This window comes from Centrocercus urophasianus, unplaced genomic scaffold (assembly GCF_019232065.1).
Source record: "Centrocercus urophasianus isolate 14NV4802_14NV808 unplaced genomic scaffold, USGS_Curo_1.0 seq_16, whole genome shotgun sequence".
Classification (NCBI taxonomy): domain Eukaryota; kingdom Metazoa; phylum Chordata; class Aves; order Galliformes; family Phasianidae; genus Centrocercus; species Centrocercus urophasianus.
Genome location: NW_024884711.1, coordinates 38353311 through 38425399, shown reverse-complemented (window position 1 = coordinate 38425399; position 72089 = coordinate 38353311). Strand labels below are relative to the sequence as shown.

The 72089-nt window shown below is 37.8% G+C and overlaps 1 protein-coding gene across 1 annotated transcript; it reads right to left on the bottom strand.

Annotated features, from left to right (window-relative positions):
* Positions 1-16761: 16761 nt before the first annotated feature.
* On the bottom strand, positions 16762-68159 carry VIPR2 (vasoactive intestinal peptide receptor 2). Its single transcript, XM_042817204.1, has 13 exons — positions 68058-68159; positions 65910-66012; positions 55125-55232; positions 52907-53004; positions 41351-41448; positions 37195-37336; positions 33836-33986; positions 32904-32964; positions 31534-31603; positions 27136-27227; positions 24366-24495; positions 24243-24284; positions 16762-22947 (listed from the first exon to the last, which is right to left on the bottom strand). Exons 1-13 carry the CDS (start codon positions 68109-68111, stop codon positions 22777-22779), a joined length of 1320 nt encoding a protein of 439 aa, XP_042673138.1. The 5' UTR covers positions 68112-68159; the 3' UTR covers positions 16762-22776.
* Between the last annotated feature and the right edge of the window lie 3930 nt (positions 68160-72089).

Here is a 72089-nt window from a genome sequence, read left to right as displayed (position 1 = left end):
TGAATCTTTTTGACATTGTGTTCAGATTTACTCACTCTGTGCTTCTCTTCCTCCTGTATATTTATACCATTGATTCTAAGTAAGGTTTAAAAGCTCGTTTAAATTCCAGCTTCATGTATGATTCTCACTAATACCATGCAAAAATGCACTCAGGCTCAGACCCAATGCCCTGAGACTCAGGGCACTCTGAAGGATGCTTTTGAGTGGGTGCATAGACTGGGCTGGGGCTTTTGCACTGAGGGGTGCAAGGAAAAGCTCACCGCTGAATTTGACACAGCTACTGAGAGTAAATTTGACCCAGAAGAAAAGTAACCCCAGCACAGACCTTGCATCAAGGAGCAGCTGGCAACATGGCTGGAGTGACTGCAGACAGAGCATGGAAATTCCCTCTGCCCTCATTGGTAATGTACAAGTGTCTTTGTGCTCTCTGATGTGCAAAATTCCAACACATGATTTTCCCTTTGCTTTCTACCACCAACCATGCAGAATATTGGAAGCAATCTTCTCCTCAAATGAGTATTATTTCCTGTACCATCTTTGTAAATAAGTACACGGCAGACAAATAGACAAAGAGCACAATACAGAAATTAGAGTTTGACATTACTTGAAATGATAGTAAATGTTAGCTAGAGGTGTAACTTTTCAATCTACTAACTTGGTAATCGATGTGAGTTGTAAATGTAACTTTTACATAAACATAGAGAGCAAATGCATGGAGCACTTTTGCTAAAGAGAAGATCGTGCTGGGTGAGTTGGTGAGCTCTGACTCTGAATGGAAATCCTCAAAACTCAGAAAAGCAAGAAAAAGACAAAGCATTTCCCAGATTATGGCTACAGAGCTGTATGCTCTTCATCACGTGCTCTGGAAGGCAGTCTGGGAAGTGTTGCATTACTTCAACTGCTCTGGGAGATATATGCTATGTTTGCTACCTCCAAGAGCAAACCATAAAGTATATCAAATGGAGAAGAGTCATTAAAAGGCACTGACACTAGTTTAGTTTAGGTTAGGGAGTAGTCAAGCCATGGCAGTGAAACAGACCATATTGTTATAAAAGATGAGGCTCTCAGGCTGCATCAGGGCTGCAGACCTTTTCTACGTCTTTGTAAGAAAAGCAGACTAACGCAAAATGCCGCCTGGCCCTCATAAAACTGTTCTCCATTTCTGAGTGCTTTATTTATGGGAGATGCAGTGCAGTGACATTTTAACTGCTTTTTCTTTGAATGGTAATAATGATCTAATGATTATTTAAGCAATTTTATCAAACAGTCCTCTATTTAGGAAACTGAAATATGTGAAAAGTGTTGCCATGTAAATGTCAGTGAAAGTAATTAAGTGGAGAGACATGTAAGAATATATCACCTGTTCTCTTTTTTCCCCTCCCCTCATAAGATGTTAAAAAGTAAGTATAACTATGCCCTAGGAAATATTATGGGATAGAAATATAGCATGATTTAACAAGTGTTTTTCATCTCCTCAACTGCATTTGCCACATGGTATTTCTATAAAAACTCAGAATGTAGAATAAATGATCTGTAAAGTGGAGTCCCTACATGTAATTTAAGGGTAAACAGTCATTTTTGAGTGTAAACTTCTACTTCCATTACAGCAGAAAATAGTTAATCAGGAAACTAGTAGCCTGAAAGTTCCTGACCATTTCCAAATAAAAAGTTTCTAGCTGCTAAACATGTTGTCAAATTACTTTGTGAGCCTCTGTTAATGGAAAATCTTTAGTACAGATGAGGTGATATGCTTAAAACAGTGTTTTAGCAAGATTTATCAGATGTCCTTCAGTCTTCATGTCACAGAAGTGCTGAAGTAATGGTTGATTTAGCTGATATTTGAGAATTAATGTTTTAAGCCAATTGACTTCTTGACATTTCTTACAGCTGGCTGGGGCTCTCTTCCATGATGCCAGGATTCTATGATCTTTCCAAAACAAAACAAAACAAAACAAAAAAAACCAAACAGTCAAATTAGGGCAAATTGAGACAACAAGATGACAAGCAGGACTCTCTAGAAATTCCTGATATTCCTGACACTTTTTTTTCAGCTTGGATGTCACTGAGAATTTCTCTTTCTTTCCTTGTATATTCATATTAATTCCAGTATTGTAGTGTTGATGTATCTGTATGCTGATTTGTCTTTGTATACAGCATGTTCTCTTCTGGATGAATTATTTCACTGGTTAATTTTCACTAGCACAGCAGCATGTATTTCATTAGATGTTTTTCCATCCTTCAGAGACAGATATTTCTGAAGAAACATTTATCACTGATCACTGATCACTGTTACGCTTCTTCGGTGCTGAGATATTTGCATGACCTACAAGGGAAACAGACTTTATGCCATCATTGTAGCTTACGTGCTACAACCTCCTTGCTAAGTGTGAAGTAGAGGGTACGAGTTGGTTGTTCATTGTCCCCTGAGAAACAGAGGGGCTGGGGGTTGGTTGGATTGGTTCAGCACACCATGCACACAGGTTGGAGTCCACTGAAACAAAATCATTTTTGTTATGTTTCAAGTTTAACATTCCATCTGATTTTTTTTGCAGCGTGGTGTACATCTTAGCTGCCCTCCTCTCTAAAGTCTCTTCCTGTCACCAGTGTACCTTTGTATCTGGAAAGATGACATCTGTTAATTGGCGTGTGTTAAATATTTAGGTTTCTCCAGGGTCACAGTGCTGGGTTTCTTGACAAAGGGCTTGATAAAAAAGAGCTGCTGAGAAACCACAGCTCCTTACCAGCAGATATGACTTGCCTGGTAGTGACCAAACTCAATTGTTATTTTCAGGATATTAAGAAGCATAAAATTTTTTACAGTTAACCAGCAGACAAACTCTGAAAATAACATGGTGAAACAACGATTTAAAAAGCTGACCACTGCCTAGATAACTTGAGAGTCAGTAACAGATAAAAGATCTTTGGAAAGAAAATCCTTATGACAGACAATCAAAGGAACTCCCATGGCCTTCATCTTACAGCTGTTGCCACAGCACATTCTGGTCCCATACTTCCAGGATAGGACTATTTTGGACAAATTGGAGAAAAAATATTTTCTAACTCCTCTGGTCTACAGCAAACCTCAGATCATTAGGCAGCACCTCTTGGTCATCTCACTCCTTTTGGATAGGTACCCCTGACCTCTTCCTATGCTTTGAACCGTCCATAGTCAAAGGTTTCTAGAAGAGAACGTGTCAAGTCAGTATCTACTCTAAGCCCAGTGACTTGTTCCAATCACTGGCTGTTCTATCCAACTGAATATGTCATTGCTTAAGAAGATGTTGGTCCTCAGTGTAGAAGAACCTAGTAGAAGTACATAGTGGAGCAGTCCACTGATAAACGTAGAATTTCTTTGAAGATCTGTATTTCATGAGAAAAAAGATGGGTCCATCTGTTTCCATGAGGACAGCAAAAAAGAAACAGTACTAGTTGTAATATTCTGGTCATTCATGTCCCTGGTCAACTACAAAAGGAGCACCAACCATGCATGTTATGGACATATTTTGTATAATACTTGTTTTCATTATTTAGTCAATTCAATCATACATATATACATAAACATTGTCAGTCTCTTGCTTAAAAGTTAACCCAGACTACATATTCAGGCAACTTTTCTGTCTTCTTAGTGAAGCCGAGCCAGTAGACTGAAATGGAAAGGCAGAATCATGAACCAGTGCTCCTTATTGATGAATAACCTCTCAAAGGACCTTGGGACATGGTGACAATCAACCACCTAGTCAGCTGTCTTTAGAATGAAAAATGAGCAGTAGTGGGAACTGGAGCCCCGGTAACTTCTAAGATAGTGATCTCCATCTTATTTTATTTATTAGCCTTTAGCCTTGAAAAATGAAATGATAAAATTCCCTTGTAGAGAGTGAGAAAAGGCAATTCTACCTGTCTCTAGTTGGCTCTTTGAAAGCAGTTGCTCAGAAGGTGATTCTCATCCCAGTCTGTAATTTAGATTAAGGTATGGGTGTCCAACTTTTTGACTTGTCTGGGCTGCACTGAATGAAGAGGAATTCTCTAGGGGATGCATCCATGAAGGTTGCTCTGAAAGTAATTCCTCCTAATTATTTCAATGGAAACTACAACTGATTCAAATATCACAATAACACTATACTTAATATTGCAAATTCTCAGCTACCAAACAGTTTTTTTCAGCACAGTCACCACTGCTAGCTATGCATTTTCACCAGTGATGAACAAGAGCCGGCATGGTGTGCTTGTAACAATCTGCTTGAGCAGAGGTGACCTAAGGCAGCTCTTATCACTGCTGAAACGCACCACCCACCACCTCACTGTGCTCACATCCACTCTTTAGTCTCCATAAATGTTCAGCAATTATCGATGAATGTCACTGTGTGCAACGTTTTCTGCATGGAGGAATTCAGTACCATATCTCTGCTTCAGATGCATTTCCATGACCACTGCCCTTGTATTGCCATCTGTCACATGGCCACAAAGTGTAATGCAATATTAGTGGGAAGGTTCAACCTCTAATGTTGTACCACCAGCATCCACCCCTGAAGTAGTGGATCAACATCATAAAACAGGAAGCATTATTTTCATAGCAGCTCTCATAAAACATAGTTAATAATATGAAAGTAACAAAACTTATTTTATTTTTACATACACATAAGCCCTTACCAACAATACACCAAACATTTTCAAATGGGCAATTAAACAAAACTTGGAGGAAATGAGCTTCTTATATATACAGGTCAGTGCTACACTGCCACAGACACTAAATGGCACACTTCATTTCTGCTGTCAAAAACCCCAAACATAAAAGCAGTGAGATGAGCAGACAAATAAAATCAATTTAGTTCAGCAGTGTAAGTGTGTGGGTTGCATTTCTTACCAAGTTTAAAAACAGACAGTTAAATGACTGCTGTGTGTGAAATAGCTTGGTTTGTTTCATGTGTATTCAGTATTGTGTTAGCAATATATCCCTTACGAGGAGCAACAGAGGAAATAACTCCTGCATTTGTTGAATTGTGGTAGGAACATGATAGCGCATTTATTGCTAGCAAAAAGTTCTAGATGCCACTCTGAAACTCTGATTCTTTTTCCATTTTGGGCTCCCCTGAGGTGACATTTTCAAACATCTTTGACCTTGAGTCATGTCAATTATGCAAGTGGCTATTTGCTTATGTATACTGTGCACTAGCATACACAAGTATGTATTACAGCTATGAGCTGACTGTCTGCTTAAAAATTCCAGCTTGAGTGAAATACGCACTCAATTTTTCTGCCCAGAGAGCCCTTCACACATTTCTTTAGTACTGTTGTTAGCATCATATCACAATCACAAAGAAGTAGAAAACACAATGAATAGAAGACAATATTTTTAACACTACATCACAGCACCAGGACGTAATTAACACACTAACACTTAACCTTGTGAAGTGTTGTATGCCCTCCCTTCATTCTGTTGAATAATGTAGTGCTTCTAAAATAAAATAAAATTTCAGGATCAGTTAAGAGAGGGTTGTATGGAACTATACCATTGCAGTCTGGGACTTGATCCAAAGTCCATTTAAATCTCATGAGAAGCAGGTGATGACTGGTCAAACTGCATTTCAGAGACATGCTTCATCTGTATGGGATTCTTAATTGAATATAAATGTTTTGCCACAGAAGCAGGCAAAAGAGTGATTTGCTTAGTCAAGGTCTTTGAAAAAAAAAAAAAAAAAAAGGACTATCCTGTCAGCACAGAATGGTAAATGTTATACGTGGTTTGGTTTCTAACGTACTTCCTTGTAACTTAAACTAGTTCAATGCCAATTCACTGAGCTGTGGATTAATATTAAATAGCTCTGTATCAAGCCAGCAGCAATTCAGCTGGCACTGCATGGACCTGTCATCTTCAGATATCACTGGTGGCCCTGCAGACTGGAATGTTTCACTTGGACTTTTATTTATGAGGATGCATCAGTTTGACATATTGAATGAGATTAATAATCCAAATGTTTTCCTCAGGCATCTAATTAAATAATTTTGAAAAATTAATTATACTTTTTCTTCCTTTAATGTTTGAACTCACAGTAATCTTATTAATGCTGAGATACAATACAATCATAAAACTAAGCTTTGTTTGAAACTCACTGGACAAACTTTGAGGCTCTTGAAGAAGTAATTAGATTACCTGCTCTACAAATGGTGCATGCATGCCAAGTGAAATGAGAGACTGCAAGACACTGGACAAATACAGGCTTTGTGTAAAAACTGTCTGAGCAGGCAGATTTGGATTTATCTGAATGGATTTATTTACTGTGACGATTTATGCCTTGACTCACTGAAGTACTTAGCAGATGAGACATTTCATAGATTTGTTTAGGAATAGCCATGCACTAATGTCCATAGACAGACCTCTGCTGAGAAAAAGTTCCCAAGCTCGTTGCTTTTTGATGGAAACTTTCATCAAGCAAACGTGCATGGGAACTCTATGCATAATGAATGATTAGCAGGCAAGAAGAATGGGCCTTGAATACGGTGAGTGGTTCTTAATGAATAATTGATATTAAGGAAATTTATCATTTGACATTGTTCAAGAATAATCCTTATTAAATCCTGTGAAACCAGGCTGTCATGGCCCTGAGGGCATCCTCACGCTGATGGTTGGGCTGCTGCAGCCTGGTGCTGCGGACAGCCCTGATAACAGATGGTCTGATAACAGAGCCCATTCCTGTCCCATCCTCAGGTAAGTGCTCGATGCTTGGGCTGAGGCTGCCCTTGGTGCGCCGCAGCTGCCCTGCAGGCTGCCTCACAGCCCAGAGCCCCGCCATAGGAAGCTGCCATTCTGCAGCGCCCAGCACGGAGCCTGCAGGAGCAGGTGGGAGCAGTATTTTTCGGTGAGGTTCTTCAAGTTTAAGGATCTTTCTTAAGAATTAGACATAAATAAGACTGTTCAGATTGACAGAGATATTCTAGACCATCGCATTTTATCTACAAAATCTGCGCAATCAGATTTGTTTCTCAAATACCCACTGCTAAATCCCACAGAAATGGAAGTGGCTTGGAAAGTCAAGTAACCAAAGGAGAAATTAAATCTACCATTTGCTTTGAGGACTTTCTGTCACACTGGCAAAGGCAGAATAAAGTAATCCAGCGTGGAGAAATCAGAACTCTGCTTCATGTATAGCGACAAATAATTTACCTTTTAGATGAACTTGATAATGATTTCTGCTGCAAGAGGGCACCAAGCTGCCTTGCGGGCATGGCGACAGAGGTGTGGAGTCTTGGCTGGTGCAGAACAAAGGACTTCATTGCGGGTGCTCAGAGCCTTTTATAGCCGCGCAACTCGGCGGTTTTCCCGCGCAGCCAAGAGTGATTACACGCAGGGCCGGGCGCCTTGTGGGTGTTTACGTCCGGCCCAAGTTATTGTTGAGCTTTACCGCTCATTAGCAATACAACAGCCTTCTTATCCCACAGATTTCCATGAAAGGGGTGTGATATAATGTTAGATCCTTCAGGAAGGGCAGGGCACGGAAAATGCACTGGCTGTGAGAGGTGCTGGCCTAAATGCCATGCATATTACTTTTAAGAAGCATATGAACTCATTACTATACATCATTGGTGTTAATAAAAGTTTTATCCTGATTTCAGTCTTCCTCATAAGAAGCGTCACAAGCTGGTGAAGACACAGTAGAAATAGAGCAGTGCAGCTGCTCACAATGCAGAGCAGACAACTTCTTCCCTCTCAAATTTGGGTAAATGTTTGACAAGCAAGGAATGCACTGAGTTAAAGATCTGAATTATAATGAAACATGTAAAACAGATTAGGTTGGGGAATGTGCAAAAGAAGCTTTTTTCTTAAGGCTGGCAGGAAGACAAGATCTGTGCATGTACAGCATCATGAATATGGCCTGGAGAATACTCTAGAGAAAAATAAACCGTTATCTCCTTAAAATGTGGGTTTTGTAAGAAATATTTACTGTAAAAACACAGAAGATGGAATAGAATGTTTTATTTCAAAGAATCTGTAGTCATTTCAGTATATGGTGTTAAAATCCTGTCTTGTTAATGGTCAGATTGGCCTAGATGTGATGGCAAAATAAAGAGCAAAAATTTAAAGACAAGTGAAAAAAGGATGGAAGTGCCCCCAAATAAAATTCTACGAACAGCTAAACCAACTGTATAGAAATTAACATTTGTATTCTCACTTCAGTGCTACTGCAGAAAAATGTGATTTCCATCCTTCCAGGTTTCTTTTTCGTGAGTTCTGAAATTATTAAGTATCATAATTTTATGCATATACCAATTATGAAAAAGCCAAATTCAGAATAGCTAAATGAATTGCATATCGAAATGACTATCAAATCAGTATTAGATATAGGGGAAAGAAAAAAAAAAGAGCAAGGGAAGAATCTGTAACATGGAAGAAAGGGCAAAAAGTCTTCATAGAAACAGAATGGAAAGAGTAACTTTTCAGTATTGTTGGAAATAACCAAGTAATTTTGTCAGGACGGTATCTCTGATAAAAGCAAAATTTATTCGCGATTGCAATGGCGGGCATCCCACAAGTAGGAGCGCGCCTATGGACACAACATGACAGCCTTTATACCCTGTTTTCTCCCCCTTACCTCCCCCCTCCCCTGTTTCCCCAATGGCTGGGTACTCCAGGTTCACAATCTTATCAGAAGAATTTACATTTGCTATTTACTTGTTAATTTATTTGTTATCTGGTGCCAGTCAGTAATCATCCAAGATGTTTCGGTGCTCTCCTTGTCTTGTTGATATGGTGATTTTCTTTAAAGTCATCATCGTTAAACAAAGAGCACTGGGGGATGATGTCAGGCCTTCCCAATGTCTCTTCAGGCGCTTCCTCGGGCATGCCATGGCTTGTTCTCTGGTTTGCTCTCATGCAGGATATTCTTGCAGTGTATGTGGCAAAATATACATATATACACCTATATACAGAGTATGCGTTCCTGGGAAGGTTCGTCTATACGATAAGTGATGTAAACTTATCAGAGATCTTCCCCAAGTTAAGTAGAGGGACTCCCAAAAAGAACTATGATAGCGGAGATCATAAAATAAAAATAATATTATACAATTCTAATGCAGAAACAACACTTGATTCTCACATGAAGGATACCCCAAAACTTGGAAAAGAAAGAATGCAACATGAGCTATAATATTTTGAAAGCTGAGCATGATAAGCTAAGATGGAGAAACCTTGACTGAGGCTCTCAGATCTTCCTGAAGATAAGACAGATGTTAGCCTTGTATTATTACCTATTGCTAATAATCAAATATTTGCAAAGAGGAAAGTAGCAGTGCTTCTTTTAGGCTTTAAGTACCTACGCATTTATCTGCATCCAGCAAATTCCTTCATTAGATTATTTTTACTCATCTAATTTAATTTATTTTAATTCCATGATGTTATTCAACTTTTCATTTTTTTTTCATTTAATAAGAATTTTAGACATGTATTATAAGCTAACAAGGAATTGCTTTTAACTGAAATTCCTCTCACTGCCTCTCAACCACTTCTGATACTGACAGTGAAAAGAATGCATGGCTCATATTTAAGAATTTGTTTCTGTCTGTTTTTATTTCTTTAGAGAAAAAACATTTCTATTGAACAAAGAAGCATTCTGTTACGAGCTTTTCAAATACAGCCATACCACAAATCTGTAGCCAAGGTAACTCTCAGGTAAGGAGTTTCATTTTTTTTCCATTTCCCAAGGAATTAAATTAGGCTAATTAAGGGCTGCACTGATTTTTCTTGAGTGTAATTGTAGTATATCCTAAGACAGGGTAAGATCATGCAGGAAAAAAGTGGGAAGCTTATCTTGGGATAAATGTGAGGAGAAATGGATATTTTGTTTCTTTATGTTCTCCTTTCCACTGATTACAAATTACTTTTCAATCAACTCAAAATATGCCTGTATTGCCATATGTGGAAAAGAGCGACTAAAAATTACAGTGAAGAAGGATCAGATTCATGTCCAACAATTATTTTTTTCTCTAATATTTCATGTAAAATCATAGGACTTCTGTGGTAGGAATCTTTCCCAGCAGAGCATTCTGAAAAGAAGAAATTGAATACATTACGGATGGGATTCAGAAATTTCTTATGTATTCTTTTATGAGCTTCATTTTCTTTGTAGGCAGTTTTATTCAGGAAGTTATTTTTGTCAGCTATGCCTGACAAAAGAATGCAGATGATGGATAAAACCCCAGCAGTACATATACATGGCTGTTGCCTTATGTATAAGAATTATTTATAGCCTCTCAGAAAGGACCCTTATATAGTTTCCTGGAAACGTTGGCTTGGTGCTCAAAGATGATCAAAAGTCAAAGACAATATTAAGTAAGGATCTTTAATTGAAGTCCACTTGTATGCATTTTTTAACAAACAGCATATTTGTAGAAATCAATGGAGCAGCTGTGTGTAGCAAAGAGAGAAGATAGATAGAAGATAAAAACAGAAGAAAAATACAGTCAGAGGGGCAGAATATCTTTCCCATTAGGACAGATGAAATAGCCTAGCACATTCTGGTTTAGAAGATGTCTGTGGAGAGTTACCGCAGAATCGATTCACAAGTTGAGCAACAGGGGAAACATTATTCACGATTTCTCATAATAACAAACTTGGGGGATACTGAATTAAATTACTAGGTTACAATAAGTAAATTATGAGGTTAAAATAAAATAAAACAAAATTTCAGATAAAAAAATAAAAAATATTTTCAGATATATAAAGAAATTTAGACCTCTGAGGATGCTGTGGAGATCAAAAGGGAATAATTTGGCTGACTCCAATTCATGGACAACAAATGTACCAATTAACATTAAGTTATGGTTCAGGAGATTCCCAGGCTATGAATGGCTGCATACTGGGAGAATACAAGCAAGAGAGAGTCATTTTATCTACAGTTTTTTTCCTGCTACTTTTCCTTCTGCATCCACCAAAAATTCCTGCCAGAAACAGATTAATCAGCCAGGCTTATATCTGGATTGAGAGAGTATGGCATTTATGTTCTTATTCTCAGAGAAGTTATTTCCAAATGAACACAGGCTAAGGCTGAGGAGATGAAAATCCTTGGGCCTGACATGAACAGGTATGGCTGCAGCTACTTCTGAACACTGTGCTCCAGGATATTGGGAGGGATAGTTTACACTGCACGTACATAACACCTTTATGAATAAATTAAATGTACCTGTAAAAACAAAGCTCTGATGAGATGTGAATCAGGCAGTGCCACCTTGACAAGAACAAAGAAACAAATTCTTGAAAGAACAGGAAAAAAAATTCTCAACTCTGTCCACACTTTTATATCAGCAGTAAATTGAATTTATGGGTGGATTTTGTCATAGCCTATACTTACAATCAGTTTGCTGTTTGCTGCAATTGCAGGGGCAAAACATCTCTGTAAGAACATAAAGATAATGGCATGGTTAAATTTAGTTGACTATTTTAATCTTAAAATTCAGCCTCTAAACACACGCAATTGATAGCATGTGTATGAGTCATGGAAATTTACTTTTTATGAAGAAAATTACTAATGTTTGGTTCTGACTTTTCTCATTACTTTTTATAGCTCCAGTTTCCTTCCAGGATGCATTCAGTGTAGTTATTATTGATCCATAACATTTATAGGAATTTAAATGTACTTCAGATGCTGGGTAGCCTGGCTCCTGCTATTTCAAAGTGCTTGTGACTTTTCAAGCTCTTCTATTTTCTTTCTTGTTCTTTATGAATTGGTCATTATTGACCAGATATTTAATGATGAACTCCTGCTTTCCCTAGGCTGTAAGGCACTGCTATCACTAACAGCTTGTCAAGTCTTCTGCGCTGTACTTCAGTGCAGCACGACTGGGAAGGTCAGCTGTGAGCAACAGAAAAAATGTACCAAGTCCAGAAAGGTGAAGGAGGTTCATACTATCTGACGTTGGGCTGTCCTGAAGCCATCCAGCAGAACATTTGAACGTGCTTCCATATGAAAAAAAAGCCCTGTAAAACTGCCAGGAGGGCTGGTAGATAAATCGAATGGCTTATGGATGGAAATGAACCTGCTGCAGCCAATAGGACTCAACCCGATGAGGGCATACAGACATACAGGTTATACAGAATATGGTTGAACAACTGAATTAAATCAGTTGCCCAGTAGGCTTTCTTTCGTATGTCTGGAGAGCAGCGGGGGTAGTAATTGTATATATGGAAGGAAAAGCAGCAGCTACAAGAGTAGTATTACATAAACAAGATGATAAGCTTTAAAACACTTAAAAATATTTCTATTTTATTTTAGTAAAAGAGAATGAAAGAGAGTACTAAACAGATAATACTAGGAAATCAAACATGAATTTGCTGCAGTTAACTTTGTTTGCAGTAATAAATACTGCATGTTGAATCCTACAAGTACCGCCAATATTCTCTACCATTTACTCATCAGTGGAACAGGGCATGGATTGAATCAAGTCCTAAACACCATGTGTTAGGGAAAGGGATATTGGTCAAATCAAGTAGCTTTGTTCCAGTTTCACCAGTTGTGACTTTGTCTTTAGATCTTTTTATAGACTCACAGGGAGAGAAGAGCTTTGGGTCTGGCAAAAAATAATTGCTTTTAAAATTATTCACATCATGATTCATGAGGTTTTAACAGTGCTTATTCAGAGGGGCATGACAGAGAAAAGCAGAAATATGTGAGTAAAATGACAAAATAGGCAATATCACACAACTTCATGGAGAAAATTCTCCTTTTTTGGAAAAGGAAGTGTTGTAAGGTGTTCCTCTTCAGGAGCACCAAACACAAAAGCAAGGTTCTGTAGCAGATAAATGAATGCAACAAGGTATTCCAGCTTGAGTGGGCAAAGGAGGAGAGCAATTGCTGCAGTGTTCTGTCCTCACAGAGGGACAAAAGCAAGGGAAGGCAGGAAGCAGGTTTGAACAGAAAGAGCAAGAAAAACTTCATATTAACATAACAGGTTTTATTCCACTTCTGTTGAATGTGGGATGAAGGGAGCACAGGAATGTTTTTGTTATCTAATAACACCTACTTAAATGTAGATATAAAGCTAGAAATTCGAGTGGGTCTCAGATTAAGCTCCTTTGTAGGAGTGAGGCACAAATCCCTTGCTGGTACCATACCATCACCTGTATGGCTCCAGCAAGTACAACAGAGAAGTAGTTCACTATTTGAGTGTTTATGGTCATAAAGCTTTATGGTAAGCAGATATCCAGATGCTTCTCGCTGTTCATTTTTTTTTTCTTTTTTCTTTCATTCATTTATTTTCCCACAAAGAACTCCTAGGATATCAGAACTAGGATATCAGAACACCTCTGTGTTTTACTTGTGGAAGGAATGCACATGAAGCATAGGTCTTTCATCATTCTCAGACTGTGGTAAAACCACCCCTGCTGAGGCTTCTGTCCTGGGAATGCTGTTCGTTGCCAAGGGATGTGAAGAATACATTAAATAAGACATAGTTGAGGTTGGGGTAGGCAGTAAGTTACCTTGCAGGAATTTGACTCTGCCCATCTGAAATTCATGGCCCTAAAAAGCCAGAGAGGAAACTGAGCTCTTTTAGTAAAGAAACAACACTTTTACTATTCAAAAGTAAAAAAAAAATTGAGGGGCAAATTAATGAGTTGTCATAGAATCTGTTGTTTTGCTTAGCTGGTTTTGAGCTGTAGCCTACTGGCTACCAAAATTGCACCATTACTGAACCACTTGCAACTAAACAGGTGCAAACTGGAGTATCCTGAAAAAGCAAAGCCAAGATTACTGTGTTTTAGTTCAGGAGGATGGTTGAAGACATAGAAGGTCCAGACAAAACAAAACTCTTATACAGTGGAAAGACCTCAAGCCACATGAAAGTCTTCAGAATTTTATTTTTTCATGAGTGATTTTTGGCTTCAGAGTCAAATTGTTTGTGATGAATGACAGTGAGGATCAGTGAGGCTTAAATTAGTAGGATTGGTAGTCATGAAGTTCATGTTCTTATGGTTCCATTCCTGTATGCAACTTTTGTCAAAAAGTCTTTATGTTGAACAAATTGACTGGAGGTGGTAAACATAATCCTTCAGCTGCCATAGTTATGTCACAGTGTTTAAGTTAGATGATAAGACCGGAGTTTATATGATATGCCTCCCAGCTAATCTTACCTTGTCTGATAATTGCTGTAAAAATGCTTTCTTGGTCTGGTGATGTGAAAGGCTCTTGCCTTTTCTATCTTAGTGTTCCCCAACTTTATTCTTCTCTCAGGAAAGATTTTGTTTCCTTTTATGCAGAGAGTCAAAAATAGCCTGTGTGTCACCTAAAACTTTAACACTTCAATTTTGAAGGAGGGAAATACAGATGATCAGTTTATAGGTGGATTATGCCTAAAAATCTGAACTGTTTGGCCTGTATAACTCACTGTAAACTTGAGCAAAACTGTTCAGATTCTATATGCAGTGTACATTTGTGACAATTTAGCTTCTAATTTAGCTTCGTGCCATATGCAGGTGGGAAGTACTCATTCAGAGTTCCCCATGAAGACTGGCCTCAACATTGATTGACTCAAATGGGCTCTTCAGCAAAGCTGTCACACCCCTCTTTTTCCCACCTCCTGCTGCATGTGATCCCCCAAACCAGCCTTCCCTTAGCTCTTCCATTTTCCTACCATAAAATCTTATTGCCTTAGACCCTAGCTTTGAACCCATTTATTCCCTAAACTCACATCCTTTTTTTCCTCCAAACTCTCAAAAATCATTCTGTACACTTTTCCTATAATTTACAGTTTTTAGTTGATCTGAATTTAAGAAAAATGCACTAAAGCAGTCAACTGTAAGTCAGTAAGGAATGTCAGAAGCCACTTTCCACCCTGTGAGCCAAGCAAACACTTGAGTATCCAGATTATCCAAATAAATCACTATTTTTTAAGCCCGATGACACATTTATTGCATGAGGAAAGTTAAAAACCACTCAAAACTATTGCCAAATGCTGAGATGAATAATTATTACTCAGAGGAAACAAACCATTCATCAAAGACATTTTGGGAACATATATAGAAGTAGAATTGTCCTATTCATGGACCAGTATATGAAAAGGTAATTGGAGGAATTTTTCTAGGCTAGTGTTGAATATAGAGCACAATAAAGGGAGAAGATAGCTAAGCTAACACTAAAGATCTCTTTGTAGGACTCAAATTTTCTTCCATAGTATTTATGCCACCAGTACTATCTGTTTGGTCAGACACAATGGAGCCATGTCAGACTGAATCTACAGCTGAAACAAGTGTCTGAAATGGCACTAATAGAGTATCTTGTAACAACTGGCAAAGTATCAAAATTCAAGGATTTCTGTGATTCACTTATGTTTAAAATTCTGATTTGGAAAAGTTTTTAAGTTCCTTCTAATTTTTTATTGTATCTATTTATTTTTTCCCCCAACACATAACACGGTTGTAGCCTCTAGCCACATGGCAGTGCAGAGACATGCAAGGGCCATGAGGTCTAATGCCCTGGAGTTTTAGACTTATACCATATTATTTCCTTTAAGTCATATAAAGAAAAATTTTTTTTCAAGATGCCATTAGGCTTTTTCAAAACTTCAGTCCTCTGCTGAAATCTCTCTCTAGTTTCCAGCCTCAATTCATGAGATGCCAACCAATGCCTGACTTTTCTGTGGGAATTGTTAAGTAGCTTCCTACCATATGTCACAGGATTGGAACCAAGTAGTAATTATTTAGTTTAAATTAAGTCACAAATAATGTGTGAGAAACACGGCATATGTTCAGGTTAAGGGGCAGTGGCACTGCAGGGCTTACTCACCCCAGCACAGGGACGTGGCTTTTCTTGCTGTAGCCCTTTCAGATCCCAGTGCGCTGGGACAGGATGGGCTTTCCCAGAAGCAGCATCCCTGCTCAGACTGGATTTCTGGCTTTGCAATCACCCCAAAATGGGATTTATAAATAGAAGGCTGAACTGAGATGTTTAAAGTTAGATAAAAGAAAATTGGGCCTACATAATAAAGTCAGTATTACCTCTGTCTTTCAAGCTGGGGTCATCTCATCTTCAGGGCATCAGGCAAGTAACCAGAGCTACAGACCGTGCCAGGTACATGCTGGGCTTCCAAAGGATTTTTTTAACTCATTAACAATATATTAGTTCCACATGTTACAAGTCAGAACGGTCCTTCCAAGTATCTAGACTTATTAATTTCTGTCCTGTGGTCACAGGACAAGGTATAATGGTTTTATAGGCAAAATCATTAAAATGGTTCTTCAAAGATGATGTGTATGTGAAGGAAGCAATATTTTTTGTCATGTTCTTCTTGAGTAAGACCAAGTTAATTGTTCTCTAGCAGAGACAATATGGTTGGGATACTTCTCTGAATGTCAGAAGCTGGAATCAGCAAGAACGACTTAATTGTCTAACTCACCAACTGCCTAATATACAACCGTTCTTTAAACACAATTTTCTATAGTATTTAGATTATATTTCAATTTTCTTCTCATGAATACAGTTCTGCATAACAAAATATTTCCCTGTAGTCAGGATCCATTATTAATTACATTGTTATAAACTTGCCTGTTGATTCATTCAATTATTGCAAAGCATTTTTCATATCCTACAGAGATAACACCTTGGGCTTTTTCTGCCTAATTAGGAGCAGGTGAAGAACGTAAGTAGGGAACCAGGGATGAGCCGGTGGGTGTTGCTAAATGAAGCCTTTCAGAACAGAGAATCTCACAGCTCAATAGACTTGTATCGAAAAGCAGTCCCAATTACAAAACCACTAGCTTAGAAATGAAGGACTTCAACATAGAGCTTGACACTGATTTTATTTTCCAAAGCTAATATTAATATTTAATTGCATAACCCAGGGCATTGACTGTATTTTGTAACATATATCTAGAAAAATCTTTATTTTGACTGTTAAAAATATATAGCTAGTTTGATTCAATATATATTTACTTATTAAATGCTTTGATACAGTATTTCAACTTAAACTTCATGTCAAATAGATCACTATATATCCCAGCCTATGTTATTAGGAAAAGATGAAAATATTCCAATGCAGTCAGTTATAAATACTATTATGTTCTATTATAAAGAATTTTTATTTTCTTTGGTTGGACATGTAGGGACCTTCCCATTAACACAATAGCACGTGCAGCACAGGAGTTTGCCCTGAAAGCCAGGATTTCCCCATTAAGTTACTGCCCAAACACTACTAAAAGCACAGCATTGTGGGGAGCTATACACAGACTATGCCTTTATGCAGCAACCTGCAGCTTTGGGCTCAGGCTGCTGCCTTTCCTGAGCAAAAGTTGGGCTTGATTCCTCCCCAGCATAGTTGAATGCAAAGGGGTTCAGACTGATACGCTGACCACAGTACCAGTGAGCTGGGAAAGGATGAGAGCTCAGCCCCCTCAAGGGTCAGAAGACCCCTCCTGCTGACGGTAACTGCTGTGATGCCACAGATAAGCAGACTCCCTGGACCATGAGGCAAAACAGCTATCATTTGTCCCATATACCCCTGTGGGGTGTTTTTGCCTGCTGAGCTCCATGCTTTGTTGGGGTGGCTGTTATGCAAGCTCACCTCTTTCACTGGCACCGAGTCCTGCTCCTGCTTCGTCCCTCTCCACGAGTCAGTCCCATGGCAGGGGCAGCCTTGGCTTTTCATTTCCTGCAGTAAGGTTCAGTTTCACTCCTACTGCTGAGGAACCTCTAGCTGCCAAGGCCAGAGAACCATTTCTAGTTTTAAGATCTAGTTTCTGAGTGCACTTGGTTTTCTAAAGAATACACGCTGTAGATGTATAATAGATTCTTCCCTTAAGGAGATAAGATATATAGTATTCCCTCTACATAATCTTTATTTTTGTTGTAGGTCTGTTATGTGGTGCTTCTCAAAGACACCTAGACAACACAATTAAGCAAGATGTAGCAATTTGGAAAATAGCTGCCAGCCACACAGGTATTGACATATAGAAGTTCTGTGCAAAATCTTTAAAATTTTTATTCTGACTCCTCTTCAGTTCATCATGGTGTTATTATTAATTACTATTATCACTGATAGCATAAAGATGTAAACGCTTGATTGATCACAGCTTTATATACAACATCACAGAGAAGGCTGTTAGGTATGTGACACTGAAAACAAGAAAGTAAAACCAGAGGAAATGTATAGTGAATTAAAGTATGAAAAGGAAATCTATTTACATGCATTAATCTATACATTATCATATTCTGTACATTTTGTAAAAAATAATCACATTCATTTACATCATCGTTAATTATTACTGTACTCAACAGATAAAAAGTTATAAAGACAAGAAAAGAGAATTTCAAAGCAATACTCATACTAATGCTCCAGGAAAGGGGAGGGGGGAAAGCTGCAGGTTGAGAAATTTACTTCAGTGCTTTGGAGAACAAAGGATTTGGGGACTTTTCAGCCACTGTTTTAGCTGACAGCGGAAATGGTCTGAACATACTGTCATCATTAGCCAGGTTAAACACAGAATCATATCAAAAAATGCTTTTTTTAAGTAGCTGACACACTGGTTTACTGATATGTGTTGATATACTCTTATAATATAGATGTCAGAAATTACAGTTTCAGTACTCTTCATTTGAGCAGAACAGTACTGCTCAATACTACCTGCTGCTATTTGGTTATGTCACAGTGTAGTACTGGCAGCCCACAGCTTATCTAGGCACTCATGGCAATGTGAAGGAACTTTTGCTTGTAAAAGTATTTCCTGTATTACTCTGCACAGACAGCAACCCTAACACACAAATTAGCTTTCTCTACAGGCTACTTTCTGGTTGTACTTTTTTATCAGACATATTTAATGTTTAATTTTCATTAAAATTGTCTAAAAAAAAAAAACAAAAAAACCCTGCAGTAATGAGTTTGGGCTTTATGCACAATCACTTTGCTGAAATGGACAAATTCAGTACCAACAGGGTAAGTTTTTTAGCACTCACAAGAACAGGAGACAAATAATAGCAATGACTCATGCTTGGTGTGTGAGGTGTGTGCACTCGGCAATGACTTATTTCACACGCCGTCAGGCAGACTGCACAGTTTGCTGAGGCACTCAGCTTTCCCCTTCATCATGTTAAAGGCAGAGGGAAACCTGTCTGGGGTGTGTCAGGATGTCAAGTGCTACACAATGGGGCAAGCTGCCTCTGACTTGGCTTTAGAAGGCTTTTTAAACTGTCACTTTTTGTGGCTAGCAAGTTATTAACACTACAGTACAGTCCCAGCACGTGCTTAAACTGGGTAGTTCCTCAGGTGCTACATGCAGCACACATCACCACTTTGGTGCAGTCTGTTGGGCCCTAGTGCACTCCAGCATGGTATTCATGGAGAAGCTACTTAAACACGTCAAACACAGCATTTCATGGAAACCAGCACTGCTCTCAGTGGCCAGTTGTATTATCATTTCATGTCATTAATCAGCTCCTGGTCAGCAGCTGAAATGACTGCACAGATAACGGAATGGCCATGTCAACTCTGAGTGGGAGTGAGAAATGTGGTCAATGCTCTACGCCTTCCTGAAGGGATACACTGCAATGTTCCATCTTCTGTGAATGAAAATATCCTAAATTTGAATGAGGCACAGAAGAGAAACAGGAAAATTCATTTGAGAAAATGCTCAGAGTTGTACTTAGAGTTTTAGAGATCTGACATTTTTAGTTTCTCAGGAAATTAAGATGGTTTTTAAGTGTGATTCAAAAGATTTCACTTAAAGAAAATTTCTCATAGCCACGAGCACTTTGTTTTATTGTATGACCCATCTAAAAATATAAAAAGGCAAACACCTAAAAAAAAAACTGCTGAAAGTTGATCCCAGGCAAATCAGTATCGGTCATGAGGCTGTTGGGTTTATCGTGGAGGGCAGTCAACCACAGGGACATCCCACTGAATGGACTAGGTAGGGATCCTTCATTGCCTTCATGTGAGCATTTATGGGAGGATAAGTTTTGTCAATCAGCTTACGTGGCTTAAAAGAGAGTATTTAGTTATTTGTTGGCAACACAACTGAACAGACTCTTCTGGAGAAGAGAATTGCAGACATAGGGTGAGAAATCTTAAGTTTCTGTTCATTTCGTTTGTATTCTATTCTACTGCGCCCTAACCTACCCTCAGCTCATTTTATAGTAAATACAGGAAAAAAAAAACATGATTCAGTTTATGTGCCCTAGATGCACAGCAGAACATGGGATGAATCGTCTACAACTAGCACCTACTTCTTTATGGCCAATACGGAAGGCACTTAAAACGAGTCTTTAGCTGAAGAACAGGCATTTGGCTTTTGAGGGATAAATAAGGGTAGATAAATTTCACCTAAAGTTATCAAGAGCCTAGCTAAAATCATCATCTCTGAAGAGGAAAATGTAAGTTAACTTTATATAGTTAGATTCTGATCACCATCGGCAACTAGAAAGTAATTTGTCCATGTGTCCCTCAGGCATCAGCAGCAGGTAATGTGGCAAAAATCACTCAATGAATGGCGTTGCCTATCTGGCTCCAAGGCAATAAAGCACAGCCACTGAGTACAGTACAAGAGAGAATCTTGTCAGCATTCTTGTTTAGTTAACATGGTGTGCTACTGGCTTTTCAGTGGGAATACAATCCAGCAGGTTTCCTGCTTTGAAGCCTTTATGACTCAGTTTGGATCCTGATGCAACCAAAGTGAGAAAGGCAGTAAAGGAATGAAGAGGAGGAGAGCTAAGTCACAAGGCTACATGGGCAGAGCACACCTGCATTGCTTCATCCACCTCCTCCCCTGAAGCTGCTAAGACTGAATACAAACTACATTCAGGGATGACAGAGTCAAATGTTTTCTTGCATTGTCCTTTTGGCTCTGAAGAGTCACCAGCAGGACCATTTGACTCCACAGCTGTGTAAAATCTAATGCAAGACAAAGCTATTTCAGTGCACTGTAGGGATGTGAAACATTGAGCAAGTACTAGATTCGTCAAACTGATTTTCAGTTTTTGAATACATTTTAGCATACTGTGCACTTTTGTGTGAAAAGGCAGATGGAAGTCAAGTTCCACGCTCATGGAATGATGCTCAAAATTTGTATAAAGTTATTTGGATGTGGGAATTTTCTGGAAGTAGAAATAAGTAAGAACAGTGCCCTCTGGGTCTTTACAGACATGAAAATGGTTGCATAAAGCACAGTGAGGGTTGCTGTCATGCAACACTGATGAGTGCTGCCCATGGGGCAGTCTTGGGACATTCCTGTCTTTGATCTGACAGAACTATGTATCACTCCAGGGTAATTCCATTACAATACATTGTGTTTGACCAATAAATAGCTAAATTAAATCAGAAGAAGAGGTGTACAGGCACTCTGATGACTGCCAACAGTATTCCCACTAATATTTCCAGGAGTGTACATGAAAGCCTGCCAAGACATGCCCTTGCCACTATTCTTCCCTTTCCCTGGCAATATTACTGACCTTGTTTTCTGCTGGCTTAATATGATCGATCATCTGACATATCAGGGCAATTGCTGTTATGACTCAACAACACTCATGCAAAACGTGTCATTTACAGTGGACGTGGTTAAACATAACATGAGAAATAAGCATCACTGGGTTTATTTCTTTTAAAACCGCAAATGTTCCATGTGTATTTATAAGAACTTGTCAGATCTTTTTTTTTTACAAAGTGGCTGCACAGGAGGCTTGGTGTTGCTGAGAATTCCTTCTATTTATGCCTTTTATGGTCATTTTTAGGGATTGCATTTAATTTTTCTTTTTTTTTTTTTTTGAATCATGGCCACAACTGAATTTTAAATCAGCTCAGATAGATACAGAGTAGAATCAATCTAGGAGAACTTATATTATTTCTTAAATGGGCGTTCTAACGTTATTGCAGTATTTTTTGTTTCAGCTGCCAAGTATGTAGTTCTAGAGATACAATTCAATGAAAATATTAAATAAAAATGATATTTTCAATGGGTAACGCTCTCCAAGGCTGTTTATCTTATGATAGACTGCTCTAACAATAAAGCACCTCTTCAGAAAATTGTTTAATAAAATATCAACACAAATCTCTTTGATTTTAAACAGAAAAGTACAACTGGTGATTAGAACGGCACTACTGGCAAATGCTGATGTTTTAATCAAAACAATTACAAAAGCCTTGGACTGCAAAGGCACCAAAACATAAAAAACCATACACTTTCAAAGGGGACAACAGGATAGGAATCACATTGTAGAAATTAGCCTTAGCAATTCATATGATTAGCTAATAAGCCTTACTTCTTTTTTTTTTCCTCTCTGTGAAAAGTTAATCATTTCCTGGATTAGCACACTAAGCTCCCAATGTGGTTAATTATAACCTCACATTTCTTTATTTTTCATTTGTTTTCCATAATTAGGAATGAATTTCCTAATCCTTCAGGAAAGAAGTATTACCTATAAATATAGTTTAAGAATTTTTTCTGCTTCCCGTCATAACCTTTTCATCAGGTAACAAAGCAGCCTACATTAAATGGGATCCCACATATCTGTTTCACAGACAGGCTGGAGGCAAAAGGGACCTTCATAGTAAATGAGTTTTTGAATAGTTATGGCTAATACATTGCAAGATAACATAAAAACTAGTATGAATGGCACTAAAGAACAGAACAGAAAGCATCCATGGGGCAGGTGTCTTTGTTATTACCTGGTTGACTGCACAAATCAATTTCCCAAGTACCAACATATAGAAAAGCCAAGCAATAAACTGTACATTTTTAAAAATACCACATCAAGCTGCATATAACAAATGTATCCCACAGTTTTTGCACGTTTTGGGAACCTAACTGACTTATATCATGGTGGTCTCTGTCTGCATGAATGACTGAGCCCTTGAATTCCGATGGAGCTGAGAAACACTTTCTGATCCATTTCGAGAAATGGAGCTGTGCAGTCTGTAGTCTCTGCCAGCTGTCTGCTTCCAGCACAAACTCCGCCATTTTCTTTTCAGCTCTCCTTGTACCTGTGTTAAAAAGAAAATGCACAGAATGAAAACATTCTTTTTATCTGAGAAACTTTTCCACATTTACTGGCTACTAAGTGGGACTTCTGGGAACAAATTCTAACCAGTTTTCACAAAACTGAGGTGAAAACTGCACCTGCAGTTGTTTGTGAAGAGAAACCCCACAGCCACTTTTAAATTCAGATTTGTATCACTTGTGTTGCCACAAGTGGCTTTTATTAAAATAGTCACTAGTATTAATCACTTGTACTTAATGAAGTGATTAGCCTCAAATCAGTCATCTTACGAATATCAAAGACCAGAACAACAGTAGACTAGAATGTCAGTTCCCACTGCAAGCGTCTTCTTCAGACAGATTCCTCCTGACACACACTGAATGCTATTTAACAAATATCACACCTTAAAAAGTAGCTGACGTGCTAACATCATACCCTAAATACTTACTAAATTCTGTTCCAAGTTTTGCATGACTTTCTGAGCTTGCTGCACCTCACTTGGACAGTTCACGTAACTTGTACCAGGGTCAGAATCAGATCACAGTAAGTAAAGATGCACTGCCATTTGCAAGGAATTAGATTTCAAAAGGCTCTTAGCTCTTCACCCAAATACACTGATAGACCTGATCCAGGTCTATAAATATCTAAGGTGTGGGGGGCAGAATGGCGAGGCCAGACTGTTTTCAGTGGTGAGTGGAGACAGGACAAGGGGAAACGGCCGGAAACTGCAGCATAGGAAGTTCTGCACAAATGTGCGCAAGAACTTCTTTACAGTGAGGTGATGGAGCACTGGAACAGGCTGCCCAGGGAGGTGGTGGAGTCTCCTTCTCTGGAGATGTTCAAGACCTGCCTGGATGCCGACCTGTGCGACCTGCTGGAGGGAGCCTGCTTTGGCAGGGGGTTGGACTCGATGATCTCTGGAGGTCCCTTCCAACCCCTACAATTCTGTGATTCTGTGATTCTGTGATTTATCCTGCTGCACAGAAATGTGTATATTCTATAAGCAGGAATGCAAACATTTTCTAAAACAGCTACATGTTACATAGAGTGAAATTATAGAGGTGCTTATTTATACATTTACTGAAAACAGCAATTTTTATAATATATATAAATATATATTATAATATATATTATAATATATATTATAATAATATAATAATATATATTATATTATAATAATATATATTATAATATATATTATAATAATATAATAATATATTATTATATTATTATAATATAATAATATATATATTATAATATATATTATAATAATAGCTTCGATACACAAACAAGACTTACCTCACTGTTCAAAAAACAATACAGGACTGCAACAATCAATCCCTAGAAACAGAAAATGCTCATTACTTGGTATGCAGCACTAATCTAAGTCAATAAAACTTGAATAAAAACTTGAAAATTTACCTGAAAAGATCCCAAACACAACTCAAAAATTATTTTGTAATTGTTGGAACTGCGGTCAGGAAACAGAGCAAACACTGTGTAGTGAACTCCAAATAATGGAATAAGCAACAACGTGGATTTTGCAAGTCTCCTGGATAGATGAAGCAGAAAAAGCCATAGTTTAATGATAAGCTCTTGCTTTACTAAGGTAAGAATCTAATGCAATTTCATTTAGATAAACCTTGTATTAATTGCATTTTATGAATAGTAAAAGGAGACATTTAATAAAAACTGTTTACCTTTCAAGCTTGCTGTAAGATTATCCTCACAGTAACCTTTGTAAATTAATGTGTGCAGCTCTACTTGATCTGGCTGACCCTGTGCTCTTCCAAAATCTGATGAAGGCTCCAGGGTCCCTCTAAATCAAAAGACATTTTTTCCACTGACCTCTGGACAACGGTAGGACGTAGGACCTGTCCTCTGCTGTGCCTCTTTGACAAGTTCCCAGTTTTGTGACTCTTTACAAGTTCCCAGCCTATCTCACAAGAGGCTATCAGGCCACTCAGGGCGTTTTTTACATAGCATGAATCATAGAGTCACTCAGGTTTGAAAAGACCTTAAAGATCATCAAGGCCATCCACAGCCTAACCATACTTCCCTAACTCTAACAACTAAATCACGTCCCTGAGCACCACCATGAATTGTTGAGAATGGGGAGGAATATTGACTTCCTGCAAAACTTTACAGTTCTTGTGTAAAGGTGAATTCTATGTCTTAAATTAGTATTTTCAGGTTCATTTCTTTTAAATTGCCACCTGTAAGGATGCTCGTACAATTTCTCTGCAAAGTAGGCAAGGAAATGCAATCCAGAATAAACTCAGCTGTGATGTTTAGATCAGAAATTTCAGATTTACCCCCAAATTCACTACTATAATGATAGTATGAAATATATACCATGAGAAATTTCATTTCATGTTATAAATTACGTAGTGCAATTTATCACAAGACACTACTGAAGTTAAGAATGTCAACTTTTCATTATTAAGCAGGACAGTTTTGACAAACTGCCTCTGAAACCAGTGAAATGATGAATTGTTAATTATCCCTTATCTGTCACCCATTTCACTCTAACGACATCACTTTTATGTATTATGGAGGACCAGCCATGCATGATTATGGATGTCTGCTATCAGGTAAAATTCAAGAAGTTGTAATGTTGAGTACCGTAATTCATCACTCTCTTGGTGAATCTAACTGGATTCAACAATGAAAGGAAGCTGCTGTGATTTCCCTACTTTATTAGAATAGTCGATGTATTACAAGCAGTTTTATTTTTTCTGTGTCAGTCTTCAAGGCCTTCCTTCACTCATAGTGTCCCAGAGGCTACATCTGTTTATGTGGAAATAATCAGTTCTGACAGCAGAATTTCTCGAGAATAGTAAAAACCTCATACTTAAAAGTGATATCAGTAACTGTTAGCAACAGGGTTTCTCTGGCAGAAGAAATTAATTTACAACTGAAGGAGACGATGAGGGCAGCAAATTTCTGGTTTCCCAAGTGAAGTGGAAAACTGATTTTATTTCAACTTAACCTTTCCTACTGCAAAAGTAAAATGAGCATCAAAAAGGATGAAACCAGGTAAAGATGGGACACAGGAAGGGAAGAAAAATTATGATTCAAAATGGGTAGCATTTGTTTTATACTCATACTTTCACTCCATTCCTGTAGCAATATTTTGTCCAGCTGATAATACTTTCTGTTTTAGTGAAGAAAAGACACAGAAAATTCTGCACTGTATTTTAGAAAGCACATTTGCATTTTGAAAAATGAGCCTTCCAAACCTTTAATTTGATCTGGAGAAACAGTATTTCTTGAGATGGTTAACCTGCTGTTCCCATGAGTATCTGCTAAAGACTACCCAGTCCAAACTTAAGCAGGCAATCAATTGCTAAAAGCAAAGAATTCACATGGCTGAACAATGAAGGACAAGGTTGCTGTTCCAGAACTAATAACATGCAGTAAACTATGGAAAATGATGGGACAGACAGGAAGGGAATGCTTTGTTTTCATGAAAATGCATAAATCACAGGGAAACAAAATGTTCTCTTGTAAGAAACATGCAGATTTCCTGCCTGTATAAATATATATATGTATATATACATATAGATTTCCTGCCATATATACTTGTGTATGTCAGTGTGCTACATAATACTGTGGTGACTGTGTAATTTCATCTAGGTTGATTTAGTTCTCTCACGTATTCAATTAATTCAATAACACAAAAACAAAAAGGAACTGAGTAGTTCTATGCAGCACATTATATTTCCTCCTAACAACTTATGGAAACAATTTCTTTCCTACTTGCTCTTAAAATATATTAAAATATTAAAACAAAAATGTTTTGTAAATGAAAAAAGAAGTTTTCAAATAGGTTGAAGCCATACATTTTGCTATTTTTATGTCGAAATGAAATACCTGTACATTAAAAGAAAAATACTATTTCTCATAATACGCATAAGCATATTCTTTCATGGAATTAAGCTCAAATTCAAGAGCAGTTTGTTGGTCTTTATGAAATTGTCTGTTTTTTGTTGAATTTGGTGTTCGAAAAAATTATGTTAATCTCTGCTTAAACATGATGTTACAACCTTTATTTAATCGCCTAAAATTAGGAGCTTTTGAATTAAATGTAATTATACTGTCACAGCAACCACTAGTAGCAGGTTTCAGCCCAGTAAATCTTACAGAGATTAGTTAAATTCTATATATAAAACCTAAAAATATGACTCACTTGTACTGTGACTGGTCATTCCCTCCAACATCTGGTGATCTTAACTTCTGGAGTAAAATTCTTATAATACTGATGAAAAGTATAAAATTCACCTGCAAAGAAAACAAATACAATGGTGATTTCAGACTTCTCCATTCAAGATGCAGCACCAAGAAATGCTTATCAAATCAGAGTAATCAACTCAGCAGTCAGCACTGTGTACCTCCTGCCAGAACATGTTTAGCTCTACACAGTTAAATCTATTGTTTGTCTCTTATGTCCAGTGCACCTCTACATGGCTACTACTCTTTGTCTGGACAAGCCTTTGAATGTCCCACTTGTCAGCAACGCTCTGCATCTGAAATCTCAACTGAAGACAGTTTTTTTGGCAGGATGGGACACTGGATAGGATCCAGTGCAATCAATGATTGTCCTGAATTGTTGTTTGGATCCATGATTGGAAGCAAAAGGACAATCTAAGTCCTGTTTACAATTTTGATCCTCCCTTGCCTCTCATCTTCACATTATTTTCTGTCTGGATAGGGAGAATAGAAGATTGCTGAATGGGCAATCTGTTCACTTCCATCAAGCATGGAGAGTTACCTGTCTGCCCTGGGTACTGATGAATACATTATGACTGAAGAAATCAGACTCTTGCAGTATAACATTTTATCCTGGTAACAGCATTCTAGAATAGAACACTAGGACTACCTCATTTCATGGAAGGAGAATGGAAGCACTTGGATAAAAAAAAGTTATCATCAGACCTTGACCAGTCTAGAACATCCAAGACTAACACTCAGCAGGACTATGAATCTCACTCATAGTTTCTTCATTGGCTTCTGGTATCTTGCATTCCCTAGCTGTTCTGTTCCTGGATATTCTGGCACATTAGAAAACACAGGCCTTTAATGAAGTAAACACATATTTTTCATGCACGATGAGTTTGAAGTTTGACTTGATTAATTCTGTAAAAGTAATAGGTAGCAGACAGTATTCTTGCTGATCCAATCTATGGAATTAAATACCACAGTATAGCTTACAGACCGAAGGATACACATTAAGTACACATATGTGCAGTGGAGCTATTATTTGTGAACAAGGAGAAAGCCTCCACTTCCTCGTATATTTGCTATCCACAAAACAGGAGAAAATAGGAAAACTATTTACATTTGCACAAAAGCAGAACTACTTCTTTTTCTTGACAGACCTCATTAATTTCTACCACAACAGAATAAACTGTCATCCTTTTGGTTCCCGAGGTATCAAATCATCTGCAAAACTACAAAAAGGTGACTTTTTTCTTGCCTGTCATACACATATCACCTTTAAGTCTGTTTTCAAATGTGTCACTTTCACTCTGTAAGCATAATCTCGGATTAATGAAAAACATGCATTCTTGTTTGGGGTTTGTAACATTCCTTGACGCTGCTGAGTTTGTAAACCCAGTCAGAGGGAACAAAGTGTCCTCCGCAGGTCCCTGCCAGCCTTAACCATTTTGAGATTCAACAAAAATCCTTTGAGTGTGATGTCTTTATACAGGATACAATTTGTACATTGCTGAATGAAAATCTAAGAACAGTAAAATGACAATATAATATGATTGCAGACCAACTGTAAGACAAAAACAACTGATGCCTCTTTACTAGAGTAATAGCAAGATGTTGCTGATACCCTTTGTTACTGGCTGACTTGCTGTCAGTTTTTGAGTCTACACACATTGCCTGAGCGATCATTTAAACTGCCTTCATGTTACTTCTTTCTGCTATTTAGTTTGCTACACTAGTTGCCATATGAGATAACATGATGAATGATTTTCATCTGCTTTGTAGTTAAAAGAAGTACAGCTTCCACATGAAAAGTGCTCTTTCTTGAACAAAAGGAGTTCACTACAGTGAAAGTATGAAGAAGGCAGCTGTGGAAGCAATTTGCCAAATGCGTGGTACTTCAAATTATCTGTCTGGAATAGGAATCACTAATTAAACAACTCTGAAATGTGTACAGCATCAAGTATGGCAACCTGCCAGTTAACTTTTTTAAAGCCAAAATTGTCAGGAGGCGATGCCAGAGAAGGCTTCTGACATAATGCATTAATTGCAGCTATTCCCCCTTAGGGAAGTGACTTCAGAACTTGCTTTCACAAAGCTATTTAGTTCTGGATAATGAGAATATAGGTAATATAACCTCTGACCAGTGAAATGTGTTTGGATGTAGCACAGAAATCAATGGAAAACAGTGAAGATTTTCAGTATCATCTGTCATCTGTGCTTTTCCTCCATGCTATCATGTAAGACAATCAATAACAGTTTTGAACTCTGGTGTTTTACTATCCTTTATTTTACCAAAATCCAGCTTCTTTCAGAATCTTCCTGTACCCATCTCACTAATTACACGTCTTTGTCCTTCCTAACGCTGAAATCGTTTGTTACTGCTGATCATCCTTTTAGTCATTCTAAGTTTTACAGTCCTCAAGAACAGACTGAAGACTCTGTGTGAGTACGATGCAGGAAGTCATACCTTCAATTCAGAAATGCCACAACTTTCACAACCCCTTTTCAAAGGATTTGTAGTGATCTACTTTCACTGATGAATGGCAGGCAGCCCTGAACTCATTATTCAAAGACTTGTGGCTTCAGTTTTACTTTTTCTTGAAGGTAAATGGAAATACATATGTATGTACACTGAAAATGCTTTTCCATGAATGCAGTATTTTTATGCATCAGTGACCAATTTTACATGGCATTTCATTAGCTACTTTTACTCCATGCATGCACTCTGTACAGCAGTAAACTTGAATGGCGTTCTAGATGCCACAGTGGCTGTGATGACTGTGGGCTGATGCTCCAACAATATGTGTTACTTATCTGTCAAGAAAGGGTGAGTATCACTGCCTTGAATAGCTGCCTGTACTTCTGAAATCTCCTTTCACAGCTCCTCAAATGCAAAATGAACAAACTGCTAGAGAATCACACAAAGAATCACACAAAGAAGAATCACTTGTTCATCTTTAGTTGCTCTCATCCCTAAAACATGCTGCCTCAGACAAGAGACATCTCTAGAAGGTAACAGTGGATTCCAAATGTGCACGCCTGGCAAGCCAGAAAAGATCAACAAAATGCCTCTATATGGCTTACAGTCCCACTTACCATGCAAGCAACTGAACCAGTAAAAAACGAGCATAGCTGTTCCTTTGCCTTCATGATTCTGGTCCATATGTTACAATAAATTGGACTTTTACTCACTAACCAACCAATACTCCACTTTCTTACCTCCCAATACATTTCCTACTCTATGCTAAGATTCAGCTGGAATTCAAGTCTGCCAGTGAACACCTAGGTAACTTTCATCTCCTCACCTAGGACTTCTTTGGAGAAGTACTGCTATCTGACACATGAAGTCTCAGCTCAGACAGCTGTTTAAACAGAATCTCAATAGGCTCCATAGGACCTCCATAGGCTTTTTCACGTTTCTGGAAATACCAAGTGGTTTGTTTTGCTTTCATTTTTCAGTGTATTTTGTTTACTCTGGACCATCTCCCATTCTCCTGCTCACCTGAGGTACATATTCTTCCTGTTGTAGCCCTGTTGCACATCTATTTCTTTGTATACTAGAAGATTTTTTGGAGCCCTTGCTTCATCTCATTCCACACTACACTGCTTACTCTTTAAACACTACAGAAATGATAGCAAGTTTTCTCAAAATGATTTTCAGCAGGCACAAACTGAAAGGAAAGCCCAAATGTCAATTCTGGGCTAATTTAGGCTTTTGGGATTTTGTATAATCTAACAATGACCTACCTTCTCTGACTAAAATTTCAAAACTAAAGCACGTGTATCTGAAAGGAATTAATTTTCCCTGTGACTATTTTCAGAAATTGACATAAACAATAAATTATAATGCACAAATTTAATTACACAGTCATCACAATGAACAGGAATTTTATTATGCTACTCCAGTAATTCTAATGAGCTCCACATAAAGCCCCACGAAGCATTCTCAAACAGTATTCTTTTGCATTAGGCTCCCCATTAAAGAAAGATATACACAGCTATATTTTTTTATGGCTGCAATAATATTAGATTCTCAGTTGCAGAGCTATCTATTTACAAGCAAAATCAAATCTTCAATTCATTGAAAAGCATAATTAGATTTTTGCTTCCCCCAGGCTCATAAGGAGGAGGGATGTTAAAGAAAGAACGAAACACAAATAAAAGCAACTATTCATTTAATAGGAGACAGATAAATTTTGAAGGCAACAAATCTTAATGTGCTCAGTATCTTATGTTATGTCTTCGACCGTGAATTTCTTCTCATTAAAACAGAATTCTTGCTTGTCTGTAACTAGCAGCAAAGAATAATGGCTACATGCACTGCACAGTGCTGAACTGATATATAATTCATGCTTTAAAGTTTACTTACTATAATAGAAATTAAAATTGGTATTCGTATAACCCACCAAGGACCACCATGCTCATTTGTATCCCAGCAACTATAAAAAAAAGAGGGAAAATTGTGTTGACACTAATACCATCTGGCAAGCAAGATCTATGAAGAGAAGTGTTTGCTATATGCAAGCCCAAGAACATTAAAATCACAAATCCTAGAATTTGGAATTTAATCTTTTTCTGCTTTTTATTTTTGTTTCTCTGTTTTCAATACATACATTCAAATGAGCTCGAATACTAGGCACCAGACCATAACATTAGAAGTTGTGGAAGATGATGACCTTTAGGAAAACCACGTTAAGATTCACTTTGTGACAGGATACTTTTGCAGCAGGCACTCAACAACAGCCTCTAGGTAGCAGGAAGATCTAACACAACTGACAGCTACAATTTAAATGTCATCATTTCCCTGTGGGATATTTAGGTTATGGATGGCTAGAACTGGCTTAGGAAAATATGAGACTGAACCTGAAACTTTGTCTGAAAAACTGAAAAATTAATTTTCACTGTCAGCTGAGCAATTCTGGTATAAATACTCTGAGCATGAACACTCTGAAAGAGTAATTTTAAGCAACAGTAATACCCTACAAAGTTCCTCTGAGATAGTAATGATGAAGGAGAAAGGAGCTACCCTTCAGTTTACAAGTTGGAGGTCTTGCAAAGAAAGCAGAATTTATGCGCAGTGTGATTTTTCAGTTTAAAAGCAGTACTGAACAAAAAATATCAGCCAGATCCATGAAAGTGGAGTGCGATAACTGTTTGCCTCAGGTAACGGCTTTAAGTTGTAGCAGGGGAGGTTCAGCTTGGAAAAATTTCTTCTCAGAAGTGGTGAAGTATTGGAACAAGCTGCCCAACGAGGTGGTGGAGTCACTGTCCCTGGAGATTTTCCAGAAAAAGGTGGATGTCACATTGAGTGACACGGTTTAGTAGTACGGTGGTGATGGGCTGATGGTTGGACTAGATGATCTCAGTGGTCTTTCCAACCTTAAAGAGTCTATGATTCTTTGAAATTAGGATGCCCAGTACTGCATGGCAGCACACAATCCAAGGACCCCCACTGCTACTTTAAGTATTGTTCTGACCTTTGAATCAGACAGCTCTACACGCAGGTCTCAAAGGGTAACATCAATTATAACCTCTCTCTAACCACTCTTGCACTTTGCATTTCAAAGTAAACTGGCAGCATAAGCTGTGTTCTGAAGAGCTTCTGAACATCTAAATCTTTACTGAAATTTTGTCTCCTTCAGAAAAGCAAACTACTTTTGTATGACAACCACCACATACAAAACATGACTAGTAGTGGCACAGCTGTAGGCTTTAAGCTTTTCTCCCCAGCATACTTACCCAGTGTCCTCTAAAATAATCCGTGTCACTGTCCATGTAATAATGAATATGGTAGGAATTCCTGAAATTGAAGCAAAGAGAACAATCATCAGAAAGTTAGTTCAGACTAGTAGTAACCATTTATTTCCCAAATATTCAGCATATGCTAAACAGTTTAGTAAGGGTGTGAGACCCATCTGATGAGCTAGGAGGTAAGCTCACGTGTTACAAAGTCTGCAGAAAAGTGGTTACATTTCTTACATAGTTTTAATTGCTAATACACAAAGCAGAAGCCTTTCTTATGTGTCTTCCAAGTCGTCTGAGGGACCTGTAGGGACACAGATACAACTTAAGCGTTCCCAGTGTATTTGCAAGGACTACAATATAAAAATGAAGAGTAAGTCATTTCATAAGGATCCAACTCCATACACTGGCTTATTGTAACTTCCAAGCAATACCTAATGTTTTATGATCACTTACCAGTGGAAGTCCATACCTTACTGCACTTTCGGTAATCTACAGGAACATGTGTATTTAGAAACAGATGGAAAATACTATTGGGCTTTTGAAAAATGCACGTAGAACAGCACAGTCTGTGGCTGTGCAGCTATATTTTCTCTCTCCTCCCAAATATAGGACAGACTCACATCATCCTCTTCCTTGAGCAACTCCTGGCATTGTCAGGAGTGCAGACTGGCAGAGGTCAGAGCCAACTAAGAATAAGTTAGCACTGAGGGTTCTGAGGGATGAGCGTGGGGGCTCTGTGCTTATTCCCCCCACCATGCCAAAATGGCTGCACCTATGCTGATGAGCTGATGAGGGGAACTAAAATTCCCAAGGAGTCATGCCCATGCATCAGTCAACAGAAACTGTATCATTTCATCATTTCATGTGAGATACTGAACCTAATACACAGATTAAAATATTTAATTGGAAGGCGTTTGCGTTCTTACCCCATCCAATCAGCAGATAGACTGTGAAGTGTCTGTTGGGGGAGAATATTAACACAAGGAGGATGTGGAGGTAAAGTCCTTCAACCAATAGCCAGTAAAAGTTTGCCATAACACCGTACTGGAAAAACACTAGAATAGCTTTGCAGCCCACCTGAAATGTGAGAACAGGAGTCAGGGTTGTTGCAGGAAAGATGCTGTGTTATTCTGCTATTACGTGTTATGCATCTTAACTCTTTCCAGGAGAAGCATCTTATGTATGTTACTCCCAGATTCAGTAGATTTTTTTTGCCTGTATCATAATCATAGCAAATGCACTCAGAAATTTTGAAAATATCGTAATATAAATTCTGTAAAAGAAGGTGGTTATCAATAAATGCATACATTTTCAATAGTAAACGAATGGCTATTAGATTAAGTGATTGTTTACTAGGTGGCTAATAAATATATTCAAATTTCATCTGTCTTCCTAACACAGTAAAAGGTAATAATGAAATCGTTTTATGAGTTTTTAAAGGCTAAACTGGAAATGGAGTGAAAATTATAACTTTCTATGCTGAATCTTCTAAGCAGAAATAGAGGAAAAAGCTGAATGGATTTGTAAAAAATGTTTTCCATTTAGAAAATGTTATGGTTTCTTAATCAAAAAGACACATAAAATGAAGTCACAAAATACTTACAGTCTCTGTGCTAATCTTCAGAATTAATTTTCAGAGCTCTGCTCTGCTGATGTTTCACAGTGCTAGCTGCTGCTACTTCAGCCTTTCTCAGCAGGAATCTGGGATGTGTGAGTTGAACATCAAAACATTCCTGCTGAGACTGAGCTGAGAAATGTGATGATATGGCGAATGTAACAGACTAAACAAAATGGACTAAACAAAGCTTACAGCTTCTGTCTGCTTTACTTTTTTCCCTTTTCTTTGTACGTCCACAGCTTTTGTTAAAATTCCAAGTACATGACATACCTAGGCAGGTAATTTACTTATTTATTGGTTGATACCACTGTCTACACAAGTGTCTGTTATGTGACATACCCTAAGTTAACCTAGACTCCAGGTGCTGGTCCAGAACTTTTTAGTATCCATCAGCCCTACACGGTGTCCTGGATAACTCACTGCATCTTGAGTAACACTGCCTGCCTGTATACATTCAGAAATCTAAATAGAAGCACAAAGTCTTGAATTAATTTCACTTAACTCTAGATATAAGAGTAAGGTTTTTGATGTAAGACAAACACCTATTTGATACTTCTACAGCTCATGAAGAGAGACAGGCATGTCCAGAGAAAAGTCTTTGAACAGATGAGATAAGCTGCCCAGTCAGAAAGATAGAAGCCTTGAGAAACAGCTTAGTTCAGTGATCTTGTTTGGTAGAATCAATCTTACCTCTGGACTTTGTATCCATGGAAAGATTATAAACTGCAGATCAGTAATGGGTTAGAACATTTAACATGGAAAACATTACATATTTCAAAATGCAAGCTAAAATTTGCTTTGATGTTTACGGCTGCTCACAACCAAATTAGCAGTCAATGTCTAAAAATTTTCTCTCCTTAAAATGCCAATCCATATTTACCTGTGTAATTGTGTTCTTGACTTACGTACCAGAAACTTACAACAAAATACTTTCCCATCCTCCTGCAGCAAATCCTGTATTAGTCATCTTTTCAGATGCTGAACAATGAAAGCATCCATCACTAAAAGTCAGCCAAAATTATGCATCACAGAATGATAGAAAAACTTGAGTTGGAAGGGATTCCTAAGGATCATTGAGTCCAGTTCCTGTCTCCACACAGGAACCACCCAAAATTCAAACCATATGTCTGAGAGCATTCTCCAAACGCCCCCTGAATTACATATCAGTGTTACTCCGATCCAGGACCTAATTACACTGCATTTTGAATTGTTTGCCTTTAAATGTGCATGTGGAACTGCGGAACATCACACACGTGATGAATGTGAGTCAATGTAAGGCAAAACAGCCACAGCCATGTGGTATCAGATCATCCCACATGTAATACAAAAGAAATTATTCAGCAGTCCGCAAAAATGGACAAATTCCATCAGGAAAGTAAGAGGTTTTCCTACAAAGAGTAACTGGAGAATAGAAGAAATTGCAGAAAACAAAGAGCATTCCAGGGTCCACTGACCAATTTTTGAAGGACCTAACCTGATTACTCCTGTTAGTCTGCCTAACTACTTTTCCTAATTTCAGCCTGGATTGGCCCTACTAACCCAAAGCTGTTACATGTTCATTAGAAAGGACCCAGATTGCTAATTCATACATACAGCTTGGTAGTCACTGCTAAGATTTTACATTTTGGGGTAATGTGGATCCATCAGTATAAAAATACCTTCTTTCCATTTTATTTCTGCAAGCTTAAACTTTACCAAATTAATTCTGAAGGTATTCGGTTATATTTATAGTTCTTTTGCAGCACTTCTGGCTGAAACAAAGGAGGTAAAGAATGGGGAATAGTTAGCATTTTTGCAGTAGGACAATATATATTTCTAAACTTTGTGTATGAAAATGCAATAAACATATTAGATTGCGGTTTAACACAAGCAGCTAAGCATCACGCAGCTGTACAGGAGTTTCCCACTTTCCTCCTACCCCAGTTTGTTTTTTTTTGCTCAGCATGACAGCATAAGTTAAGGAATGTTCTTCTGACCAGGTGAAATCAGCTGTCCCAGGGATGTTCCCTCCATACCTCCTGCCCATACGCAGCCTACTGGTCTTGTGGGCTGGTTGCAGAGAGACAGCCCTGATGCTGTGTCAGCACTGCTCTGTTACAGCCAAAGCACTGGTGTGATATCAACACTATTCTAGCTACAGGTGCAAAGTATAGCACCTTGGGAGGGAAAGTTAAGTCTGCACCACCCAGACTTAGCACACTTGCCAAGAATTCAGGTAACAATGCTTCTGTCATATCCAGAAAATTGATAAAGACAACTCCTGCAAATATCTGTATCACTGACTCGTTTCATTCCTGGACCCCTGACAGAGCAGCTGGAACACTTTCAGAGAAGGTGCCTTTCACCCTTCTTGGCTGATGGCACTCCTGTTTGCCTTAAAATCTCCCTGTATTAATGCAGTGGCTCTACTTAGCTATAACTGGCTGTAATTTGTTTTGGCAGGTGACCTGCTGTCTGTCTGTACATGGACAAACAAACCAACAACAACTTCTCTTTCTTCTGCTTCTCCTACTTGTGTCTACTTCTAACAGATCACTTGGACAGTCATTATATTCTCTATACACTTGCCTATACTGGCAGGTTGGTATACCCAAATATTTACAAGCATCAGGAGGACAATTTAGTGACACAAGAGTATTACATCAGGTTGTAAATGAGGTTTATTACCCATGATGTTTGGTCCTCTGGACAGTGAGCTGTGTTGGAGCTGGAGTAGAGAATATCATCCTTGACTAAAACAGAGATTGCTCTTAGAATGAAGGAGAGGAACAGGTTCAGATGGATGTAGTTCCGAGTGCAATGAAGTTTTCTAAGGAGAGATTTAAAAACAGTCATTTTAGATTTCAAGACAGAAAACCTCTTGAACAGGCTTCTACTCATCTCTGCTTGTTTCTTAGTAATAGGAACCTTAAGTAAGACCTACCCTTTCCTCCTCCGTCATATTTCAGTGCTGCCTCATGTTCCTTTAACATCATCTCAGCATCGTCATCATTATATACTGTCCAAGATATATAAATAAATGATCTCTTACTCCTTTTCAGCAATGCAGACCAAAAGATCCCAAAATGTTTCTCTCCCACTTTAATGTAAATGGACAGTAAACACTGATTATCATTCTGTGTCTGCACTCATTTTTTATGCAAATAAAACTTTTATTATTATTTTATTCTGCATAAATTTCAGATACACTCTCATCATTTTTTTTCTGGTTTTATTTTTTAATTTCTCCATATAATGGCTTTTTATCTTACGATGTATGTCAATGCCAGAACAATTAAAAATGCATGTAAAGCATTAAATTGCCTTTCTGTCCATTGAGATGTAAAAATTCCCTTCTTTAGGCATGCTTAGCATTCTTTAGCACACATGTGAAAGACTCACACACAAATGACAAATTAAATATTCCAATTGAGTGTTGAGTGTTCAGGAGAAGTTAGTTCTAAGGCTTTTCAGTTAAGACACATTCTTTCCAAGATCATCCTATGTAACAGAAATTTGTTTTAGCCAATCCCCAGAAACCAAGCTACTGAAAGGGGTTTTTTTTGGTCAAAATCAGAACTGTGAACTGTATCTGAATAATAGCCAGAAGCCAGGACATTTTAGCAAGCTGAGCAATGAAAGAATGAAGATGAAATAGGATGTTACAGCTAGCACTTCGGTATGCAATGCCAGCTTCTAAGTCATCTTCATGTTTTTATCATTAAATAACATTTCTGCAGAACACCAAATAGCACGTTCTGAAATGACTAGCACAAGCACAGTTAGAGAGAGCATTGGGAAATAAATGACAAATCCATCTCGTTAGCCTGCAGTTTGGCCAAGGACATAATACCAGGCTGAACTTAGAGCAGTTGTTAAAAAAAACACTCATTACTGTGGCTGTATGTGTCCTTCACTGAAAATGGTTCTGAGAAAAGCTGAAATACTACTATTATTTTGGACAGCAACAGACTTTTCTATGGAACTCAGTACATGCGAAATACATACCAAGACTGGAGTGGAAGAAAATATTTTCGTGACCACCTTAGATTACTAGCTTTTCATCCCCTTCAGTGTATGAAATTATAACATTACATCTGCAAAAGGCTGTCAAATCAACCTTTCAGAGTAGGTGGTCAAAAATCTTTTTATTTAGGGCTAGGTACAATGATTCAGCGTAACAAAGAAATGCTGCTTTTTAGCAGCAAAACAAAAGCTGCTATTCTATTCACCGTGAGTCATGATAGAAAACTATCTTGAATCTTGACAGATAGTTGATACACATGAAAACACATCTTATAAAAATGATTCAGTCATACTTTTCTTCTTGGTAAGATACACATATTAGTGTCAGGTAGAGAATCTGACTTTTTTGGTTTTGCAACACAGGAGTTATCTTGAAGGAAGTATTCTAAGAGCTCCACAGTAGTAACTTGAATCTAAGTGTTACACAAAGACATGCTGTTCTACAATTCATTTTCACTCTGAGTTGGAAAAAAAAAAATGTTTTAAAGTATGAGAAAAATATTAATTATTTCAAATCAGTTTTCAATTTTCTAAAACTTCATGATATACTAAAATTCACACATTCAAAATGAAGGAACAGAAATGTACATTGTATGTAGGGTAAAAATACTACTTTTGACTAAGTCAAAATCATTACTTTCAGTGTTTATAAAATGTTTACAGAAACAAGACTAGCCCTGACAATGTGGCAATGTCCAACAGAAAAGTATAGTGCCAGAGAGTTTCCAATTTACTCATAGTAAGTACACAGAGAATTACATGGGGAGTGACACCACGGCAACTTGAAAAACGTTGCCATCTTAATATGGAATGATATTACAGACCTTAATATGCCTCTATTCTGAGCTTAGAAGATTATTCAGAGATGAAATCCTTTTGTTTTGCAACACTTCTAAACCTGTCCTTTGCATGTATTAACAATGGAAGGCTATCTAACGGTTTTGTAGGATCAAGTAAAGTGGGAATCATCTTTGGAAGAAACATAACAGAGACGCACAGAACTGCAACTGCATGGAAACGAACTTCAACTGCATGGAAACTTTCAGGCAAAATCACCTTCTATCATCCAACGGTTCTGCTTTTCTTGTGCTTATAGCTGATACTTTAAACAACTGGAAAGGCTTGAGGCTGTATCTGTTCTGCCAGATATAATATACAATGGAGTGTGGAAGTTAAACAGTAGTACCTGAAAAAGAATTTCCACTTCTTTTTCATGTCCATGTTTTCGTTTATAACGTAATACTGAATATATTCATGATTAAACGCAGTACAATTGGTAGCATACATATACAAATCCAGCGAGGCATAATTTTCATAATGTCTGGCTTTAGTAATATGCAAGTTTAAATCCTAATCCTGCTGGGTGAAGTCAGAATTTTCACAACCCTCCTGCTTTAGTGACTCCAGTGATTTTTAGCTATCTTCTTAACTACCCAATCTCCTTTAGTCAATGTGACCTGAAAAGTTGTTTAATGTCTTTTTTAAATACAACAAAGACAGTTTGCTGATTACATGCAAAGGAGAATGTATTTCAGGGGTGAGTGAACTTTCTTCACAAATACTATATTGAAATTGCCTATAAAGAACCTCTGGACCCTTTCAGGGCAAAGTGTACTTTTTGGACAGCAGGTGTAAAGAGGGAAGTAGCAGAAAGCTAAACTTTACAGAATCTTATTTTCAAACTCTGTCCTTAAAAACAGACCAGAATGTACAGGATGGAATACGACTCAGAGATATGCAGAGACATACAGCCCTTTACATTCACTTTTCTCACTGACACTTCACAATTGCATCAGCTGCAGTATGACACAAGAAGTGTCTCTTTGTTACACTCAGATGTCTATGATATAATGTCTGAAATGTGTTACTGGGTATTAGCAGTTTTGAAATGCATGATCTGCTTTCAGTGTTTGGTAGTGGACACATTATACCCATAAGTGACTCCATTTTTTTCAAAGATATTCCAAAATAGTATCATGTGTCATTTACCCACTCGGAACTGCCTCTAAACATTTAAATATTGACAAAATCTTACAGTAGTCTACAAAACTTATAGCATGCCACAGTAACAAGCTAATCAGAGGACTGAAACTATGCAGCCCTCTACATCTAATATTACATGTAATTTTTTTCTACTAATTTGAGAGATGCATTTTCTTGTTCTTAGAGTGGAAATGAAAAGTTGTGTAAGGTTAATACTGGATAATATAAAAGCCATTCAATTAAACAGAAATGAAGCATAACGGCATGAAAGTTGAGAAAATGAGGAAAGCTATGATATCAATAATAAGATTTTGCTCTTTCTTTTGACAGATGGGGATAACTTTCTGTCTCAGAAAATGCCCAGAAATGAGCCGAAAACAGCAGACAGTACTGCTTTTCCCAACACTGCCTAAGTAAAACACTGCACCAAGTACTGTCCTTCAGCACAGTTACCCACACCCTTACAAACCCTCTTGGATTACCTGTGATGCCTGGAGACCACTCAGAAGTTTCTGAACAGCACCAGTTGTCTGGTGTTGAGACCAGCATTCTACTTATTTTCAAGAACAATTCAATGTATTGATTTTTAAAATGAAACAAAAATTACTTTATAGATTCATTCCTAAGTAGGCTGTAATGTCTATACATTTGTAAAGTGCTTTGAATTTTTTTTAATGACTGGTGCTGGCAAAAATCCTGTAGGCATTACGTTACTGTCAGCTGTCTGAGAAAATGCAAAAATGATACTTTTTTAAAAAAATCTGGGCAATCAGTAATAAGACAATAATTAAAACTGTTTTATTATTGCGCATATTTACTAGCGAAAAATACATACCTGAAAAGGCAAAGAATTATACTTCCTGTTGTGAGAGCAATCAGAGATACGCTGTGACCAAGGGTATAAATTGCCTTCACTCTTACATAGAAGTTGACCTGCACAAAAATATACACATGCTGAAACAACTTACTGATATTTGAATTGACTGAAGTGATACAGTTTTCCATTAAATAGTTCTCAAGACCAAATAAATTGCATTGTTTTCACGCTTTGCTCTATATTACATGATGAGAATGTATTATACCTTTATTCCAACATATTTTTGCAATGCAGCGTATCAAACCAACAGACATCAGTAGAAAATACAGCCTAAGAAATTCAGTCACACAAGTTGCAATTTTAGCTGATTATCCCATGTCTATGAGGTAAAAAAAAAAAGTATCTGGTCAAAAAATGTTCACAGACATCTGAAAAGTAAGAATGAGATGCAGTTTGAAAGAATGGCTGGTCACTGAACGAGGCAATCTCTCAGTCCTTCTGCTCCAGTGTACTTAGTCATGCATTTATACATCAATTTAATTTTAAGGACATTTTACGTCCCATTATTTTTAAGGACATCTTTAAATTCCATTCATTTCCTAATCTGTATGTTCAAATACTTGTCACCCAAACAACCCTTTCCCATTCCTTATGTTGTAAAGTTAGTTGCTAAATCTTGGAGAGGAATTATATCAGCAGAGAAAAAGCAGACTGAAGTATACAGTCTGATCATTAACTACAGTTATATGTAAATTTGCCAGAACATATTACATTAAAACCCATTCTGAACAACGATGATAATGCTCTCAGAATTAAACTGCTTGTTCATTTGTGCCTACAGCAAAGTGATTGCACAAAGCTAGATAAAATACTAAAATTATAGATTTTTTTGCTATGTGAAATAAAATTTTTAACAGCAATATAGAATATGTTAAATAAAACTGACAGAATTTCTATACGTACTGCACATATTAATAGCACTCAGATCTTACAGCTGCATCTGTAAAAGCAGTAATAAAGCAATACCTTTAAATAAACTATTAGAAAACGGAAGAGTAACTCACTCGAAATGCTGCAAATACACTGGACACTTTTTTTATTCAGCCTGCCCTGCCCTGCAAAATCATGGAAGAAGGATGCTCCAATAAATGACTTAACAATTTGGCAGCCTCATGATCTATCATCAGCATTCTAGGAGGTGAAGAATTTTATTCCCTGACCTTGTGCCTATCAAGTGTAGCAAGAACACACTCAAAGCCTGGAAACAATGCACAGCAGTTCCATAATATGTTGTTCTATCTGTTATCATCTTGTTGGCAGTTCCAGGCCCCATTAAAATGCTTTTCTACAGAACATGCAAACAGAAATCTGGAGGGTCTCTAAATCAAAGCTTCTTAACATCCACCATGTAAATATTGTAAATTTGAAGGAGATAAATGTCACTTGCAAAAGAAGCTGCAGTGACAGCAAATCTGCGTTGTTTAAATACTGAGTGGAAGTTTTCACATTCAGTTTCTCAGACAAAAATGATCAGCAGAGATGCCCTTTAAATGGTAACACTGATGCGCAGCTAAACAGAAGTCAGCACACTGCAGAAGAGCAGCAGTGAGCTGTCTACTAGCATGATAAAGCCATACACGTAAAACCTGGTAAGATTATGGGGACAGCACAGGGAATACTTTACAATGCTCTTGTCTTCTTGTCTTGAGAACCACAAAGTAGCTTAACAAATCCTGCAATGTTAAAGCAACCATCATCCGTTTGTAACTTGTATTTGCTAGTACTCTTCAAAAGGTAATCACATAAACCAGGCCTTCTGATGCAAAGTGTGTCCTTCAGAGCCCCTGGTAGAAATGACTTCCTCCTTCTCATTTGGGTTTCTCACTGTGCTAGAAAACCTTAAAAAGCTGTATGGTCCCTTTCTGCTGCACAGTGGCAGAAATATTTTATGAGTCAGTTATACAATCCCCAAAGACAGTCTCCTTCTGCCAAGCAGCAGAAATAACTCAAGATGTGTGTAAGTTTGGCACATGTAAGCTCATGCATCTGCTGTTAAACAAATGACTCCACAGATCAAACTGTACGCATCTCCAAGTACCGCGGTCTCTACACTCCAGACAGTTCCCTCTGCCTAGGTGAATCACCTCCCTTCTGCATTCAAAAATTCTCATGTTGACATTTTTATTAGGCTTTGAAATACTTTTTCTGAGAATCCTGTAAACAACTCCGCACACACATGATACACGGGAAGTATTAGAAGCTGACAGGAATAGAAATATTGCTATTTTGAAGTAAGAATCCATAAAAATATTTGAATTACTTGAATTACTGAAATATGTTTGCTTACACTAAAGATACTAGCAATTTTGTTTATGTAGTTCTGTTGCTAGTGACTACTTATCCCAGATTTACATGACAGATCAGAATCCAGTAGCTACAAGAAGTAATTTCAATTTGCAAGTTGAATTTCACCTTTCCAGTTTTTAGAGTATGTGATAAGTAAGTTTATGTAAATGACTTGAAGAATGCAATGTTGTTAACTGTGCTGGTATGGACAAATTCTAAGTCCCAAGAAATTTGTTCTAGCTCTGGCTCTGACATTCTGAACTCAGTCAGATCCAACCAGGTAAGAAAGCCTACTCTGCAAAGTGAAAGTTTTCACACTTGTCTTCTATTGTGAATGGATAAGAAGAAATCTCTTAATTTTTTTAATCACTTCTGATGCAATTACTAGCAACTCAACAAGTCCATTGCTTATAAAACATGCTACTTGTATCATCTTCTAATTCTCATCTATGTCTTGTATTTTCATGATGTGCCTATTCCTTTAAAAGGTCCAAGTACACCATATCTACAGAGAGACTGTATCTTCTCCTTAATTTTTGTCTTGACTTGGAAGTATTTGTTTAGGAAATACGTTTGGTGCCAAGTATATAACATATATAACTATGTTTAGACTGCACTGCCTTTGCTCATTTTTTCCCCTATCTTTGCCCATCTTCATTCCAGAATGACTTGCTTTGGTCCTACATTTTTCCCCTCATTCCTACCCTAGACACAGAACACACTGTATTTGCATAAATAAAGAACAGAGATCAACTGATTTACAGACTAATGACCCACGGTCACTGTACTTGTTAGATGGCCTGCATCAGTAAGATCCTAAGAATGATTCTGGATCAGAATTCATTATTGAGAAACTGCAGCCAGACAATGTTCCCACAGGAAAACCTCGATTCTGCTTACATGTTCTGCATTTCTTCATATCAAGAACAACTTGAACTCTCTATATATTTTCCTTTCTCTTTTCTTGGAATCACAAGGGATTCCATTACACAGAGTAACAACTTTGAAATTTATCTGCTTGGTGAAATTCATCTGCTATTTTTTTAATGGAACAAATTTTTGCAGAGCTGAATAAAGTTGATCTTTGGATAAGTAATTTTACTGTCCTGTAAATGTTCTTAATGTCCAGGAATGCAGAGTTCCTGTTTTCTTCCTCAGAAAAAGTTAGAAACAAGTGCAGGACAGTACAGTAAAGCAAGAGATGCACTAAGCCTTTGAATTTTGCAGTGGTGAATTCATCTCAGCAAGGTTTCTTTATAACCATGGAACAAAAGCAGCAGTGTTATTCATCTTGTCCTACAAGAAAAATCTAAAATAATTTAGAAGGATAATAAAGTAAAAAGACCTAGTTTATCTTCATTAAATGCAAAGGAAACCAAGAAAGTTCAGAGCAGATGAAGATCGTGGGAGCCTAAAGTTGGGCAATATTGCTCTGTCTCAGGCTTTTCTCCACTGACTTGGTTACCTTTCCATCAGACAATAAAAGCATTACACATTCTTGGGTTCCATTTCTAATAAGATTTTTTTTATTTTCAAACTAGTTTTAAAGGCCAGCATTTGAAGCTTAGCATTTTTTCTCGCTTTTGTTTGGAATTTTTTCAACTGAGGTCCAACTCCCACAGAATTTCAGATACCACAGTTCTGTTTCCTTAGTAATAATATCATGAAAAAAACAACCCTAATGTATCTGTAAAAAATTTTTCAAATAGCTACGAGAGATAAGGAGAAACGAGTAAGGCTTCCTTTAGCTTAATAATGTATAATATAATAATTAATACAGTAATGGTATATAATCCTTCTGAAAGGTATGAAGCTCAACAGAACTAATCATTCTCTCTCTCTCAAAGGAATTAATGGAAGAGAAGAGACTCTTCTATGCTATGATTCATGTGCTTCATTATGCTTATGATGATTCAAAGAAATTAGGATGACTTGCAGCCAGGCTCCAGAGACTACATCTCTTCTGATACTACAGAAGACAAGGGCTGTCTGCCTTAAATGCAGGTGAGTCCATTGCAGTCAGATAAAGTCTGTCTGAATTTTGACTGTTAGTCACATAAAATGCGTAGTTTTTACTTACTATTAAAAAACCTCAGTTTGGCAGTGTGTCCATATGTTACCATCTTATTATTATTACTGATAACTACTCACAGCACTGTAGTGATGCCAGCATATAACAGAATGAGCATGTACCTCAAAGTTGCAAAAGATTAATGAAAAAGAAAATGCTACTGTTTGGTACAAAGAAATTACATGGAAGTGAGGGAGGAGGCATTTTTTAAAGGAAATTTAATGAATCACACAATTTCTTGAATCGGAAGGGACCTTTAAATATCAGCTAGTCCAATACCCTTGCAATGAACAGAGACTTCTACAGCTACACCAGGGTGCTCAGAGCCTGGACCAGCCTTGAATGCCTGAGGACTCCAAATCTGGACACAATACCACAACTGAGGTCTCACCAGCACAGATAGAGGGGCAGGATCACCTCTCCTGCCCTGCTGGCTGCTACTCTTTTGATGCAGCCCAGGATACAGCTGGCATTCCAGGCTGTGATGGCACATTGTTGGCTCATGTCTACCTTGCCATCCACTAAGTCACAGAGGACCCTGAGATGGAAGGGACCCCCAAGGATCATTTAGTCCTGGTAGATGAAATCCTGAATCATCAGGTGCCAGCACCTACTGATTAAGCTACGCATTAAATATTTATTTTTTGCTCACAGAAATTAATAAAAATTACAGATTCGAGTATTTCATTGCATAACTCTTGCAACATACGGGGCCTTTCATATGTATATGCAGTGATGTAAGCACATAGATTACGTATACTTTCTAAGTCAGTTACATTCAGGTAATTCAAATAAACTTGTTTTAAATGAAACTGAAGATAATTCAGCTCAGTTCAAAACCATACATTTTAACTGATGAAAGCTTTTGTGTAACCAGAGTTTGGGATTGTCTTCTTAATTCATTTTTTTCTATTGCTATTTACAGTCATTCCAACTAAGACACTGGTAAAAGGACTTATCATTCTCATCAGATCTAAAGTGAGCACAGAGCATGTCATGGGCACAGCTCCAATTCTAGATGGTGTAATCTGTAGAGGTTTTTGTTTAAAATACCCTTTGTTTTTCTCTTACAAGGTATCTTGCAGAAGACAGTACAGCAGAATGAATTTATAGCATTGTTAAAAAGACCAAGATATATATTTCCAGTTGTTTTTTTTTCTTAATAGCAAGTTGCATGTATTCATGAAAAGCTTTGATAAAAAGCCTTAAGAGTTAAAAGCCGTTCCGTAACAACTTATAATCAATTCTGTAACTTCTTATAACCAGTGCCTTACAGCTACATTGCCTCTTAGAATCTCAGTCTACTTTCACTTTCAGACTCGTGTCCTCTACTTTCCAAGACGTGAGTGTAAAATTGAAACAGGTAGATGGTGAGAGAACAGTATCACAGAAAGGCATTTTTTATTTGGTGTACGGTTATATTTTATTTTTATTCCTTCCCTTAATAATGAAATTCTGTATATATATTTTTTTTTAACCAATAAAATACTCTACATGGAGTTCTTGACTGAGCTGTCCACAATACTGCCTCAGTAATTTCCTGGAGATTTGGTATCTAATTCATAAGCTCTCAGTGCTCCTGATTAAGAAGATAAATTTTTCCTTTCAGGTCTACTTTCAACTGGCTACACCATCAAATAAACCTGTTCCTCAAACTACTGCAAGGCTAAATAAACACTACTAGATTTTGAATCCACAGCATCAAAAATTATGATTGTTTGAATGTATGTGTTATGATTTGCAAAACTAAGTAAAATATTTAGATTATTAGAACTATGACACTCCTAATGATTCAGCAAAAAAACTGGCAAATGAAGTTCTGAAATTATGTATTTAATAACTACACAAAGAAAAGCAGACAGACAAAGGACAAAATTCTGCACTGTGTTGTGGCAGTCAAAATCCAGAAAAAGAAATCAGATTATCATTGACCTAGATACAGTTACTATATTTTACACAGCACCACTTTGAGTCTTCATATTGGTACTGCTGCAAAACTAACAGCAAAATAATCCAAAAATCAACAGCACGTGAAAACCAACTTCTTCCACGTAATTTGAGCACATTCTATTTCTTACTATTCTGTGTGAACCATTACCAGTCAGGTCTTAGTTAACTAATTTAGCTGTTTACATCCAGATTAGAAAGAATAAGACCAACAGAAGTGTAAACAAGGTATGGAGACTCCAAAACAGGATTTAGAACTAAACTGCACGCAGGGTTTTGAAAGATTTTCATAAAGAGAAAATATCAAAGCTTAGATTTTGTAACTGTTTTCAAAGTATAAGTTGATTCAAGCCATGCATGTGAAGTTAAAATGATATTTTGAAACTGAAATGACTTGAAAATTTCTGCTAGTATTTTTGCCACAGGAGTAAAATATGTGGCCTTGCAAAATACTCACGTGGCTGTCTGAGAAATACTGATTCCAAAATTCAACAATTTTGGAAGAAATTCAACAATTTATTTTTAATCTTTTAAGGCAAGTATTCAAATTGCAACCAATAACCAAGTCAGCTGGTGATTGGGTACCACAAAATCAGTGGGTGATGACTTGCACACTTTTTTGTAGACTATAAAGACCTAACGCTTTTTATGGCTAACTAATTCCATGGATATGAAGACATTACACATACGAAGAAGAGATCTGATTACAAGTTTGTGTAATTACTGTTATGCTCAAGAGATTTTTTTCATAAAATCTATTCCTATGTACAGTTTTGTTTTCTTAGAACACTTTTTTCTGCTAACATTTTCTCTACAGGTAGTTTCATGTTTCTTTTACTAAGTTTAAGAGACTGAAGTCTTTTGTTTGTTTACACAGCAGAAACGGCACAGAAGCTCCCTAGGAAAGGTGACAGTAACCCAGGGGATCTTTCATCCTCAGCCTCGGTTTGGAAGGACCTCTAGGGGTAGGAGGGTAATTCTGTGCTCAAGAGCAAAACTGAATTGAGTGCTTGTTCAAGGAGTATCACTACTGACAGGATATTATCCTCCATGTAAAAGAAAAATGAACAGCTCTTTATTTATTTAACCAAAAGATATACCTGATTACTTCTAAAGTATGATCATGATCATCACAAATGACTGCTTTGTTTATTCTAGGGCCCAGTATGTTTTTGGAATGCTATATGTAAATTTCATATTCACAAATGCGATTATTTACAATTATGTTAAAATACAAGCTCTTAAATTTTTAGAACACTTTTCAGAATACTGAATAATGACTGAATACTAATATGAAAGAATATCAGAAAAATATGAAAGAATATCAGAATATCAGAAAACTTTAAACTGCACAATGAATATAAGGTTGTTTGGGCCTAGCAACTTGGCTGAGAGCATTAGAAATAGTGATACTTGCAAATGTAGGTGGAAATATAATACAAATCCTAGTTCCTTCCTTTTACAGCATTAACTTCAACAAAGTGGCAGCTGTTTCTGAAGTCTTGTAAAACCTTAAATACAAGCTGGAATAAAGAGATTGATCATATGATGGGGACAATGCACTTATTCCTTCCTATTTTTGGACGGCACAGCGCAGAACTGAGTTTACAAAAATATATATCTCATAAAATATGTATTCCTTGGTATTTAATAATCTTTAAATAACAGATTAATGTAAACCCTTTTCCAACATGGTTCTCTTTCAGTTCACTTTAATCTGTGGACAATCTATATGAAATAAAAAAAATTCCCACTGTGCTCCCAAAGGAGAGTACATTAGCTTATACTCTTATACTCATGCCCCATCCTTCTCACTTGAGCATGACAGAAGAATTTTGTATTCTCTTTCAGAAATAGTGGTCTCTAATCACATATTGTGAAAAAGTAATGAAAAATGCAGAATGTAATGTAAACAAAAATAGCATGACTCACAGGCAGACAGAAAAACACTGGCAGACAGCAACTATGCAATACATTTTCTTGAAAGGGACACATTCAATTCAGACTCAGGACAAACAATCCATTAGTCCAAGGCAATGGTCCACTTCACAGACAGTAGTAATGCACTTGTTTTCTAAAGGCAATTACAGACATTCAGGACAGTGTTTGTCTGAGTCAGTCCTGACTTTGCTACCTTGACTGCAACTGTTTTGGGAAGTACCCAAGGCAGCTCACTCAGGGTGTTACCTATGGCAGAAACCTAAGAATGGATGCTTGTGGAAAGTTGCCAAACCACGGATAATCCTTTCACTGATGATGTTCCATATAGGCACGTGCTGCAACAGTTTCATCATGTGTGATAGCACTGAGAATTTTCCTCTCCATGAATTTATCTTTGTATTACTGAAGTGTTTGAACCATATAGCCTGTGATATAATAAATGTCAGGTCAATTCAAGCTAAGATTAGATAATACTGTATTAGCTGACTTGTAGTCATCTTTTTTTTTTTTTTTTTTAAATAAAGTGGCCACATTTCAGTCCTTTACATTCACGAGGCAGCTTGACTTGTGCTAGTAATGCTGATAAAGAGCGTGATACCCTCTGAGGACATCTGGACTCGTGCGTCCAACTAAAAGGTCAGAATTGTTGACATGAAAGAAAAGGTTGCAGTGAATTTGTTCTGGGTTAACAGACCTTGACATGTTTTTCCCATATGGTCAAATCAAGTCACCCATTTTGCCACTGTGGTGCCACAAGCTCAAAGGAAATATACAAGAAAAAAGAAGATACTTATTAGAATGAACAAGATGAATCTGAAAGTTGATCTTGAAGGTCAGCAGCAACCAATTTTCTTATAGGAAAGAGATTGGAAGTATATAACAAAGATTGAAATACACAATTTGATGTGATGTGATGAAAACATAATTGTTTGTTCAGAGTCCTACTCTTCAAGGTGGTTACCTATAAATACAGACCCATTATAGACCTTATAAATGGGTCTATAATGGAAATTTATTCAGTACGGAAGATACAGGTATCAATCTGTAACAATTTCTACCTCTTCTGCAAACATTTTCTTCAGGGAAAGAGTATGGAAAAACATTTAAGACTTACCATAGGAAAAGTATTTTGTCACTTTTCCTAAAATATTATTTCTGTATTTACTTTAACTCTGAGAATAACCTCATACGTTGCCTGAAAAATATAGTCGCATGTAATTTTTATGTCCAAAACATTTTGTTATTTGAAGAGCTACGATTTCATTTTTAACTCTTTTTGTTGAAAATCTGGGTCAAATACAGTTGAAATATACTGATTAATACTGAGGAACGGCTTTTTGCTTAAGATGCTACCACTAACTGGTAAGATTTGAATTCAAGAAATCATCTGCTTTCTGTGTAACAGCTGGCATTTAAATGCCTCCTGAAATCTCAATACTGAGTGATATTTGCATTTTCTATAATTTTTCCCATGAAGAGATGCATTTAAACACTTCCTTTCCTGTTTTCCTTTTCAGATTTCATTCTGATAATTCCATCCTTTCTTAATTACAAAGAAAAACTACAACAAAACCCACAAACCAAACAAAAACCCTAAAACAACTGCATATTCTTATTATTCGCACAGGATCAGTTTGCCATCCAATATGTCTGCACTCCTGTATGGACTTTTTTTTTGACTTGTCAGTTTTAAGGTTAAAGAAGAATTATTGTTATGTTTCACTGAATTAACCAGTTATGATCTTCAGGCAAAGAATATCCTCTGAACAATGACAGTGACACTTGAGAAAAGTGGACAGTGGCTGTCAGGCCATGTTGCTTGAAACACAATCAGTGCTTGCACTTCCACTTTCCGTCCCTGCAACATGGTATGCATTTATGTTGTATACTATCTATGGCAGATGCCTAGAATATTCTCTCAATCGTGCTTCTGTTAATCATTTTCTCCCATATCTGCTCTCTACTTCTCTTCTAATTTTTATCTTCCCTTGTTTCTTATTTAATCTTTATAAGGCTTGTTCAAATGTCACTACTACTACCCATTTCCAGCCTCTCTAGCTTCATTCCTGTAAGTACAATCAACTTGCATTTCAAATTGCTCCTTTAAGTTAGTAGTAGCTACTTCAAACGAGATCTGCTTTTCTATTTCTACTGCTACTTCTACTAATTGAGTACATCTCACTACCTGAAATTTTGTCATTTGCTCATTTGATTTTTTTAAGTCTTAACCTATTTTGACTCCCTGTGACAAAGTCTGGGTTGATGACAGTGTTTTAAAGGGCTGGTTTAGCAGTAACATGGGATTGTTCCCAAGGAGTCAGACTGCACCAATGTTTTGAAATGCGTCTTCAGAAAGGATAGGAAGGTAATATATTCTAAAAATTCTTTATTGCTCATGCTCATCTACAGGCAGGGCTTTCAAATACAGAAAGAAATGGCAAGAACCATGTCTTAGCTAGAAAGCTAGCACATCTCTGCAGTAGGCTGGAATACATCTGCTAGAGCTGTTCCACATATATAATACAATTCAGGAAAACCCAAACGGTTAAGAATGTTTATCCACGAGATTACTTCATGTGCTCACAATAACAAAAGTACTGACACTGTGATCTGAAAACCATTTTTTGTAAACAAAATCTTGTGCCGCTAGAGTGAGTAGAAAAGCTGGTAGAAAATAGGCAAAACATCATGGAAAGAGTATTTCTCTAAATAACAAAGAACAAGAAATAGTTTCTACAAACTGAACAAATTCATTTTCCATTTGTACTATGTTTATGATGTCTTGATAGCTTTTTGAATCAATTCTAATAGCTAATCCAATTTTAAGTCTAACATAAATCTGCAATAATTCCAATGACCTATGTTAATTCTATTTTACTCATGATAACTTAGACATATCAGCAATCAAATGGTGCATACATTATTAACAGATTTATTACATTATTAGGATTTGTTATAATAGAAACATTTGGAAATAACACCATGCAAAACAAGTGCACAAGCTCAGTCAGTATTAGAAATGTGGATGCATTGCTGCACTTAACAACTGATCATAGCCTTATGTTTCAAACAATTACAAAATTCTATATTTCTGTTTTTGTCTTACATGACATTTGCAATCTAAGCACGTGGCAAGCAATGCTACCAAAAATGCCTACAGTTTGTTACTAATTCTGATTGAATAAAATAGGATTATTTGGAAGCACATTATGTCTCATAGCTATTTTGAACATCAGCATTTAAATGAGTTGAAAAAATGTTCTTCCTACCTTATAATCATCCTCATAGTCATTATATCCACAAGTACTTAAGATGTCAGGAAAAATATCTGACCATCCATTACTGGTACAATTTTTGCTAATATTTCCTGTAAAGCAAAATTTGAGAGTTTAAATCAGAAGGATTCAAAAGGCTACTCAACAATGAATGTAGCCAATCTAATTTTGTTATCCTCTGGAAACATGCTGTTAATATACTCTATTTCCTAAGTCTCCTGTTAAATCAACTCATCTGTTTCCTATCATATGCTCTTCATTAACTTTACTTTGACTTTCACTACTGCTCCGAGTAGTCTCTACAGTAAAGAAATATTCCAAGTTGTGATGGTAGGCTTCCGCTCTGGTACAGCAGCTATTCCTGTTACATCTGCAAAAGCCTGAAATATTTTGTTGTACTGTCTGAAGTATTCTAGAAGGAGGCTTTCAGTTCATTTTATGAAGAGGATAACTTGTAGATTAGCTAATCTGAAAGAAAAGTAATTTCAGTGAGAGTATTCTGACTTTAACTTTTTCCTAGAAGGCAATACCACATGATCTCCTGAAGAGTTATTAAAGCTCTTAGATATTATGGTGGTGAATTATTGCTACAGCAAACATCAGTAGAGCTTGTAATGGATTTTAAAGGCTGAACTTTGTGTAAGGTTGAGGAATGATGACATAAATACACATGCTGAATCTTAACCTTTGAACCAGTCACTGATGTTCTTACAGAAGATACAGAAAATGGAAAAGGAATTCTGAACTGTTTCATAAAAGATTTTTTGATTGGAATTGAGAAAATAAGTTGATTGCTCTCCCATGTGAAGTTACTCAAATGAGATTGGGGCAATCTATAATAGTACTCCTTGATCTAACGAATATGCACTAATATTCATCCAATATGAAACAGCTTGAGAAAATCTGATGTTAGAATAAACAAAAGTCATTAAAATTATTATAATTTACTCTTAAAATGTTAAATCATGAGCAACTACCCTTCATCTTTCTTACAGCAATTTAAATATTCATGATGCTTGTCTTTCTAATAACATATTGTTATGGTTTGGAGTTTATTACTGGTCTTTAACAAACTTGAAGATGCCTGCTTTCCATCACCCAGGGGCAAATAAATGTGTCACAGATCAGCTTAAATCAAGAATAACCAAACATATTCGTATAAATTCCAAACTAAAACTTTTCTGATTTTTATCTTGCTCCTCAGTTACTTCTTCGCACAATGTCTTCAGCAGAAAGTTGTACATACACTACGAGGGGTCGATTTGCAAACCACAAAACCTCTCTAACCTTCTTATACATTCTAAAATGCCTTCACTTTATAAGTAGATAAAGATTCTTCGATTAGGCAGAGCAGAGGAACATGTTAAAAGAATACCTGAAAGGTGCTTACAGTGAGAGCTGTCTGGTCTCTTCTCACTAGTGGCAGGCGACAGGACGAGGGGAAACGGCCTTAAGTTGCACCAGGGCAAGTTTGGGTTGGATACCAGGGAAAACTTCTTTACAGAAAGGGTTGTTAAACATTGGAATAAGCTCCCCATCCCTGGATGTGTTTAAAAACCATTTGGCTGTGGTGCTCAGGGACTTGATTTAGTGGAGGGCTGTTAGAGGTGAGGTAGTATGGTTTGATAGTGGTTGGATTCAATGATCTTTAAGGTCATTCTATGAGCAATTCTACGATCCTATGAACAGGTCTTAGGAATCTTACACTGAGGAGTTCATTTCAGCTTCTATTTAAAAGCAGCATGAAAGGTTTCATAATAATTCCCTTAAATTTTAATAGCAGTAATTTTTTGCTATTATGTGTTAATGTTGGCTCGTAACTCTCATGAAGGCAAGGCAGAGCACCTCTCCTAAGCACAGAAGGAACAACCTGTATGTAATCTGATGGCAGATGTTAGAGATGTCAGTCCGGTTCAGCGGCATTAATTATTAATGCAGACAGGCCCAGAAGAGTAAGCAACATCTACAGCTTTGATGAGCTGCACTGTATCAGAATTTATGCACATTTAGTACCTAAACTAAGAATACCAGATGGACCACAAAGACAATTATTTGGTCCTTCCATGATGTATCATGAACAGCTCTGTAGAAAATCTGTTATTTCAACTCTTAAAAAAACTAAAACCTTAGGCTCCAAGTCAACATTTTTAACACATTATTTTATCAAACACTAAAAAGAAATAAGAAAAAAATACACTTTGAAATTAAATACCTGGTTTTCCAGAAAAAAGGCTAAATATTTTTGGGCAAGGGACAGTGACAGTCTCTCCAACTTTTGCAGGACGCCAACAGGTGATGTTATCCCAAACTCCAACACATCCTTAAAGAAAAACAACAGTAAGAGACATGAAAGCTCTGCCTGGGACTAGCCATCCACTGTCTTTACCTCATTAATAAGTATCTAAGACTCAGTGGAAGCTTTGGATTAGTACTTCAAGACAGATCAAACTTGAAAGAAAGCCACAGAGATTATATTTTCTTTGAAAATATTTGGGGAATCACAAAAGTCTAATGATTAATCAGCTTCTTTTAAGTCAGTCAATATACTTGTTTTCAAAATGTCTCATCAAAACCATGTCACGCTAAGGAATGATAAAGAATGTAATAAGTAACTTCTGAGTATTAATATAATCTAGGAGCAAGTTCAAAATTTTGAGAATCTCTTAATCACAGTTAAATGAAACTTTTAATGTGCAGTAATTGGCAAACTGAACGTCACAAAGAAATATTTAAGTAATTCATTGGTCTCAGCAATGCCTATATGATGGAAATACATCGTGACTGGGGAATTCTTGGAATAATAGGTATGGACTTACAAAATCTTCTCTCCTAAATTAAGTAATGGAGATTCAAACAAAGAATGCTTCTGTATGTTGATTTCAGGAAGGAGGTCATAAAACTTCATAGGAACATTTGATGGTAATACTAGTAACAACTTGCTACTGATAGATTGCATTCGTTAAGGCTTTGCCCATGCTGACATCTGCATAAATGTTCTCCAGAGGAATCAGTTGCTCATGGAGACTGAGTCCTTCTTCATTCCTTTTAGAAGAACACAGCTCCAATTCAGAAAGACAGTGTCAAAAGTAAGAGATTACTAGGAGGAATACTTCACAAAGTTTACTGTGTGGGTATGTTACATGTAATGCCTTACCCTCCACTGCTTTGTATACTGCATCAACATTTCAATCCCAAAAGATATGCAAATTTATTATATTCCCTACATTGCATACCTTCCCATACTCATTTCAATTAATAGGGTGCGTAAGACAATGTAAAATGGAACCTGGTCAAGCAACTCAAATAATTTCCATCATAAGTTAGATCCACTCCTACGTCCTGCGCCATCACCACATCCTACTTCATTTGTAATAACGAACCTACTTTTTTTTGTTTTATAATGCTTTCCATGGCAAGTCCCTTTATATCACTTTGTCTCTAATGGCAGCTGATGGGAGGGTAGGAAAGGGGCAAAGAAGTTATTTCCCGATTATTCCATCTCCCATCTTCTGTACTACCTTATGGACAATTTACCCACTGCTACAAATTGTTTGTGGGCATCTTTACAACATGTTTTTTTTTCTTGCAAAGTAGGCTGCAAGGTGGCACTCAGTATCCAGGATGTCCTCCAGAAGTACGTGGGTCTGAGAAGAGAGGTTCATCCAGTGTACTTAGAGCAAATCTGACCTGTAAGTATTCTTGACTGGCCTTTAAGACTTCAAGGACCTCATCTCCATAGAATGCACTGCTCACTTGTTTAAATTCATATATTTCTAAAGCAGACTCCTAATAATGTTCAGAGGAATTTCATTCTCAAAACATGCATTTCTTCCCAAGAGAGTCTGAAGTTATTAATTTAGTTGCAGAATCTAGACAGTATGTACTTGTATTCTAATCAATCCCACTCTCATTTGCTTAAAGCTGATAAATATTGGTTTGTCAAGATTTCCAATTACTTTGAAGGGGACTATTTACTCTGGTTCATTTAATAACTCTTAACTCCTAGATCAATATATCTGACTTCTTTCAGCTTTACCTTATGGTAAGGGAAACTTAGGACTGGGAATTATGAAAGTGGCACTCCTTCCAGCTGTATTCTACAACCAGATGAGAAGATCCTGTTGACAACTCTTTCCAGGTTTCTAGTCCTTACCTTTTGAATGAGTTTTTTTAGCGACTGATGTAGAGTGTAAAGGCTCCTTGACCTTCATAATCACTCCTTTTTCCTGATAATCCCACAGTTTGTCCTTTCCAGTGTATCTACCCCTACAGTTGGTTCACATTTTTCTTTCAGAACTGGCTTGTGAGTTTTTTCTAACCTGTGTTTTACCTGTTTATCTTATGCTCCCTCTGATATTTGTGGCCTTTTTTAGCATTAGTAATGCTACCTCTGAGGCCATGCTGATTTGTCCTTTTATACACAATTTAAAAAATAAGGTTTATATCTTCATACCCTTTGAAGTCAACAGAACTTAAACATCTTTGGGTGCTTCCTGAGTTGCAGTACTGGATTAAATTAAGCCTTACTCCCGTGATCTAACACTAGGGTTTATGCAAAACAAAAGAATGCAAACCCCAGCCAAACCAGGTCATGCTTCCTTTCCAATTGATTTAAAGCCAGAAACAACATCAACAACATCACATACAAGTAATCATAGAGACAAAGAAACTGTTTTCTTCATCTGCCATCACTCATAACTATAGTGGCAAAATGAAATTCTTTTGGCTTGGATAGATGTACTGCCTGAGCCAGCATGAACAAGTTCTGGATTGCACAGTAATAATCAGCAGCTTGTGTGACTTCAGACCTTTTTATTTCACCCCAATTTTCACTAACAATTGAGAGCTGAGATGAGACATCAGAGCATTCATGCACATCCATAAAAACTGACTACTTGCACAGATTTTCTCTTCTGTTTAATAAGCACTCTGTAAGACGGTGGATTTGCTATCGTAATCTGCACACAACTCAGAAGCCTTTATCAATTAGTATCGTGCTACTATATGGACTAAGAAAAGCTTTTGCTAAAAAGGCAGCTGAACAGTGTAGACCTTGGAGTGTCATCAGTAACACACACAAAAACAAAAATCCTAACAACCAAATCACGGAATTCCCAAACTCTTATTCAAGCTTTGCTTAACATAAAATCTCACACAGAAATACAGTGGTCCAAGTGTAATTCTCATCACTATCAACACAATTTGCTTCACATCTTGAAGATAGCTTGGTAGGAAGTAAAACAGTATGCAAATTTTTGATGTTCAAAACATTACAAGTCACAAACAATTTGCATGAAATAGATGTTTTACCTCAGATCTTCCTCGGTATTTTAGGATTTTAGAGGCATTTACTGCAGAGAAAAGAACGATAGTTTTTTGTACTCCTTCAATCAAACAGATGAAATAGCACAAAAGATGCATTTCTACAGAAGAACACTTTCAAATGCATCAACAATCATCAGAGAGAAGTTTGAGTGTTTGTCATCAGAATTCTATGAGCATCACGCCTCAATTTACGTATACCTGTATTTACTATTGTACAGGAAATCTGAGGAAACTGCTAAGATGTCCTAGAAGCATTTATATTCACTGAACAACTACAGTGTGATTCTGAAAACTGGTCTACAGCTAACAGCTGAAACGTACCTGTTATTGCACACTGTATTGCTAGAGGATTCTGTAAGAGTAACTGCAAAACAATACTCACATTTCTGGGTTCTCAGCTCACCTTTTCCCATTCCCACTCCAATTACTACATACTTTTAACAATATTGCAGTCATATATCATTTTTTTACCAAAACTGTTTTGTTATGGACTTGTTGAGCAAGTCCATAAACTTCCATAAGCCTGCCTTTTCCATGTCAGCTTTCCCTCATAGTACAGCATAAGTTTCATCATGCACGACTGAAAACTGCTGTTAGTTTCCTGCCAATCTTGGAAATTCAAAACGGAGACCTAGATGGGATTTGCAGGACTTCAAGCAAGTGCTGCTCTTTACCGCTGTCTCATTTTACAGTCAACACTGAGATACATGAAATATTGTCAGAGGGTCATATGCTAATATTCTTACCTAGTGGAAAACATATAATTCACTTGATTTGAATGTTTGGTTTTTAATGCTTGTGATATACCTCCAGATACCTCATAATGAAAGGAATTTTAAAAGACTATAACCTAAATTTTGTTTCTCATTTTTTGCAGTTTCCATATAGGCATATTCATCATCCTTCTACCTGACACTTGGTCTCTGAGAAATAAGCTTGCTTATAAACATACTTCTTCACCTCTTACAGTACAACACTGGGTTATCACTTGAAAATGCTGCATATATATATATATATATATGTATATATATACATACACACACATATAATAACCACTAGGTGGCACTTTGCATTTGGATTTTAAAATTGCCAATTCAGAGAGAGGTTTAACATTTTTTTAAACTAAATGTTCATGATACATGAAACAAAGTGAAATTCCTTTGAAAATCTGCCAGGAAGTTGTCAACTACTCTATGGTTTGTTTTTCAAGCAGGGAAACATTTTGATTTTTGTACTTAACTTGACAAAGCAGAAGCAACCTCACCTCTTATGGGCAATGTTTTCCAGACTGTAGAACACCACTGCATGTAATTTAGGCTACATGGGAATTTATGAACATACACGGAATGAAATTCTTTCTACATTTTAATACGAGTAATAAGAAAGAAAGGAAAAGGAGGGGGTCCAGAAACAATGAGCTAGCAAATTGGAAGCAAAAAAAACCACAGAAGAACAGCTTAAAGAGGTAGCAGGAAGAAGACAGTGGCAAAAGCCTTTGCTGTTTGAAGTTACTTTGCTAAAATTATCTTCCATGTACCTTTGCCCGGATCCTGAATACATCACAGTGTTCCTGTGCAGCCTCAGCTGGGGATGTCCCAGTCTTCTGACCATGGTCCCATCCCAGCTCAGGCCTGGGCCTTCAGCTGTGCTGCTGGTGCACATCTTCAGCCTCCCCACAGCCATGCCCATGCCTGCTTCCACCTGGGCCCTGACTCACTGCTGTGGCCCTACCTGGCCATTCTAGGGCTTTCTAACCCTTGTTCCCTGCATCAGGCTTGGTCATTACTCCCACCCAGGCCCGATGCCTCCCAAGAGGTGCCTGATGCCTGCACTCTGCTCTGCTCCATGCCTATGGCTGGAACAGGTCCGCGAGCTGGCAGAAACATGCTCATGTGTATGTGAGAAGATTGGCTGCAACGCTGTCCAGGAGCACCTCCAGTACGCCTGTCTTTAACGAAAACACTCTTGTGAAACTGTGCACAGTGCATACAAGCTCTGATTAGTCAGAAACAGAGGAAATGGAAATATAAACTTTTTAAATTACTGATCAACAGAAAGGAATCACGCACAGCAAGCAGAATTTTGGAAGTTTACACACACTATACCAGATTGAACTAATAAAAATAAACATCAAAACAATAGATTTTAATCTCCTATTGACCTAAGACGTTTGCCATTTACAGATTTTTAAAAGCCAGTCCTATTAGTAGGAGTGCTAAAAATTGTGTTCTTGATGCTTCCTGGAGGATGACTCAAGTTTTCACTTAACAAAACATTTAAAAGAACATTATTTCCTTTCTGAAGAACAGCTGCCCACCAGAAAACCAAAAACCAACAGGTCGATTTTATTTTTTGAGGTAATTCATATATTCTTAGAGTAATGTAATGAAATATGCAAGTTTTTCCATTCAAGTATATCTCACTTTCCAATTACTTACAACAGCATATGGTTTGTGTAAGTAGACTGCATTCCCATCTCACTACACAAAAAAATTTTTTTAATATACAGAAAAAATAATTATCATATAGTCAATTACGGCATAATATGGTCAAAGCTGCTAATACCATTAAATATCAATCTCGTTTTCATAGAGAATTCACCAGAAAATATTAAAAATAAAGTATTGGAGACATTCTCACCTATGAGCTATTTGTTGTATTAACCAGTAATTTTTTAGAGCTTTGGTATTCAGAATTGCTTCTTCATGGATGGCATGGATGCCTGCCATGGCCAAAGACGTCTCTACCAGGACTCAAATTCAAAACTACACAGGGCAGATGTTTCTTTAAGAATCTTCCGGAGAGCAAAATTAATTCTCTTACAGATGTACAGCTTATTTTTTCAGGCTCCAATTACTAATATCCATTGCTCACTTTCTACTTACCTTTTGGGGGCACAGGAATTTTAGACCTTCAAAATTGTGGAATATATCTGTGGCCACTCAATGCCTCCTTTCTTTGAAAAATACATTTCTTACTGTCACTCTTAGTAACTTCACGATGTGGAATTTGGAATGAGGCTGACCAGGATATTTTCTTGATCTTTGCTATTTATTACACATTAGTTAGTTTTCAGTAGGAAACTGCACTTCCCATACCTTCTTTCATTCAAAGTACTCTCTCACCTATGGTCCGGCTCCTCATAAGACTACCCAGCTATTTTCTGCTCTGAAATAACTAAGTATAACTTTCACCATAGACAGTTTTACATGGTTCCATTAACAATGGCAGCTCAACTAATTAAAACCATGAGCAACCAAACATTCAAAGCAGACCCCTCAGTTCCTTAAATATTTTTAAAAATTGTGTGAACCAAAAAGCAGCATGCTTGTACTGCAGCAAGAAAGGCAGCAATTCAGATCTGAAAAAGCCAAAGTGTTCCTTAACAACCCACTGGTGCTGTGTGAAAGAAGTTCCATGGTCCAGTTATCATTAAATTCTATATTTAATGCTACCTCAGATAAATCTAAGCAGTCTAACCAAAACATAACCCTGACTACTGAGCTGACAGCCTTGCCCACAGCAGCGGGTTTGGAGCTTGAGGATCTTTAACGTCCATTCCTATCTATGCCAGTCCGTGATTCTACGGAACACACCTTACAGAGCCAACAAGTGCAAAAACAAACAGGAACTGACAGAGGACCCTGAAAAGACTGCAAGGATTAAGAAAGAGGGGACCCATCAGGAGAAACACCTCATCCAGCTTTGTGTAAATCTCCAACATAAGCAAGGGAAGAGAGCGATCTTCAGGTTGGCATAATTACACTCACAGTCAGTTCTTCACTTGTGCAACACAGTTATGTACGTGTGCGTGTGAGTCTGGAATGCAAGACAGACACCTTCCTTACTGGAGAAATAACCTTAATAGCAGAGGTTAGTTAGACAAACTAGCTTTTGGTCCATTAGAATATTTACCCCACCATTCTGAAGAGCTTTCAGAGAAATTTGGTGTTGGAATCACCGCGTGAAATTCTACTGACTGTAATTCCAGTGATAAGATTTCGGTTTAACTTCTTTTTCCAAAGCCATTTCTCTTTCCACCTGTATTCTTTCCTCAGTGTTAAGATGTCAAATTTAAAGTAAATATGTTGTCTGGCAGACAGGTCTCACAAAAATGCATTTTGGAGAGCAAGATCCAAAAAGACTCATTTAATTATATAGCCATTCAGTCCAAAATGAATTAAAAAATATACATATATATTCTTCTTGTTCTAGAATCCTGTTACAAAGTCTGTTGATTTAGTTTTAACATTTGGATTCTAAGACTTCACTTTTCACTTAAAGGAACAGAAATGAATCAATTGTTCTGTAAGGTAAAATTCTAAATACAGAGGAAATGCCAAAATTTGCAATCAGCCAATTTTTGCGTGTGTACAATTTATGTAATAGGAGCTTTCTATTTTATTGTGAAAACACAAGCCATGGGTAGAAGGTAAAAGATGAAATACTGTTTTCTCATACAGACCTCCAGGTCTGCAACTTCTGAGCAATTTAGAATGGAAATCACCTGCCCTCTGAAAACAAGATGACAAAAAACCTCACCCCACCTCTCAGGCTTTCAGCTTAGGTGCATCTGTACCTTGGGAATAAACAAATGAGGATGGAGGCTGTCCTTATTGAATAAACGACTAGATTTGCTAGAGATCACCACACAGGCAAAGGCCCCAACACAGACCTCTGGAGAGTGGCTTTTTTCCCCTACAAGGAGTGCAATGCTCTCCACTAACAGAAGAGAGGCTAATGCCTGAAATTCCCCCAAAGGGTGCGAAGTAGAAAGTTATGTGCTTTTAATATATCATTAACACTGTTCAAAGGATATTTACAGAGCATTTATACAGTGTTTCCATGCAAAACCCACTGATGCCTTCTTAAACCATGAAGCAAGGTCTTTGTGGACTTCATAGCTAATGATTTACTCAGTTAAATTCTACTGCATGTCATAAGGTAGATGACTATAACATCATTTTATGATTTAAAAAAAATTCCCATTATCATTAAATCTTTCCTCAATGTGTCCCCACCACACAGTTGAGAATAGTCAACATATATACAGTATTCCTAATGTAATTACTGTCCAGACCAAAGAAAAAACTGCCTGTCCCATAAAACTCAGCAGTTCCAAAATTCATTAGTGGTGTATGCTGGTCAAATTCTGGAGCGTATTACACAGAGCTGTGAAGGCCACACAGCTGTTCCGAAAGTTAAAAGAAAAATTTTAATAACTGATAATTTGAACTGGGGCTCAAGCCTCTCACTGAGCCTTCGTTCCCAAATCCTAGACAGAACCTTGGGTTTCACTGCAACTTTTGTGAGGCAGGTAGCATTTACTGATGTCAGAAAAGTGTGACAAGGACTGTACAGTTATCTTTCTCATTCAGGAAAAACTGAAGTGGGTTTTGTGGATTTATTGTAATGAATTGATTTCAAGTGCAATACAAGTCTTGGGGGCAGAGTTAGAGCTTGGACCAGTTCCAGCTTGCCAATTTTCATTAGTAACTCTTCTTTATCAGCAGTCAGAGCATCACTGCAACAATCGGCATGTCTCTGTTTTAATGTTCCTTACATCTCTCCATGAATACAGAGTTTATTAGGAAAATAAGGACACAGAGAGAATTAATATTTTAGGAAATGGATGTTTCTGACATAGACTCTTCTGGTCAAGTTCTTAGTGAAGATATCTATAACATGAAGCACAGGTATGTTCTGTTATATCAAACACAGTTTCTAAGGGTTCGTTACCACTGGGGCTATGTTCCAATCTCCTCTGAAGTGGAATATTCCATTTGTTTAAGCCAGGCATTCAATTAAATGTATAAATCCTTCCACTGCTGTATTATCTCTACCTGCAGGGCTGAATCAACAGCATCAGACGTATAGTCTTCCAAGATACAAAGCTCTTACACAGCAGTTTGCTGTCAGGAAGCCCCCATCTTCCCCGCTCTGGCAGAAACATTGCCAGAAAAAACTTCTTCCCCTGGGAAGCCCAAAATAAAACTGTTGTGCATGACAAGGATTCCCTTCGAGCAGCCTAGTATCTGGATCACAAAAACAGATCTTCAAGAAAGCCTGACTTTCAAAGCCTTATAATAGCTAATAATGTGTTTATTAATTCATCATTTAATTCATTAAGCAGGCCAATAATTATTTATCCATCTGGCTTCACACTCATATTATTTGTGTAACAGCCATCTATCTTATCACTCATACAAATAAAATGTAAATGATGTATTTTTATTATAATAGTTTTAATTACTGATCTGGATTAATCAAAAATAGCTTGCACTAAAACACAAACTACTGATGATCCTTATAATTATTTTATTGTATATAAATTGGTATTAGAGCATACACTGAGGAATTTATTCTCCCAAATCAAAAAGTGGAGTGGAGAAGGGATCCTGATCTGAGATTGGTGTTTATGGTCACAGGACACTGCTGGTGGCAGATCCTTAAGGTACCATCTTCAGACAGAATTCAAAACAGATTGTGAAAAAACAAATACACCACGTATCATCTAACAATACCAAGGGAAAACTACTGCACTACAAGAGCTGCAGTCTTCCAAGGAGCCCAGTTATTCTGAGATGACATGCACCTGGACTACAAGAGGAAAAAGGCAGGACATCAATGACCAATTCAATCTAATTTGAAACTACATACTTACAACCACCTGAAAAGTGTTTGACAACAGAAATTTAACGATGCGTCACTACTTTGCAAAAATCAAGATCTTCTTTTGGACTTAAAAGCATGCAGTTGCTCTTAGATCTAAAGTCTCCCACTTCTTTTCCAGCACCTTGCTGAAAACCCACCCTTCCCTTCAATATTTTACATGTTACCAGAAGAGCATTGGGCATGTAATGCATGCAAATAAAGCGTTCCAAGAAGAACTTTACCCTGCTCGTGTGTTCTGGCATACTGTTTACAAAAGATAATTAATTATAAAACACTTATACTTTTGCTAGTTTAAAAAACAAAACAAGCAAACAAAAGCAACACAGAAATTCAATACTGACTTGCAACTTTCCTAAAAAGCTCAAATTTTTAACAAAGTTCTGCCTTTCAAATAAAATGCAAACATAAAAAAAATACATAAAAGATAAATTCTTCCTTTCAATTTCAAATTACCATTGGGTATATTTGCAAAGAAAGTAAAAGCACTACAGTAACATAGGATATTAATTTTCTGAATGTCACACTATTGTCCAATTTTTCCTTCGCATGACTGTGGTCTTCTTGGGGTGAATGTTATCTTTTGCCTACATCATCTTCTGCCTGCTAAACCCAGTGATTCTACCACTAGTATTTTACTTTTAACAAGTTCCAGAGAGAGACTTTTGTACCAAGGCTTTTAGCTTTTCCTCAGTTCTCAGTTCCTTGTTATTCCCTGTCACTACCAGCACGCAGCTCCTCTGCCCATGCAACATAGCATGAGCATACACTTTCTCTCATCCAGCATCACACCCAGTGCATGCCCAGCCTGGCACAATTCTCACCGTATGCTAACTCCAGTTGCAATTTGAAGGCTAAAGCTGCATGTGATCCAGAATACATAGAAATTATATGCACAATATAGAGAAACGTGGCAACCGCAACCGAGTGAGCAAAAAAGGTAAAGAGAGAAAAATGTGATACTCCAGTTTTCTCTACATTATAGTTCATCTTTTCTTACCTTTGTAGTCCACTGGTTTTGCATGCTTTAAAAGTTCCATGCATTTTGTTTCCTCCTTGTGAATCTCCAGCTGAAATCTGCATTCTGGATGGACACCAATCACCTGTGTCAAATTAACAAAGAAGCCAGGGTCTTGAAACACAAATCAAAATGCTTTATGAAGGGTGCAACTACTGATAGTGAAAACCACAACCTGAACTGATGCAATTTTTACCAAGCATGTGCTGGGCATTTTACACACACAGTCGGTGCCCATTTTGGCTTCTCACATAAGGACTTCTCAGAACAAAATATTAAAGTAATGCACCAGAGCATTTAATGATTCTCCATGTAGCATTCCAAAGCCAATTGTCATTTACACAAAAATACTTAACTATCTAGTGAATTCACTAATGCTGTTGCTTCCCTTTTTCCAGAAAAGCAATTGGTTAAACTGAAGCAGGAAAATAACACATTTGCTGCTTCCTCCCCTCCCCCTCATCTTTCTTTAAGCATATGCTCTTCTATTAAGTCAGGAAGCTGAAAGTTTTAATATGAGTGACAGAACATGAAAACTGGTCAGCCTGTATTATCTTTGACATGGTAAATTTTGATTTTCTTCTTCCTTTTTCCACCATGTATACTTTATCTCTGAAGGTCTCAGAGCATGATTGTTTGATTCAGGCAAGTGCTACACGGGAAAAAAAGCCTTCCTTTTAAAATCCTATTTTTAAAATTGTATTCTCTTCATTCACTTACGGCTCTGGCTCTGCTTATTTATGTTGATGGGAAGAGACAGGGATGGAGATGGGAGACAGAAAAAAGGCACCGGAAACTGGGCTGATATCAGTTGGATTCTCAGAGATCATAATGAAATAAAACATCGGTATGTGTACTTCAGTCATCCAGTAGAAAGAAAAGACACATACCTCCACAGTAAAAGCGAGGTATCTTTCCTCCTTTTTCTAGGAGACAATAGCAGAGTCTGGTAATAGCCTATGATTCATTACACACAACTTTTCATAATGGCAATAATTAATTAATACGTGATTGTAGATCCAAGAACCTTGGAGCCAGAGTTAGGACTGAGAACCTGTTGTCCTACAGGCTCCTGGTAGCCAGGTGCACAGCCATTTAGAACGCAGTGTGGTGGCCATAAGCACAGCAGGGGCTGCTATAAAACTCACGTGAATCTCTCTTCTCCTCCAAACTAATCATTTCACATCAGAGCCTTATCTCCTTTTACCCTATTACGACTATTTTTATTCTGCACTTTCAAGTAGATTTCTTCTAGGGAGTCCAGATTCTTAAATTAGGATTTCCAGCAGTTATCACAGGAAGTTCAGAGTTAAACTGAAGATATCACTTTGCTATGTACTGTCTGCTCTCCAAATAGCTCCTATTTCTAATGAAGGCTTGAGTAAATGTAGTGACTTATCTAGATTTTCCTTTCACGTAACAGATTTTGGAAAGAAAAAGAAAATGCTTTCCCAATTGCAAACATTCAGTAGATCTCTTATGCATCAAAAAGTGTTATGATTAGCAAGTCTGAAGAGGGTGAGTTCCACTGCACAGAAACGTTAAATAGTTGAAGAGCAAATCAAATCAGCTACTGAGATGAAGAAAACTTGCAAATCTTCGACCTCTGGCACTTGTGGAGTAAGTACAGGCTTCCCGCTATCGGTGATCTATAGTGAAGATTACTTTGAGAACATCAATTTGGTTGCACTTGAAGGCAATCACTTTTCAAACACAGAACGTGTGCCAAACCGTACAGCTGCCCCAGCACACAGCCCTCCAGACGTATCTCTCCAGGCTGAGGAGATGGGGGGCTCCAGCCTGACAGCGCCCTGTTACATCCAGGACCCCAGAAGGAATGCCGAGGGCACTCGCTCAGGGCCGGTCACCGAAGTGCATCGCCCTGCTTTCCCAAGCGCAGGTTGTTTGTAAGCAGGGATTAGACGGATCAATGCTTAAAAACGCAGATATGAACGGAAGGCACCTTAAAGGTTTTCATACTCGGGCTGATTTTTACAGCAGCGCCCGTGAAACACCTCGGTCCCGGCGGCGCAGAGCAGCGCCTTCTGCTCCGTCCGCGGCGCCCGCACTCCCTCTCACGAGGCGCTCTCCCGCACCTGCTCCGCTCCGCCTGAGCGCCCGCCGACTTACCCGCCGCAGGTTCCAGCTGAGGGAGAGAAGGAGGAGGATCGGCAGGTTCCTCATGCCAGCCGAGTGCCGGCGGGCCGCGCTGCCCCGCGCCGCTCCGCGGGCCCCCTCGGAAGGCGGCGAGCAGCAGCCGGGTCCCGCCGCCGCACCATAGGGCCCGAGGGGCGCCCGGCCGAGCCCCTGCCCCTCGGGCGGCCGCCGCCCTGAGGCTGTAGGCGGCTCCCGCGCCTGCCCCCGCCGGCCGCCCGCTCCGGCTGGCAGCTCCCGGCCCGACTGTGCACTGCCCGCAGGCTCGCTGCGTTCAGCTCCTCCTCTGCACTCCGGCTCGCTTTCCTCCCGCTTACTCCTCAACCCCTCTCCTCCGCTTTTCTCCTCCTCCCTCTTCTCGCCGCTCCCGCTCCCTCCCAGAAGTGCGAGCCGCTGCCCTTCGACGGGACGTCCCCCCTGCGCCCTTCAGGTGCTCCCTGGGGCTCCTGGCAGCGTTCCCGCTCTCTGCCAGCCTCCTGCTGCCAGAGGAGCCCTTCTGCTCGTACAGAGCAGCCCTCGTGGCTGTCCCAGGCGCACGGAGTGCCGGCAGCGGGCACAGGTAAAAGCACGAACCCACGAACGGGTGTAGGATGTGCCAAGAAGAGACCGGGGCAGGGCAGCCTTACCGCCTCACAAGACATGTAGAATATTTATTTTAGTGAGATTCGTGTGAGCCCATGCATGCTGCCACAGAAAAACAGAGTTCACGAGCTGGCTTTGGGATGAGAATGAGAATAAATTAGGTTTGTTTTTCTGCTGTCTTTATATGTGCTGTAATTTCAATGGTATATATTAAAAGGGACTGAGCGGGCTACGTAAGACTCCTGCACAGTCTTAGGCCACCCAAAATAATCAGCTATAAGCAGAACCAAGGACACTTCTGAGACAAAGCTGAAGAGAGCATTCGTATTTTTAAAATCCATTTGCAAAAATGTTAACAACAAAGATCTGATTATCACCTCTGTGATACCATTAAGAAGAAACACTACATGCTGTACTGAGCAGAGTTACGACCTGCGTGCTGAGAGTAGAGGGAAATGTTAATGTAGAAATAAAGACTTTTTGTAGGATGGCGTATCAGCAAGCAGTGGAAGGATTTTCACTGTAAAAGAAAATTGTACCTCCTTTGGATTGAATTTGATCTGTACATGACAGGTGAACTGAAATGTCAGATAGTATCCATGCCAAAAACAGCTGCTGTGGAGGGGAACCTTCCTGTGCTGATACCTCTCAGCCTCTGGGGCAGACCCACAGGTCAAACATCTTGGAAATGAGGAGCTGCACATTGCAAGGGCTGGGAACTAGATGATCTTTGAGGTCTCCTTCAACCTAAGCCATTCTGTAATTGTGTGATTCCCGAGACTAGTCTGAGGTTCCTCTTTGGTTTCCTGGTTGTTGACACCTGCTAACTAGGACTGTTCTTTCTTCAGAGCCATCAGGGATTCCAAAATAAGAATCTCAATACCTTTTCCCCTCTATTACAGAATTTGATGTCTTACTGTTATTTCTAGTCTTTGAAAAATCCTTACTTCTTTAGAAGTTACTGGCACTTCGTGACGAATGACTCCCTGCTAAGAAAATAGTCATTAAATACAGTTTCTGAGTGAAATTTCAAAATCTCAGGGCTCTTCAGATACTTCAGCAGTAAACTGGACATTATGTCCATCCTCTACCTTATGGAGAGGAGCTGTCATGCAGACTGTCCATCAGCAGAACTGCCTCAGCAGCTGATATAAGAGATGCCAGACACTAAAACCCAGTGTTCAGTTCTTTCAGCAAATGATTCATTAGTCTGCTGCAGCTGAGATTCCTGGGAAAACCAATTAACAAATTAGTGTTAACATTTTGTGTAGAAACATTCTTGGAAATTGTCATTGTTATTCCTTTTGTGGAATGACAGAAATTTGTATCTTGGGTATAAGGCAACCCACATGTTGTGGAATTAGCAAAGAAGTTTTGAAACTTGTGTCTGTTCTATCAGAAGATTGTCCAGAGTCAGATTTTTGTGATATTTTGTTTTCAAAGAGTCAACATTTTGAGACAAAAATTAAAATTATCAGATATTTCCCAGACATTGCTTCTGTCACTATTCCCAATGACTCTTTGACATGAAAGAGACAACAGATGAAAGAGAGATGCATCAAATACTAATGTTTTCATTTAGATATAGCTAAGTATTTTTGTTTTCCTTTTTTTGTCCAAAGAGGACAAAAAGTATTCACAGATGAAGTCTGGAAAATGTAATTCAAGTTATTTTTGCTTAAACATAGCACAGTTCAGTGCACTGTCACAGCAGCTGTAGAAGAAAAATTGAAACAAAAAAATAACTAAAACAGCTGTATGTATGGAGATATACAGAAATTAGACTGATACTCTTCGGCAACCAAGAGTGGATAGTGTTAGGAAGGAAGCAAAAAAGCATATAAACATAAGCAGACTTGTCATTTCCAGGAATGTCCTGGTAAATTTGTAGGAAAGATTAGAGAGATTTCATGGAGGTGCCCTCTTGGCACAGACTGAGCTGACATGCAGGAAGAGGATGAAGTCCAAGAAAGAGAGAGAAATTCCTCCTCTTCTCAAAGGAGATGGTGAAAAGTTTGGTTGAATTGGATAGTGCTTTGAATCAGCAGTATCTGGTGTATAGAATGGGCAATAACATGATTATGGGAATTTAGCAGCAGATAATGGTCCCATTGATTAATGTCAATGTAGATAATGGTCCCATCGATTAATGTCAATGTCCTGTGAGCTCTCTGTTCCCATAACACTTAGAAAAGACAAAAAGTTTTCTTGCATTCCAGATGTTGGAAGAGTCTGCCTACAAAGAAAGATTTGTAGTAGTTACTGTGCCAATAACAAGTACTTTCTGTTCTGTACTGTCGCTTCAGAGACCTCTGTTACGTGCTGTAGGCAATCAGTAGCTGGTCAGATTTTTGCAGGCACATGGAGAAGCTGACAGCTTTCCATACTGAAGTGATTACATTGATCCCCTTTTTGCTGAAGCCTCATTTATGTTGTTTGTGGAGTTCAAGATGTTTTGAAAATGTCTATATACAAATCATGCTCTTGTCTTTGCTGTCACGGCTTGAAAGTTTTTCTTTTCTTCAACCATCTAAAAAACATTGTTTACAGAATTCATACCATACGTTTGCCCCAAATACCCAAACAGTATAAAGAAACTTAGGATTTTCCTCAAAATGCATACAAGCTGTCTTGGACCACGTGACTCTTTCAGGACTGCTGACCTTAAGCTATTGTATGTTTTTCTAGTTCTACTTTCTAGAAGTCGGAGGGATCTTTGTCTTAGTTTAGAACACAGACCTAGGTCAAAGTGCAAAAGGGGTGCTCTTCACACTAAGTCTTTGTGAGATGTTCTTAAATGCCCCATGGTGCACTGTTCTGTCGTCTTGTATTTCATTAGGCCTTGTTTTCTGCAGTGCAGATGTGTAAGGGAAGATTTCATTAGCAATGGAAGTGGTATTTAGAGAGGGTTTCCATGAAAAAGGAAAAATTTGCTTGTGCCTTTCAGGTACTAGTGGTAGGAGCTTTTATTTTGTAGAAAATGAAAAAAAAATCACATCAATATTTTTTTCTGAACTGTTAAAACGTGGTATTATTGAGCCTGTTTCAATTAACCGATTGAAGCACAATAGATAAACTGCCTTTTCTTTGTATGGACTTCCGTGCCTGAGTGAGCCAACGATTCGTGTCCTGCTCATGCTTGTGGGAACTGACAACCTTGGCCAGGCTTCAAGGGGCTGGTGGCCCTGTGAAGAGCTTCATATTGTTGCTACTGTGCAACAGGTGACCATCTGTACCAAATGCAGTAGTTGCTGTCAGAGGTGAATATTCAGATTCTCTGAATAAACAAAAGGAGCTTTAGTTGTTTCTAATCTGCCTCTCCCGTCAGATGTTCACATTCGAAAAGTCCTCCTAACTATTTTGAACTTTTGCAGTCATTGGTGGTCACTGTCTATCTACATCACTTCTTGAACCCAGTGCTTGTTT

What these genes read in the sequence shown, in the direction of transcription:
- VIPR2 (XM_042817204.1), bottom strand. Translation starts at nt 68,111, where the DNA reads ATGAGGAACCTGCCGATCCTCCTCCTTCTCTCCCTCAGCTGGAACCTG. An exon ending in ATAATTCTTTGCCTTTTCAG is followed by an intron (nt 37,337 to 41,350) that starts GTATGTATTTTT and finishes ATCTCTCCTTAG; the next exon opens with AAAACTTCATTGCACTCGGA. An exon ending in CAGAGGACCAAACATCATGG is followed by an intron (nt 33,987 to 37,194) that starts GTAATAAACCTC and finishes CTCACATTTCAG; the next exon opens with GTGGGCTGCAAAGCTATTCT.